Source organism: Macaca fascicularis, chromosome 3 (genome assembly GCF_037993035.2).
Source record: "Macaca fascicularis isolate 582-1 chromosome 3, T2T-MFA8v1.1".
Classification (NCBI taxonomy): Eukaryota; Metazoa; Chordata; class Mammalia; order Primates; family Cercopithecidae; genus Macaca; species Macaca fascicularis.
The window spans coordinates 185,767,375-185,828,322 of record NC_088377.1 but is presented as its reverse complement, the minus strand read 5'-3'; the positions used below and the strand labels follow the sequence as shown (position 1 = coordinate 185,828,322).

The window sequence follows — 60,948 nt, the reverse complement described above, 5'->3', positions numbered from 1 at the left end:
CAGAAAATCAAATTACAAAATCTTTATGTGTCACACCTAAACCCCTTAAACATAAATTCTCTTTTTTTCTGTCTAACGCACACAAACACACAGATGCACACGCACAAACACATGCGCACATGCACACAAACGCATGTGCACACCTACGCACGCCCCCACACAGAAATTAAAAATAAAATAATGAAAAACATATTGCAGAAACTGGTAATAGCAATTTTGTTATCACTTTCCAGCATGCATAAGCATGTAGGTGATACTATACAATAATAATGAAAAGAAAAATCCACAAAGAATAAACAATTCAGAATTTACATCCTATGAAAAGCTGCAAGATTCAAAGAGAAAAAACCTTTCCTGAATCTGAAAAAGAATATCCATAAAACCGTCAGAAACATTATACTTAATGGTGAATGTTTAAAAGCTTTCCCCCTGCATTAGAATATAAGAGGCTCCTCTAATACCACTTCTATTTAATGTTGATTATAAAGTAGCCAGTGATAACACCAAAAGAAAGAGTAAGAGGCATAAGAATTAAAATGAAGAATATCAAATGTCATTATTTACAACACCAAGATTTTCTTTGTAGAAAAATTTTAAACTCAATAAATAAACTATTGAAATTAATGTATCTTTACAAAAACTTCTGGATTCAAGGTCAATGTACAAAATAAATAAGATATGTATATATACATGTATACATTCATATAATTGTGCGTTTACAGATTGGAAGTTTTGTAAAGGTTCTAAATCTATTCAATTTGATCTATACTTTCAGTGAAATTCACATCAGAATACCAGCAAGTTTTTTATCAATGAAAATTAATAATTGTACTCTAAATATTATATGAAATGCAGAAGGTCCAGAATAGCCAAGAAAATCTTGAGCAAGAAAAATAAGTGGAAGAACTTACTCCATTGACTCTCCAGACTTATAAAGCTACAGCAATTAAGTGAATGTGGCAGTGGGAGAATGATAAACAAATAGACCAGTGACATAGAGTGGTTAACCCAAAAATCCAGAAGAATGGCCAGGTGCGGAGGCTCATGCCTGTAATTCCAGCACTTTGGGAGGCCGAGGTGGGTGGATCACCTGAGGTCAGGAGTTCGAGACCAGCCTGGCCAACATGGTAAAGCCCTGTCTCTACTAAAAGCACAAAAATTAGCAGGGTGTGGTGTTGGGCATCTGTAGTCCCAGCTATTTGGGAGGCTGAGGCAGGAGAATCGCTTGAACCCAGGAGGCAGAGGTTGCAGTGAGCCGAAATAGTGCCACTGCACTCCAGCCTGGGAGACAGAGTGAGATGCTGTTAAAAAAAAAAAAAAAAAAATTCCAGAAGAATACGCACACTCTTGGTCTAAGACAAAGTTGGCACTGGTGTTTTTGAAAAATAATATTATGCTGTGTCAGTTGGCTATCCATGCTGAAGAACACCAAAGCACGGCCCCTCCCACACATATGCACAAAAATAAACTTCAGGTCAGTTTTAGATCTAAATAGGAAGGATCAAAACAAACTCTCCAGAATACAAGCTAGGGGTATATTTTTGAGAGTAGCAAACGTTTGTAAAACAGAATCCACACTGAAAATGTTGTGTCATTACAGTTTTACAAAGAGAGACAGGATTCTGTTATCCTTTTCCATTTTTAAAATGTAAGAAAACACATTATTTTAAAATACTTCTCAAAAGTGAGAAACATCTCTCCCTTTAAATGGATGTAAAGGGAATAAGAATGCTTTCAATTGTGTTTATTTTTTAAAAGCAAAATTTTCACTGAATGCGTTGCCAGATACATTACTTTTGTAATAGGAATATTTTACCGTACTTACACTGGCCAGGACTTTCCCCAAAAATTTAACATGTGACACCATAGTCAAGTTATCTCACTCTAGGATCTGATAAAGGGTTTCCATAAGATGAAGACAACCATTGCTGGCACACAAATCAGGAAAAGCTGATCCGGCTTGTCTGGCACCTCTATGGGCTTCTCTGCTGTTAGAAGAAATAGGAGAGAAATCCTTGTCAAATAACTCTAGGACTTTCTCCCGGCACCTGACGTCTCCCTCCAAGGCAACAAAGAAAAGGAACCCTAATGTGACTTTGCTGGCTGGAGGATATTCCTAGGATGTAGCAGAAGCAGATGGTTCTCAGTAGAAGAAGAAGTGAAGGGGAAGTCACAGGAAAAATTACATAACACCTGGAGCTTCACCTCCTTCATTTGTAAAGCAAGCAGCAGGAATATATATGTGGTTCTTATGCCCCTTCCAGCTTGACACCATGAACCAGAGTTATCTACTGCTGCCAGCTCCTTCCCACGAGTGACAGGGAAAGGGTGGGACAAAGGCAAGTCTGAAACGGATGTAATATTTTGACACTGTAAGTATCAGATGTTTCTCTGAGACCTGGCATAGTGCCAGGAAGGGGTCTCTGTGAAGGTGTTCTCTCTTTTTTTTCCTTCCATCCTAAACCTGAACATTTCTGCCAGTCTTCTGCCTTGCTCTTCTCCTGGAAACCACTAATTAGTGTGTAAATCATGATTAATACAAAGGAAGATAGTATTTCTGGTATTTGCCTCAAATTGCCCTTGAAGGCACAGGAAAACACAGAGATAGGGAAAGGTTGGAGCTGAAGTGCCTGCCCCTGAAGCAGGTTGGGTGGACAATGAGTCCCAGATCTCTTTCTACCCTAAGGACTGGGACAGGACCCAGGGATGTTCAGGAGGCTCCTCAATATGTAGATTTTATACTCTGATTACTTAAAAGAGGCCCATGATCCAGAGACATACCTGTGGAGTCCAGAGAACAACATATGAAGCGTCTTCCCACCATCCTATGTCTTCCTTACCGAGTAGTGTAACACCTTCCTCTCTCCTTTCTACCCTCCAGCTTTGTTATTCATATGCGTGTGGGCGTGTGTGGGTGTGGGGCCAGTGTGTGTGCCTCTGCTTGTGTGTGCGTGTGCACGCGTGCACACTTGTGTTCCTGCTTATGCAGAGAAGTGAGAACTCAGGAAGAATGGCAAGGGTATTTCTACCCAGGAGAATCTTGGCGTGAACATTTCACAGATAAGTCACCCTATATGGCTTATGTCACATGGCACAGTCTCCGAGGATCTAGACTCATTGTGATCTCAAAATTTTGCCTGCCTACCTCCCCGCTTTCAAAAAGGTTGAGATTTGATGATGTGATAAATGTGGCCCCCACGGAGCTTGTTAAGGCAGCACTTCAGAGGACTGTATCTCCTCCAAGGAGAGGAGTGTTGATCTGCTGAAAGTCTTATTGTGCAATGAATTGCAAAAATTTCCATTGCAGTATATTTTTAAGTTTGGAAGCTCATAGAGATTAGATTCTATTTCCCCAGTGCTTTTTTTCCTTTCCGTCAATTTCAAGCCACTCACTATTTGTTCCATTTAAAAACATACCTTTTCTTCCAAATATGTATTCTACCTTTAGATTCAATTTTTAAAAATCTCTCGGCTGGGCACAGTGGCTCATGCCCAAATCCTGAACAATATATAATACTAGCAAACAAGTTTAAATTGCATATCAAAAGTTTTATATATGACCAAACTGGATGCATCCCTAGAATCTGAGGTTGCTTTCCTATCCAAATATCAAATCAATAAAATATACCACATTAATTACATAAATAAGAAAAACAACATGATCATTTTAATAGCCAAATTAAAGCATTTGACAAATCTAATAATAATAAAAGTACTCAGCAAAATAAAAATGAAGAGTACTTTCTCAGCTTGTCAAAGTGCATAGATGAAAAAGCTCACAGCTAACATCATCCTTAATGGTGAAAGATAGAATGCTTTTTCTTGAGATCAGGAACAATACGTGGATGTCCACTCTCACCACTTTGATTCAACATTGTACTGGAGTTGTATAGTGAGGACAATCAGACTTGTCTTGTTCCAATAGCTTGGAACCTTAGCCATGAGATAGCAATACCAGCTTGCCGGTTTGACTTTGCCCCAACAGATAATCCAATGAAGACCGTGAACCAAAATTTTGGGTAGAGCATTCTCCATGGCAGTTTGATTTTTAAAGGCCAAACCTCCCCAGACTCCATAGATCACTGGGGCCAAACAGTACCAAAGGAGGGTGTCACACATTAACCAGGCCCCCTGTTTAGAACTGCAGCACAAAAGCCTGGATACATGCAATGCTATTCTACTTTCCCAGTAGACAGTGAACCCCAGATTCCAAACAATGTTGGGGTCAAGCAGCATTGCAATTGTGAGAGAAAAACTCTAAGGAGGGCTTAGTACTAGACCTCAGAACCTCTGATCAACACATAAAAGCAAAATAGCAGAAAAATGGAGCAGATTATGTAGGCTGATGTTAAAAGTCTATCAAAGGCCGGGGCAGTGGCTCACGCCTGTAATCCCAGCATTTTGGGAGGCCGAGGCGGGAGGATCACGAGGTCAGGAGATCAAGACCATCCTGGCTAACACGGTGAAACCCCATCTCTACTAAAAATACAAAAACTTAGCTGGGCGTGGTGGCGGGTGCCTGTAGTCCCAGCTAATCGGGAGGCTGAGGCAGGAGAATGGCGTGAACCTGGGAGGCAGAGCTTGCAGTGAGCCAAGATCGTGCCACTGCACTCCAGCCTGGGCGACAGAGCAAGACTCCACCTCAGGAAAAAACGTGATCATATTCCCAAGAGGAAGAGAAAATAAAGTGGGCTCAAATCACATTTTGTCTGAGCATTTCTAATATGTGAAGTCAACCCTTCCATGAATTTAGAAAGTTTAGCAATTCACGGCAGGATAAATGCAAAGGAAATATAACATAGGCATATCATGGTCATATCACAGCCTCACTTAAGAAAACCAAGGACAAAAAAAAATCGTTGTGTTCAGGAGCATAAAACACAATCACTCATTACCATCGGGAGCATTTCTTCAGCCAGAAAAAGATCTCCTTCCGTGTCTCCCGAAGTGCGTGAACACTCTTAGATGTTTCATTTTTCTTTCTTAGCTTATCTAATAACATCTTTCTTTCATCTTAAATTTGAATTATATCTTCTGGATGTAGAATTCTAGGTTGGCAGTTAATTCTTTCAACAAATTTAAGTAATATTTTATTTTCCTCTGAATTCCTTAGCTTCAATCAAAATTGTCAGTCACAATTCTTATTATTGATTCTTGGTAGCAATGGGTAGAGGTTCCAGTTTTATGAAGGCATTCTTACTCTAATATAACACATTACATAGGTGAAGGTTTATAGAATATGACCTCTGGAGTCATTTTAATCTGTGATTTGGGGGATTGACAAATACCCTAAAAGCAAGTATAGCCTTCCATTTTCCTAACTTGTTTTTCTGCTGGTTGCTAGCTTGTGTTCTCATAAATTGTCCATTTGTTTTCTGTCTAATCTTCGTCCTTTTGAGAATTTTATTTACTCTCCTGCAAACACAGCTCTGCATTTAAAGTGATGTTGGTTTGCTTAACATTCCACCAAGCATTTTTAGGTGTCTTGTAATAAGATGATTTTCTATTCCTGGAAACAGAAATGAGAAATGCAAAAACTTAATAATCACAGAAGGGAGCCGTGTGATTCTCTTTTGAAAATAAGTTACATGCTACAAACAGAGCCACACTATAATTATTCAAACTTGGAGTTTTCCAAAGGGCTTAAGATAATTAGAGCAAATATGCAAGCACAAAGAGGCAATCTATACCCAGATTTTCACAGCCAGAATTTTTTTCTTTTCTTTTCAATCCAAAGCAACACAGTGCCCATAAAAGTCAGCTATTGTCTAAGAGAAAGATTTGTAAGCCAGGTGCATGCAATGACTCACACCTGTGATCTCAGCACTTTGGGAGGCTGGGGCAGGCGGAGAACTTGAGGTCAGGAGTTCGAGACCAACCTGGCCAACATGGTGAAACCCCATCTCTACTAAAAATACAAAAAAATCAGCCAGGCATGGTGGCACACACCTGTAGTCCTAGCTACTTGGGAGACTGAAGCAGGAGAATCGCTTGAATCCTGGAGGTGGAAGTTGCAGTGAGCTGAGATTGCACCACTGCACTCCAGCCTGGGCGACAGAGGGAGACTATGTCTCAAAAAAAAGAAAAAAAAAAAAATTCTAAATTCATACTTAGCTAACAGATGAAATTCTAGTTCTATGGACTTATTCCTTGTAACAGACACATCTTGCTCACAAACTCAGATCTTTCAACCTCAGATTTCTGGAACCCTTGTCCACTTGTCCCATCTCAGCCACTACTATGAGCTACACTGGGCTCTAATCAAATCGACTTTACACAGGAATAACCCAAGAGTGCTTCTTCTCCTGCCACTTTACATTCCTCTTGCTTTCTGATCTGAGGTTTTTCTTTTACCCCTGAGCACAAGTCAGTGTAGAATAATTGGTGGCCATGATGTATGTGCAATTTTTAATGTGGGATAATTAACACCCCATGGAGTGAGACGCATATTTGACCAACAGGAGGCAGTGGCAAGCAATTAAATTACTCACTCTGATTACTCCCGAATGGACCCATTCTAAGACCAGTATTTCACAAGGACTCTCAGAAAACAATCCCATGAAATAGAGGAATCAGTTATTTTTGACACCAAGCAGTGGCAGCTTTAGCAAGGCACCTTTGAGCTTTCTCCCCCCTCCTCTCTTGCCTCACATCCCTTTTCCCTCTTTTTTTTTTTTTTTGAGATGGAGTTTTGCTCTTGTTGCCCAGGCTGGAATGCAATGGCGCGATCTCAGCTCATTGCAACCTCCACCTCCCAGGTTCAAGCAATTCTCCTGCCTCTGCCTGTGGAGTAGCTGGGATTACAGGCACATGCCACCATGCCCGGTTACCTTTGTATTTTTAGTAGAGACAGGGTTTCACCATATTGGTCAGGCTGGACTCGAACTCCTGACGTCAGGTGATCCACCTGCCTCGGCCTCCTAAAGTGCTGGAATTACAAGCATGAGCCACCGCGCCCAACCCCATCACTTTTAATTAAATGATGTTGTATAAGCTTTTACATCAGGTTTTATTTTGGGGGAACACAGGTTAGCAGAACCACTAAAGTTTCTAAAAGCAAGTGGTAGGATGAACTCAGTCTAAGATGCGAAGGCCACTTTGGAGTGCTGGAGAGTCAGCTTCTCTGGTCCCAGTGAAGTTTAAGGGAAAGGAAGATAGGTAAAATAAGTGGTCACATGCATGTATATGTTGGCTTTCCCACTGTTGTCTTAAATCACAGAGAGTTATTGCATAGAATAAGAAAATAAATCTGAAAGTGGAGGAAATATTACCCTGCAATCCCCACTTACATGTTTGGCAGGGGTTATTAGGCAGGACAGTTTCATAAAGCATCACAGAAGGTTGAGCCAGAAGTGAGTGATGAAGAAGTATTCGGGTTAAATGGAAGAGCCTGGGGCAGCTCTCCTGGCTCCTGGCTGTCTGCCTATTTTCTGGAAGGGATTCAGATGATTCCACATGCCTCTAGGTGTGGTAGATGCAAGTATCAGAAAAGTAGGGCTAGTGTTTTCACAGGAAAACATCATGGTGCAAGAGAAAGAACTTCGTACAAGAGGGCTTTGGGGTCATCCAACCAAGTCAGAGGTTCATAGCACCAGCAAGGAGAAAGATAGGAGGGATGAAACACCAAAGGGCAGAAACTGTATTTATATATATAGAGAGAGAGAGAGCTCATCATTGTATTTACAATATAGACCTCAGTGTGAGGCACACTGCAGGTCATGAGTAAATAATAATAACAATTCCATAGGCTGACTTTCAAGAGTTCAATCTAAAGCAGATGAAAGTCTAGAGTTGTTTTTGTTTTGTTTTGTTTTGTTTTGAGACGGAGTCTCTCTCTGTCGCCCAGGCTGCAGTGCAGCGGTAAGATCTCGGCTCACTGCAAGTTCCGCCTCCCGGGTTTATGCCATTCTCCTGCCTCAGCCTCCCTAGTAGCTGGGACTACAGGCGCCCGCCACCATGCCTGGCTGATTTTTTGTGTTTTTAGTAGAGACGGGGTTTCACCGTGTTAGCCAGGATGGTCTCGATCTCCTGACCTCGTGATCCGCCCACCTTGGCCTCCCAAAGTGCTGGGATTACAGGCGTGAGCCACCGCGCCTGGCCAGAAGTTTAGAGTTTTTATAACCTAGTATTTCCATGGATATGTAGCCAAGAGAAGTGATTATATATGTCTCCTGAAAGGTGCATATAATACCATTCATGGAATAATTATTTGTTATAGCCAAAATTGTAGACAATTCACATCCATCAGGAATGTGGTAAATAAATTATGAAATATTTGTGCAATGTAATGCTATAAAACAAATAAAAATAATAAATTATGCTACATACAGCAACCTGGATGAATCTCACAAAGTTAATAATGAGTGAAAGTAGGCAGATAGAAAAGAATGTACACTATGTATATGTCCCATTTATATAAAGTCCAAGAAAATACAATGCTAATATGCGTTGTTAGAAGTTGGGGTAATAGGTATCCTGTGGGAGGAGGGAAGGTGCGGTAATTGGGAGAGAGCATGACAGTAGCTCCTGGAAGGCCAGAATGTTTTATTTCTCCTCCCAGAAAGTGGTTACATAATGTGTTTACTTCATGATCTTTCACTGAATTTAACTTATGATTTATGCATTTCTCTGTGTGTCTTTAATTTAAAAAGTTTTTTAAAAAAATTCTTCGGCCAGGTGTGGTGGCTCACGCCTGTAATCCCAGCACTTTGGGAGGCTGAGGTGGGCAGATCACAAGGTCAGGAGTTTGAGACCAGCCTGGCCAACATGGTGAAACACCATTTCTACTAAAGGTACAAAATGTTAGCTAGGCATGGTGGCGCACCCCTGTAATCCCAACTACTTGGGAGGCTGAGGCAGGAGAATCGCTTGAACCTGGGAGGTGGAAGTTGCAGTGAGCAGAGATGGTGCCATTGCACTTCAGCCTGCTTGATAGTAGGAGACTCCGTCTCGGGAAAAAAAAAAAAAATTCTTCCCTCCATTTATTCTTTATACTTACCAACCACCAAATTATGCTCATTTTACCTTCTCATCTCCCAGTGAAATCACCCCCACTTTATTCTCATGTGTACTCTGTTCAGCCTCTGCCAGCATTTCTTACTTCAACTGATACGATAGCCTTTATATTACAGTATGGTATCAGTTTGGTCAATTCAAATACTCAGTTCTCATAGCTCCAGAAGATCTTTCTAAATTCAGGTCTGATTACTTGGCATATTCATACTTATAATCTGGCTTCACATTTCATATAGGCTGTACTTCAGGGTCATTAGCCTGGAATATGTGTTCCTCCATGCTCGTTCTCTCCAGGCTCACTTCTCATCAGTCCCTGCCTTGTATTTTACACCTGGAAAACCCTGAGCTATGTTTGTTTCCCCCGCAGCTTACAAGCCGCTTACTCGCTTTGGGTCTTTGCTTCTTTCACTCATTGGATGGAACACCCCTTCCTGCCACACCACACCTTTCTCCCAGTCCCTGATGGCTAACTTCTGCTTTCAGATGGCCTTCCGCTCCAGGAAGTCTTACTGAACCACTCCCATTCTGGGGGAGTTATCCTTCTTCTGGGCTACAATAGCATCCTGTGCAGAGCTCAGCTATTAACTTATTATATAAGTTGTTCATTTCCATCATGTATCCATTTAATTCTTCCACTACCCATGAATAAAGTAATAGGAAATGTGCCCTATTCATCCTTTTGTTTCCAGGACCTAGCACTGATGTGTGTGTGTAATATATACACACACATATACGAATTTTAGCAATTTTGAATTGTATTTATCCATGTATTTAAAAATATTCATTACTTTTTTAGAGAACTGAGATTGCAAAGGAAAAGCTCTGTGAATCATTTACTTCATAAATTATTTAGCATCATGGCATTTTGTATCAGATAAAAAGCTAAATTTTGCAACATTCCTGCTTCTTTCTGGTAAAGTGGGAAATCTGATATTTAGTTATTGCATTTATAAGTTGTTGTTCTAGTTCTTTAAGGACATAATAAGTATATGTAGTGGATAACATTAATGAATACTGCTTACTGTGTTATTATGAGTTATAGATCTTGCTAAACATTTTCATATATTTCCTCTAATCTTCCCAACAAATCTGTGAGCTTGGCATTACTGACCTCATTGTATACATAATACCTTCTGAAGAGTTTAAGTAAATTACAAACGTTTCCACATCTAGCAACTGGCAGAACTTTGTAAAATCCCAGGTCTAGCTGAACACAAAGTACATGTGTTTTTACCCTCCCTTTTTTTGGTTATGAGATCATGTCTGCAATAACAGATGTCCTAACAAAAGGGATGCTTTGTGAGAGAAAAATCCATGTATTTTCCTCGTCAACATACTTTTTCACAGAAAACATCTTTTTAACAAAGTTGAACATTTCCCTTTTACACAGTTTGCATATTTAGGCTTAATTAAGTTATATTTAATTTGAGAGAAGAGCTGAGAAACAGAAGTATCTTTATACATCCTTTCCTAATACCTCTTCACTATTATTTTCTATCACTTTATAACTAAGTGGAAGAGTTTCATGTTTGAGTAAAAAGTTTATTAAAATTACTTCAAATATCTTAATTTAAAATTAAATTATTCCTGATAATTTCCAGCTCTAGTAATATTGGTCAATTAGTCACAACACTTGCGGTCTGTTCTTACTTTTCAGGATTATCTCCTCTGGGTTTTAATCATTTTCAATAGGAGACAATTGACCAAACCCATGAGAGAAAACATATAGTTCTTTCATGAGCTCTGTTATTCCCATTGTGCTCTCTTCCACTCAGTTCTACATCCCATGGCCTTCCCCTGCACTCCACAAGCAGAGAAAAAGGAATAGAGAAGGCTCCAATATGTCTGTATATTTACTAGCATGACATCTGCCCAGGTTTTCTTCGTAGTTGCATTACAGTTATATTCTCTATTCTCTTTCCTGTGAAGACATGGCTCATGCTCTTTCTAATCTACGTGGATTATACGTTAGAAAATGTCACTAGAAAAACATCTGCAAATATTTTCTATGTAGATCTATTTTTTAAACATGGCACTTTTTTTTTTTTGAAATGGAGGAGATGAAGGAGATGGAGTCTCGCTCTGTCACCCAGGTTGGAGTGCAGTTGTGTGATCTCGGCTCACTGCAACCTCCACTTCCTGGGTTCAAGCGATTATCCTGACTCAGCCTCCCGAGTAGCTGGGATTACAGGTCTGCTCCACCATGCCTGGCTAATTTTTGTATTTTTAGTAGAGACAGGGTTTCAACATGTTGGCCAGGATGGTCTCAATCTCCTGACCTCGTGATCTGCTTGCCTTGACCTCCTAAAGTGCTGGGATTACAGGCAAGAGACACCACGCCAGGCCTCAATATGGCACTTTCTAAATTAAAAATAATTAAATAATGACTTTGTTATCAGTCTCTCTTAACGCCTGTATCTTTATTCTACAAAAATTGGCCTTTGAGTCCTATTTACATAACAAAAAGATGCACATTTATTTCCAACTTTCAGAACATTTCACATAATTATATTAAAAGTATGTACACTATACAGCTAGTGTAAATATACTTTTTTTAATTGTACAGCTCCGACCTTCAATGCTAGAGAGAGGAAAGCAGAATGGGCTTTCTCCGGAGGTACTCATAGGAACATTTCAAGAAGATAGAAGGGGTTCCTTAGAGTGTGATTATGTATCCTGAGTAGGTATGGGTTCAGATGTAATCTCAAAGCCCTTTAGTAAACCCAGCTATTTTATTATTCTTTCAGGCTTTCATGAAGTTCTCTCCTTTACAAGCATCCTCTTTAGAACACCTTGGACTTCTTTGTTCCTAAGACTATAAATTAGGGGATTGAGCATGGGATTGAAGAGGCTGTGAAACAGCAGGAGATATTTCTTCTGCTCCTTGGGGCTCTCATATTGGGGCTCAACATACATGATGATGGCTGTGCCATAAAAGAATCCAGCCACACAGAGGTGGGAGGAGCAGATGGAGAAGGCTTTCTGGCGCCCCTCCCCTGACTGGATCTTTAGAATGGCACACAGAATATGAACATAAGATATTACAATAGAAAAGAAGGGTCCCACCAGCACAGACAGTGCCCCTGCCAAAACCATTACCTCATTAATGTGGGTATCCACACAGGCAAGTTTGAGAACAGCCGTAATTTCACAGAAAAAGTGGTTAACTTTCTGGGGTCCACAGAAGGACAGTGATAGCAGTAACATTAGATGGACAAGGGCCAGTAAGACTCCTAAAGTCCAGGAAGTCAATGCCAGAGTGATGCAGACTCTCCAGGTCATGATGGTAGAATATCGGAGAGGGTGGCAGATGGCTACATACCGATCGTAGGACATCAGCACCAGCAGGAGACATTCGGTATGTGCAAAACTCAAAAACAGAAACATCTGGGTCATGCAGCCAGCAAAGGAGATGGGCTTGGCTGGATGCAGGAGGTTCACCAGCATCTGGGGCACTGTGTTGCAAGCGTAGGCGATGTCGACGACCGCCAGGTGTGAGAGGAAGAAATACATGGGAGTGTGGAGTCTGGAGTCCAGTGAGATGAGCCCCAGGATGGTCCCGTTCCCCAGCAGGGTGAAGACATAGAACAGGGAGAAGAGCCCAAAGAGGAGCATCTGAATCCTTGGACCAACAGGAAATCCCAGTAAAAGGAACTCTGTGATGGAAGTCTGATTTCCTCCCATTTCCCTGTAGAAGAAACAAGGAGCTCACCAAGTCTGAATGTCTGAGGCAAATGTTTAAGCATGCTGCAACTGTACGTATTATTGTTTGAGTGTTTCCTAAGAAAACACCTCCAATTATATTTTGATCTTAGTCACTAAGAGAAAATTATGCATTACAAAGGAAACACAAGGAAATTTTTTCACCTATGATAAATTCAATGTCAGTATGATGTTATAGTATTTGTTACATCTTATTTTCAAATATACTTTCATCACAGTTCAAAATACGTTAATACTTAAGTTGCCTTCATAGCATGGACTCTTTCCTCAGTTTGTAATGATTACACCAGATGCTTGCCCTCTGTATTCCTTCATTGCAGGGTACTTATATCCATGCATGTGGAAGTGTGCTAGTGTCTATGTCTATATATAAGGATAGAAAGAGGGATGACAAACATGTCAATGATCCTGCTATCAGGTCTTCTCACCAATTTGTGCCTTTTTTATATGAATTATTTGTTAAACTTGTGATTTTTACTGATCGCATAATCTTGAATTAAGTTGAAAGAATGGCAGTTTGCCCCAACTTTGGCTGGATTTAAACAGAGATCTTTGTGTTTTGACTTTTGTACCCTTAGATGGTCTACTCTGTGTTGTCAGAATGTAGTTACCTGTCACCTTTCTTAGACTACACCCTTCTTCTACTATAAATGTGTATTTATATTATTTATTTGTATATATATTTTTTCTATTTTTTGCAAATTTAGTTTTAACAATTTTTAATAGATACATAATAGATGTACATAGTTTTAGGGTACATGTGATAATTTAATATACTCATTTAATTTATAGAGATCAAATCAGTGTACTTGGGCTATCTGTCACCTTAAATATTTGTCTTTTCTTTATGTTAGAAACACTCAAATTATTCTCTTCTAGCTATTTTCAAATATACAATAGATTACTGTAAACTATAGTCACTCTTGTAATCTATTGAACACTAGGTCTTATTTCTTCTATGAAACCATATGTTTGTACCCATTAATCACCTTCTCTTTATGTTTCCCTTTTGCTACCCCTCCTGGCATCTGGTAACCGCCAATCTACTCTCTGTCTTCATGAGATGCACATTTTTAGCTCCCGCATATAAGTGAAAACATACAATATTTGTTGTTCTGTGCTTAGCTTATTTTATTTAATATAATGACCTCTAGTTCCAACCATGTTGCTGCAAATGGCAGGATTTTATTCTTTTACATGGCTGAATAATATACCATTTTGTGTGTGTGTGTGTGTGTGTGTATATGTGTGTGTATATATATATTTTCTTTCTTCATTCATTGATGAGCACTTAAGTTTATTCCATATTTTGGTTACTGTGAATAGTGCTGCAATAAACATGGCTGTGAAGATATCTTTTTGATATTTTCACTTCCTTTCTTTTGGATATATACCTAGTAGTGAAATTGTTACATATGATTTATTTATTTACATTTGGAAATTTCCAAAACTCTGCTATATTCCTACAATAATAAATGTCTACCCAGTACATACACACGAGTACATATATATATATATATAAAATTGAATCTTTACTCTGCGTAATGCACTTGTTTTCTATTTTATTCTAGTCTAATCTAAATGCTGGCTGAATTATTTCATGATGGGTCAAAAAAACACTGATCTCTATCCAAAACTAGAGCTAAAACTCTAACCATATACTTATATTCATAGAATGTTTAACATATTTTATAGCTTCTTAACCATCATATAAAAATAAATAACTACTTATTATTATGGTGACTCTGTAGTTTTTTTTGTGGCCTATCAAATGTTTTAAAATTCTTCCAAAGCAAAGAGGGTATACTGAGGTTTGAATCATTGTAACTTCTAAATTGTTGCTTGGTTTTTTTTTCGCCTGACTCTACAGCCTTCTTTAGTCCATAATCCATCTGAATTTCACTAAAATAAAAACCTAAGAAAAATTCATAATTGAGTTGCTATCAATGAACTCCCCATTCTAATTTTCTGATAATATTTGAAAGATTTCATCAGCAAAAGTAAATAAATTTTTGTCTTGCTTTGAAGAAAGAATCGTAATTCAAAATAGAAATTATTTGGAAGATGATATTATCTTAGTCAAGAAATAATTTGATAATAATTGAAATTGCCTTCTTGAAAATTAGTAATTTTATTAGGAATGAAGTTGATTTCGGTGAGTGTTTTAATTCATAGATTAATTAACCATCTATTCAAGATGGGATTCCTTTGTCATGTGAGAAGTTGAACTAGAAGAATGCCAACATCCCTTCCAACAATAGGATTCAGTGGTCCTAAATGCATAGAAAAGTGTTACTCACTTTCACTTCAACTTTCTTGCAATATCTGAGGCCAACGAAGATAACAATGCTATTTCTAAAATTTTATAAGATAAAGGTACACAATAAAATAGAAGGACCAATGGTGTCATCTCATCTTCCCCCATCTCCGAGTAGCTACATCGCAAAATATAAATCCACAGGTATTAACTGAACATGTACTATGCTCTGCTATATGTCTTGACTGAGGGCATATAAGACTGTACTTGTTTGCTGCCACATGTAACCTGGTTGGATTGATAAGACTATTAAAAAGACTCACAAGTATGCCAGCAACCCCACTGCTAGGTATAAACCCCAAAGAAAGGAAATCAGTATGTCAAAGAGATGTCTGCACCCCTATGTTTGTTGTAGCACTGTTTACAATAGCTAATAATTGGAAGCAACCTAAGTGTCCATCAACAGATGAATGGATAAAGAAAATGTGGTACATATACACAATGGAGCACTATTCAGCCATAAAAAAGAATGAGATCTAGTCATTTGCAACGACGTGGATGGAAATGGAGATCATTATGTTCAATGAAATAAGCCAGGCACAGAAAGACAAACATCACATGTTTTCACTTATTTGTGGGACCTAAAAATCAAAATAATTGAACTCATGGACATAGAGAGTAGAAGGATGTTTACTAGAGGCTGGGAAGGGTAGCAGGGGTATTGGGAGGAGGTGGGGATCATTAATGGGTACAAAAAAATTAGAATGAATAAGACCTATTATTTGTTAGCAAAATAGGGTGGCCATAGTCAATAACTTCATTGTCATTTTAAAATAACTTAGAGTGTAATTGGATTTTTTGTGACTTAGAGGGTAAATGCTTGAGGGGCTGGGTGCCTCATTCCCCATGATGTGCTTATTTCACATTGCTTGCCTGTATCAAAACATCTCATATACCCCGTAAGTATATACACCTACTATGTACCCACAAAAATTTAGAATAAAAGGGACTCACGAATATGATAATTCTCATGTTTAAATAGCTCAGAAAAAAGAATTTCACATTTAAAAATAAATCCTTTGGGTCACTCTTCTTCTTATTGAACAGAAATCTAGTTTGCAGTCAATTAGGTCCATTGTTCTATAAAACCACTACTGAATTTCATGAGCAATAGCAAATTACAAGGAAACCCCCACAAACAACTATTTTTATGTTACAATTTAAACAAGAAATTCAACACCAAATGTATCAAAATAAATTATCTACATTAGGTATATCTAAAAGAGAAAACTTTTAAATTAGTAGCTAAGTCTATAAATAGCAGAAATTTGGCATTAACAGGTAAGAATTACATTTTGCATTGTGATTTTTTTATTAACAGTCCATCTGAAATTGTGTAATAAATAAAGATTGGATAATATAAAAACTTACATCAGGCTTAACAACTAAAAATGAGAAAACAAGCTGGATATGAGTTAGATAAAGCTTCACAAATTAGTAAAAAGCATCTGTAAGCTAGTGTTGAAACTCTTTCATTCCAAGAAGATTACTGGGGGAAAAAGTGCCCCAATGGAGGTTGGATAGCTCTCAGAAAAGACATTATTCTCTGCTTAGATCAACCATGTCTCAGTATGCTATGAAAGTGTGTTGCAGTGCAGAGATAAAGACCCACGTGCATACTGCCATTTGCTCCTGTCCTAGGGAAAGGGGCTCTCACTGTACTTATCTCTCTGGTTTTCTCTGGAAGGATGTTGATGTCAAGATGTTGCTGCTGTTAATTTCTTCAGTCAGTGTAGGATTCATGATCGGAAATATAAGAAGGAATACAATTACTTCCAGGACCTCTTCCTACATTACAGATTCCCCAAGCTTATTGTAGTTTCAGGAACTCCAAAATATCCCCACCTACTAACCTTCCAAATAGAGTCACTTGTTTTTAGGGCAGGTGGAACTCATATAGATTCAGCCTCCCAAATAGAATCACTTGTTTCAGGGGCAGGTGGAACCCATATAGTATTCCCATCCCATGTTGGCTGAGTTTTATCTTCTGTGTAACCTGAACATATATTCCGTATTTTTTTCCATCAAGTCTCCACAAGGAATACAATTCCCAAAGTAGGACCAGGTAGCAAGAGCTATAGAAGCTGTGAGCAACATGTTAAGGGACCGGAAAGAAGGATAAGGCATCCCAATGGGATTTGTTAAACCCTTTTTGTAAGATTTAACTGGAACACAAACAAGGAAGGACACTTCTTACCAAGAAGCAATCCCTGTTCTTTAATTTCTGGTGCAAGGGGAGTGTGAGGTGGAGTGAGGAAGGCCATAATCCCTGAGGTCTGTGACTATTACTATTTTCTCTGTCTTCTGAGAATGAAGAAATAAAAATGAATTGACCCTATTTTATAATTTCAGGGAATGCAGCTGAGACAATATGATGGTGCCTTTGTGCTTTAAATTTTTCTTTTAGCCTTTTACCTAAATCCATTCTTATACTTAAATATAAAGGAGGCAGGGTATAATTTGCTAAGTTAAAGTTATTTTAATGTTCATGACCGCCAACTAAGTAAAAAACCTATTATTTTTACCTTGAGGGAGGTCACTTGTAGTAGGTTTTAATGTGCTTTTCCCCCATCAGACCTGTTCAGTAAGAGGCTTGTTGGTGACTGGTGTCCAGATTGTGTCCTTATATACTGGTAAGATGTTTCTTCCTCACATTGATGCCCAAGGGCATCTGATGGCTAGAGAGAAACAATTACTGTTACCCATATGTTGTTCATGGTCCAATTTATTAAATATATAAACTCATACATCTCCTCTTTTTCTATTTCTAATTTTATAAATATAAAATCCTTCTATATGCTTATAATATTTTTTGCCTTAAATTATATTTTATCTGAAAAAGATGTATTTTGTTTGGTAATAGCAATGCTGAACTTGGTTTACTAATACTTAGGCTAATTTGCATTTATGTTCATTTTTGAGATTTGTTCAATAAATCACTTTTCTTCTACTGTACTTTTCTAGTCTTGTTATCATTGTTATACTAGCCCTATAAAGCAAGCTGGATTGCTGTCCTTCTTTTGTCTATTCTCAAGAAGTTTTACATATTATGAAAATTAGCTGTTCCTTGAGGATCAGTAAAATTTGCCTTTAAAACTATATGGCATGGTGTTCTTTGATTAGTAGAAAATTCTGGTAACCAATTCAATTTTTTGAACATTAAGGTTTTGGATTTTCTTCTTCTACATAAGGAAGTTTAAGTAATATTTTCCAAATATTTTTTATTTTTCCATAAGTCATTGGGGTACAGGTGGCATTTGGTTACATGAGTAAGTTATTTAGTGGTGATCTGTAAGATTTTGGTGCACCCATCACCTGAGCAGCATACACTGCACCCTATTTGTAGTCCTTCATCTCTCGTTCCCATCCCTCTTTTTCCCCCAAGACCCCAAAGTCCATTGTATCATTCTTATGCCTTTGCATCCTCATATCTTAGCTCCCATATATCAGTGAGAACGTACAATGTTTGGTTTTCCATTCCTGAGTTACCTCACTTAAAATAATAGTCTCCAATCTCATCCAAGTCACTGCAAATGCCATTAATTCATTTCTTTTTATGGCTGAGTAGTATTCTATTTTACACACACACACACACACACACACACACACACACACACACACACACACATCTCACAGTTTCTTTATCCATTCGTTGATTGATGGGTATTTGGGTTGGTTCCACAGTTTTGCAATTGCAAACTATGTTGCTATAAATATGCATACCCAAGTATCTTTTACATATAATGACCTCTTTTCCACTGGGCAGATACACAGTAGTGGGATTGCTGGATCAAATGGTAGTTCTACTTTTAGTTCTTCAAGGAATCTCCACACTATTTTCCACAGTGGCTGTGCTAATTTACATTCCCAGCAGTGTGGAAGTGTTCCCTGGTCACTGCATTCATGCCAACATCTACTGTTTTTTGAATTTTTGATTGTAGCCATTCTTGCAGGAGTAAGGTGTTATCACATTGTGGTTTTGATTTGCATTTCCCTGATCATTAGTGACGTTGAGCATTTTTTCATGTTTGTTGGCGGTTTGTATGTCTTCTTTTGAGACTTAGTTTAATTAAGTCCCAACTATTTATCTTTGCTTTTGTTGCATTTACTTTTGGGTTCTTGGTCACGAAATCTTTGCCTAAGATAATGTCTAGAAGGGTTTTTCCAATGTTATCTTCTAGAATTTTTATAGTTTCAGGTCTTAGATTTAAGTCCTTAATCTATCTTGAGTTGATTTTTTGTATAAGAGATGAGTATCCAGTTTCATTATACTACGTGTGGCTGGCCAATTATCCCAGCACCACTTGTTGGAAAGGGTGTCCTTTCCCCACTTTATGTTTTTGTTTGCTTTGTTGAAGATCAGTTGGCTGTAAGCATCTGGGTTTATTTCTGGGTACTCTATTCTGTCCCACTGGTCTATGTGCCTATTTTTATACCAGTACCATGCTGTTTTGGTGACTATGGCCTTATAGTATAATTTGAAATCAGGTAGTGTGATGGCTTCAGATTTATTCTTTTTGGTTAGTCTTGCTTTGGCTATGTGGGCTCTTTTTTGGTTCCATATGAATTTTATAATTGATTTTTTCTAATTCTGTGAAAAATGATGGTGGTATTTTCATGGAGGTTGCATTGAATTTGTAGGTTGCTTTTGGCAGGATGGTCATTTTCACAATATTAATTCTACCCATCCATGAGCATGGGATGTGTTTCATTTGTTTGTGTCATCTATGATTCCTTTCAGCAGTATTTTGTAGTTTTCCTTGAAGAGGTCTTTTGCCTCCCTGGTTAGGTATATTCCTAAGTATTTTATTTTATTTTTTTGCAGCTATTGTAAAAGGGGTTGAGTTTTTCATCTGATTCTCCGTTTGGTCACTGTTGGTGTATAGAGGAGCTACTGATTTGTGTACATTAATCTTGTATCCAAAAAGAATTTGTTGAATTCTTTTATCAGTTTAAGGAGCTTTCTGGAGGAGTCTTTAGGGTTTTCAAGGTAAACGATCGTATTGTCAGCAAACAGTGACAGTTTGACTTCCTATTTATCGATTTGGATGCCCTTTATTTCTTTCTCTTGTCTGATTTCTTTCTCTTGTCTGATTTCCAGTACTATGTTGAAGAGGGGTGGTGAGAGTGACAGACCAATAATAAGCAGCAAGATTGAAATGGTAATTTAAAAATTACCAATAAGAAAAAGTCCAGGACCAGATGGATTCACAGCAGAATCCTACTAGACATTCAAGGAAGAATTAGTACCCATCCTTTTCACACTATCCCACGAGATAAAGAAGGAAGGAACCCTCCCTAATTCATTCTATGAAGCCAGCATCATCCTAATACCCAAAGTAGGAAAGGACATAACCAAATAAGAAAACTACAGACCGAGATCCTTGATTAACACAGATGCTAAAATCCTTAACAAAATACTAGCTAACCGAATACAACAACATATCAAAAAGATAATCCACCATGATCAAGTGGGTTTCATACCAGGGATGCAGGGATGGTTTAACATATGCAAGTCAATAAATGTGATACAACACATAAACAGAATTAAAAACAAAAACCACATGATCATCTCAATAGATGCAGAAAAAGCATATGACAAAATCCAGCGTCGCTTTATGATTAAAACTCTCAGAAAAATTGGCATACAAGGTACATAACTCAATGTTTAAAAAAAGCCATCTATGACAAACCCACAGCCAACATAATACTGAATGGGAAAAAGTTGAAAGCATTCCCTCTGAGAACTGGAATATCTTCAAATCTTTTAAAGTTTTTGAAATATGTTTCGCTTATAACTTTATCATTTAAAAACATCTACCTCTTGTTTCTATAACTTTTTGTTCCTAATAGTCTACATACACACTTTTTCCCCCTTTTTTTTGATCAATTTTATTAGTATTTTTTGAAAAAGGAACTAGGATTCTATTTTAATAATGTTCATAATTCTTTATTTTTTCAATAAAATTTGCTCTTATATAAATTATGTACTATTTTTATTTTAATTTTTGGTCATTGTATGTTTCTGAGTTGAATATAACTTATAAATCTTAGTTTTAAAATAAATGTAATTTTAGCTATAAATTTATTTTCCCCCACCATTTTAGCCACATATTGACTTCATCTTCAGAGGACAAATTATAAAGAAGTACATTTTTAGGTTTCTAAATATTTTTGTTACCTTTCTATTGTTAATTTTACATTTATTGTCTATCACCTGTGGTAAGAGAATGAATCCTTGTGGTATCGATTCTTTGAAAATATGAGGGGTTTTATGTTTTGTATATATTTGCTTTTTGCAATTGTTATATTGACTTTAATGTATATGCTTTATTTTGGGGGATGCAGGAATCTTTATGTATCTATTCGACCAAGCATGTAAATATTTGTAGTTTTGATTTCCAATTTTTGTCAGGATTATCAATTTCTGAGAGCATTTTTCTAATTCCCCCACTAAGAAGTTGGGTTTGCTAATCTTTTCATTGCAATTCTATCTTTTTCCTATTTCTACATTAAGGTTATATTGTTGTATATACACATTTATGATTGTTACATATTCTTGATAGAGTTTTACCTTTAATATTATGGAGTACTTCTCTTCATACCAATTAGTGTGTTTGCCTGATATAAACATAAGTGCAAACATCCAGCTTGTATTTATATTGCCGCATCAACTTATTAAATGTTTGCATAGGCTATGTTCTTCATTATCATATTCCCAGCCTTTCTTTGTGGTTGTGTTTTAGATAGTCTTACAAATAATATATAACTGTATTTTATGGGCTTAAAAAAGACAAAATACAATACAATATGAAAATGGGAAAATATAATCAATTTTCACTCAATGTAAATATTGAGATATTTGGGCTTTCTATTATTTGCGTTTTGTGTTTAGCATCCTATTACTTAGCTTTTATATTTGTTCTCTCCTTCTGCTAGTTTTATAAAGAGGTGCTATAAGATTGTCAATCCTGGCTCCCACTTATTTTGCCTCCTCATCATTTTGCCTTCGCTTGGCAGTCAATTCCTAAATTTCTTTGGCATGTTCATTTAGCATACAAGTAACGCATACACCAAATTATAATAACTGACTTGCCTTGCAACACACCAGATAAAAAATATTTTATGTTAATGCTGTTTTTAAACTCCCATACACGGCGAAATTTTTTAAAAATTACTTGGATAATTGTTCCAAATTTCTAAATGTTTTTCTAACTTGTTTTTGAACGAGCAGGAATCCACTAGGAAAACAAAGCACTCTGGTACTTCAACGGAGAATTTAGATAAATACGTGGTTAAATGGACATTGAAGAAGGAAAGCAGCAACAAAGAAGCTCTCAGATGAACAGACAGCACAGAGTCAGGAAAGAGCAGAGGTTAGGGTGATTACAATTTACAGGTTCAGAGGAGAGACCATGTGGGAACTTCAACCTCTGAGGAGAAAGTGCCCCCCACAAACCCCACTAAAACTACCGCCCCAGGTTGGGAGTGATGAGGCAGTTTTCTGGGAACTGCCCAAGTGAAGAGTTGAGGTAACACGGAAAAGAGCAGCAAGCACACAGGTAGGAGCAAGTTCCTTTTCCTCCTCAACGCTCCCAGTTTCCTCTAGTGCCCCCTATTGGTAGAACCTAAATGGAAGTCATCCGAGCAAAAGGCAAAGGTTATTTGTGGACTTTCAGCTACCACTAAGATAGAGTGAAAGGATGAGTTTGGAGCAGAAAGACTAATTCTTAACTTAGGAATTAGTACAGTATCCCCCTTTGGCAACTCAGCATTTATAGACATACTTTTATATACATTTAAACATCTAACCAATAACAACTTTATGATTTAGTTAGGTATGATGCAACTAGCCATACTAAGATGTCTCTACCTTTTAATTGACACAAAATCCCAATATTCATTGTATCCACCTCTAGAGGACTCACAGTATGCACTTCTGGCTGATGTTAGTTATTATAGACCTTCTCTATAGGAAGTGTTTTTCACCATCTACTGATTTCTGGATCATATCACTTTCTGCGGCAGTACTTTGATTTACTCACTAAGATCATGCCTTTTTAAATCAAATTGCTCTTTGGTTACTCATTACCCTTTCAGTACCACCAATGACAAAAACATCTCTTTTAAAAAACTAAAACTTTAAGAACCGATAGCATGGGCACTGCTTTTTTTCCTCTTTTGTATTTACCGAATCCTTCTTCTAAGATATAAACCTTTCTCGTAAGGAAGTTTCTCCCTTTGTCTAGCTTACTAATTTTCTTTTATATCATTTTATTCTTCCAGTGCTCCTATACTGGTACTCTAAAGCCACTTTGAATTTTCAAACCACTTTAATTGCACTTTGAATATCTGAGCAAACCTGATCTCCAGATACAGACACATCTTTCCAGGTACGTGTTTTTAAAATTGCTTTCTCATTCTCTGGGTTTACAGTAGTTTCTATTGATCATTTCCTTCATTAAACAATATAAGTGATATATCTTCTCGGGAGTTACTTTGACTCATTTTACATGTATATTAATAAAATATTCCATATTTTCCTGTGTAATCTATAATTTGGATATCTTACATTGAAGGGACAACTATGTCATTAAAAAATTCTGAGCCCTCAGTGATGGAGTAGGGGTGGAGCATTGTGAGCCTGTGAGCAAACTGCATAAATTCAAGGTCAGTATCTCCATAGCTCACTTCAAGAATGCAGAATGGAATTTAGGCCAGCCAGTCTGGTGTTACCCACTATGGTGTGGCACCAGAAGTTTAAAGGTGCAATGTTACTAGTGCATAAAGATACTCTAATGCCTTGAAGTTTAAACTTCCCACCTTTAAGATTTCTTAAAGAACTAAAAATAAAACTACTATTGAATCCATCAATCCCAATACTGGGTATCTACCTGAAGGAAAATAAATTAATATATCAAAAATATAACTGCATTCATGTTTATCACAGCACTATTCACAATAGCAAAGATATGGTACCAACATATAAATTGGTACAGCAGAGAGTGGGACACTGCTATAAGGATACCCAAAAATGTGGAAGTGACTTTGAAATTGGGTGACAGGCAGAGGTTGCAACAGTTTGAAGAGCTCAGAAGAAGACAGGAAAATGTGGGTGTATTCATCGGTTCTTACACTGCTCAGAATTTTTTAATGACGTGACTGGGGAGACCTCACAATCATGGCAGAAGGCGAAAGAAGAACAAAGGCACATCTTACATAGTGGCAGGCAAGAAAGCAAGAGAGACTGGGCAGGGGAAACTCCCATTTACAAAACCATCAGATTTTGTGAGACTTATTCACTACCATGAAAACAGTATGGGGGGAACTGCCCCCATGATTCAATTATCTCCACGTGGCCTCACCCTTGACCTGTGGGGATTATTATAATTCAAGGTGAAATTTGGGTGGGGACACAGCAAATTCATATCAGTGGGAAAATTTGGAACTTCCTACAGACTTGTTGAATGGCTTTGATCAAAATGTTGATAGTGATATGAACAATGAAGTCCAAGCTGAGGTACTCTCAGGTGGAGATGAGGAACTTGTTGAGAGCTGGAATAAAGGTGACTCTTGCTATGCTTTAGCAAAGAGACTGGTGGCATTTTGCCCCTGCCCTAGACATCTGTGAAACTTTGAACTTGAGACAGATGATTTAGGGTATCTGGTGGAAGAAATTTCTAAGCAGCAAAATATTTAAAATGTGACTTGAGTGCTGTTAAAAGCATTCAGTTTTATGTATTCACAGAGATATGGTTTGAAATTGGAACTTATGTTTAAAAGAGAAGCAGAGCATAGAAGTTTGGAAATTTTGCAGTACGACAATCCAATAGAAAAGAAAAACCCATTTTCTGGGGAGAAATTCAAGCCTACTTCAGAAATTTACATAAGTAACAAGGTTCCCAATGTTAATCACTGAAACAATGGAGAAAATGTCTCTAGGGCATGTCAGACACCTTCATGGATGCCCATCCCATCACAGGCCCAGAAGCCTAGAAGGGAAAAATGGTTTTGTGGGCTGGACCCAGGGACCCCCTGCTCTGTGCAGCCTTGGGACATGGTGCCCTGCATCTCAGCTGCTTCAGCTCCAGCCATAGCTAAAAGGGGCCAAGGTACAGCTTGAGCCATTGCTTCAGAGGGTGCAAGCCCCAAGCCTTGGCAGCTTACACATGGTGTTGCACCTGTGGGTGCACAAAAGTCAAGAAATGAGGTTTGAGAACCTCCACCTAGAATTCAGAGGATGTATGGAAATGCCTGGATGTCCAGGCAAAAATCTGCCACAGGGATGGGGCGTCATGGAGAACTTCTGCTAGGGGAGCAGTGTGGAATGGAAATGTGAGGTTGGAACCCCCACACAGAGTCCCCACTGGGGCATTGTCTAGTGGAGCTGTGAGAAGATGGCCACCATCCTCCAGACCCCAGAATGGTAGATCCACCGACAGCTTGCACCATGTGTATGGGAAAGTCACAGACACTCAAAGCCTCCATGAAAGCAGCTGAGTTGGGGGGCTGTACTCTGCAAAGCCACAGAGGCAGAGCTTCCTAAGGCCATGGGAGCCCATCTCTTGCATCAGTGTGACGTGGATGTGAGACGTGGAGTCAAAGGAAATAATTTTGGAACTTTAAGTTTTAATGACTGCCATATTGGATTTTGGACTTGCATGGGACCTGTAGCCCCTTTGTTTTGGCCGATTTCTCCCATTTGGAATGAGTGTACTTACCCAAGCCATGTACCTTCGTTGCATCTAGGAAGTATTAATAACTAACTTGCTTTTGATTTTTACAGGCTCATAGGCAGAAGAGACTTGCCTTGTCTTAGATGAAACTTTGGACTTGGACTTTTGGGTTAGTGCTAGAATGAGCTAAGACTTTGGGGGACCATTGGAAAGGCACAGTTGGTTCGGAAATGTGAGGACATGAGATTTGGAAGGGGCCAGGGGTGAAATGATATGGTTTGACTGTGTCCCCACCCAAGTCCCATCTTGTAGTTCCCATAATCCCCTGTCATGGGAGGGACCTGGTGAGAGATAATTGAATCATGGGGGTGGTTACCCCCATGCTGCTGTTCTCTTAATACTGAGTGAATTCTTACAAGATCTGATTTTTATTTTATTTTTGAGACAGTCTCTCTCTCCGTCACCCAGGCTGGAGTGCAATGGCATGATCTCGGCTCACTGCAACCTCTGCCTCCTGGGTTCAAGTGATTCTTCTGCCTCAGCCTCCCGAGTAGCTAGGACTACAGGCACGTGCCACCATGCCTGGCTAATTTTTGGATTTTAGTAGAGATGGGGTTTCACCATATTGGCCAGGCTGGTCTTGAACTCCTGAATCGTGATCCACCCACCTCGGCCTCCCAGAGTGCTGGGATTACAGGCGTGAGCCACTATGCCCGGCCGATCTGATGTTTTTTTAAAAAGCTTTCCCTGCTTTGCTTGGCACTTCTCCCTGCCGCCCTGTGAAGAAAGATGTGTTTGCTTCCCCTTCTGCCATGACTGTAAGTTTCCTGAGGCCTCCTCAGCCATGCTGAACTGAGAGTCAACTAAACCCTGTTTTAAAAATAAATTGCACAGTCTCAGGTATGTCTTTATTAGCAGCACGAGAATAGACTAATACAACACGTGTCCATCAAGAAATGAAAGTATAAGAAAAATGTATTACACATATATAACGGAATACCATTCAGCCATTAAAAAAGTATGAAATCATGTCTTTTACAAGAAGATGGAAGAAACTAGGGGTCATTATCTTAAGTGAAACAAGCCAGGCACAGAAAGACAAATACTGCATGTTCTCACTCATAAATGGGTGCTAAAACTTGTATTCACATGGAAGTAGAGAGTAGGATAGAAGAGGGCGACTCATAGGGTGAAGGTGTGTAATGGAGGAGGATGATGAGCAATTAGTTAATGGGTATAATGTATATTATTTGTGTGATAAATTTCCTAAATGCCCTGGCTTGATTACTATGTAATCTATGCGTGTAACAAAATTGCACAAGTACCCCATAAATGAGTACAAAGAAAAAGAAAAAGATATAAAGTTCCCACCTGTAGTCCTGTTTGAGAAATGCAATCCAAACTGACAATATTGTTCTACAAGCTAATACCTAAAAGATCAAATCCTGCTTCAACTTGTTTCAACTACAACTCCAGACCAAGCTTCATCTATCAGAGTTCAGGTTATAGTATCCTACATGTTACGGTCCCCACAGCCAGTATCCCCTGAGACACCTGCATGGCAGGCATTTGTTTAAGACCCTAAACAGTCTGTCCTCTGCTTGTGTAAGGCCATAAAGCAGCTTGCCTGCTTGCTAAGGTCTGTGTTGCTTTGACTAGATAGAAATAGTCACTATTATGTATAAAAAGGCAGGTGCCTTAGGACAAATCTGCCCCAAACTGCAGTGACTCACCAATGTTGTCCATTATATGTGGTCAATATGTACTTAACTCTAAGTCTTAATGCTGCTAGCCAATGTCACACTAATTAAAAGCCAGTCACACAATTACAAAAATAGCCATTCACACAGCATCGACAATTGTAGGTAACCTAGATTGGTAATCGAAATGCCAACAACTTCCTTAACCTGAGTTGAAAGCCTGGATACCAGCCGCTTGGGTTTTCAAGGATAGCCATATATAACATTCCTTTGTATCACTCACATTGAGCACTGATTGAGATATGGATACAAGAATTAGGCAGATAACAAAATATAGCTTTTATTATTGAAAAAAGTCAGCCAGGCACGGTGGCTCACACCTGTAATCCCAGCACTTTGGGAGGCCAAGGCGGGTGGATCACGAAGTCAAGAGATCGAGACCATCCTGGCCAACATGGTGAAACCCCATCTCTACTAAAAATACAAAAATTAGCTGGGTGTGGTGGTGGGCATCTGTAGTCCCAGCTACTCAGGAGGCTGAGGTAGGAGAATCACTTGAACCCAAGAGGCAGAGGTTGCAGTGAGCCGAAATCACACCACTGCACTCCAGCCTGGTGACAGAGCAAGACTCCGTCTCTAAAAACAAAACAAAACAGAAAAACACAAACAAAACAAACAAAGAAAAAAGACTTGATAACGGATGTGGCTTACATGTGATACTCAAAAAGGTTTGCTAATTCCTTACCCTGAATTGAACTTACTGCCTTGCCATAGGCAGTACTGTAAAACCAAAGGCCTCTTCTACAAGCCCCAATCTGTGTTAAATTCACAGCATAGAAGGACAGAGGAAAATGTGACCTTCCTGCAGATGATTGACACTCAAAGGGAAGGAGACAGGAAGATGGAGATCTAGTTTGTGTTGATTTCCTTCTCACAAACTGACAAATTAGAAAGAGTACTCTACTCTAGGTACAATCCCCTTCACTTGGATACGAGAAGCCAGGCCAGAGGAAGTTACTCCCGACCCATCTCCACCATACACCAACACCCCCAACATGCACGTTACCCCCCGTAATACTTTGTAGAGGATCCTAAATATTTTACTACCATTTCTAGAATAAGCTTCAGTACACTTTGAGGGCACTCTGGATTTTATTTTGTAAATATAGGAGTTTCCCTGTTCAATAATAATGCTTGTTTTCATATGGATTCTCCTACAGGTCAAATCAGGACCTGTGAGACTTGTAATCTTATGTCTTGTTCTTGTACTGTTACCTGACTGATATATAAAGAACATGGTAATCCTATTCTACAATATTAACCTTTTAAATCTATTTCTCTCAATAATTTTTAACAAGTTTAAATTTTACTGTCAAGATAGTGATTTTAAAAAGATAACCATAATATGACTAGCTTTCTTTTAATTGTCACATAATTTGTTTTCAGATCTGCAAACAAGCCAATTTTATGAACCTTAAATTTGAAGCTACAGAAACTTCCCAAACTTTTACTTGATTGTAGTCAAAGTAAAAATAGGTTTTGCAGTAGATAAAATTATTACAAAAGATTACCTCTCTCTGACAAAGTGAACATGGTTAATGCAAACTGATTTAAAATTATTTCAGTTGGTTCTTCTGGAAAATATTTAACTAAACAAATTTTGGGCCCATAAATGCTTCTGATAAATTTAACAGCTATAGTCTTAAAGATACTGAACTAAAAGAATCCAAAAGAAGAAATTCGTATAAAAATGGACAAACATTACAAAATTTACTACAACTGTATATTTGACACAATGGCACATTATCAAAACCTCAAAGTAGAATGAACTTTTTAAAAGTCATCTTTTCAACAACAACAACAAAATTTTACTTAACTCTCCCTGGAAGTTTCAAAGAGTGGGTTACATGCTGTTGGGTATCACTTTATTCTCCTTTTTTTCTTTTCTCTCTTCTTCATTTAAAAAAATCTTGTTTTCTTCCTTCAGCCTCTGAATCTTGGGCTTATCACAGTCATCCTTACTGTTTTTAATGGCTTCTCTCGTTAATTATATTATCAATCCCAGAGCTACACTAAAAAAATAGTATCCTAATTCATAGTCTTTTTAACTTCAACAGCAGCGGACAGGTCGCCACTCTCGAGAACTTCAGAGAGACAAAATTATTTGAAATGAGAATCACTAGAACTCTTTCTACTCATCGAATGGTTCCGCATACTTGGCATTTCTGCTCTTCCTCCATAGTTTTAGAGTGACTTTCTTGTCATTCAATCTTTCTGAAACACTATGTGGCCTATAATTTGGGGCCTACCAGAGGAAAAAAAAAACGTAAGAATCATCTGTGTTTGACCTCATTTTATGTGCCATGGGTAACACTTCATTTGTTAAACACATACTGAGTTCATGGAGAAGTCCTGCTGGAAGGCATTTAGGCTTGCCAGTATCTGAATTTGTTTTACTAGAGGATCTTTTAGGACTTCAGGATAGGACTATGATGTTTATGAGGCAGGATTCCAAGTAGCTTACCATTCTTAAAAACTGTCAACAGAACATAAGGTATTTCTTTAAAGCAGTGGTTCTCAACATTGCACCTGGGGAGCCTTAAAATATATTGACACCTGCACCCCACCTCCAGAGACTGTGATTCAATTTATCTGTGTGTGTCCACATAGCGGGAGCCTGAATAACTCCAGGTGATTCCAATGGTCAGCCACGGGTAAGAGCCACTCCTATGGTTCGTTTTTATTTCCACCTTTTCTCTTCCTTAGGTTTTGCCTTTTCTTTCATTCTTTCCAAAATTCCCACTACTCCTGGTTTCCATTACCTTCATCTTCTCCATTTTCATAAGCTACACTGATGTATTTTACTACTTACCTAACAGGTCTAGAGAGATCATTATATTTTCTTTTAGGATCATGAATTTCCTCTGATTTGGGCTCATTCAACTTGAAGGCTTTTGATGGCATTAACTGTGTATAATCCACTATAGACAAGGGCTGAATACTGTCATAATCATTTCTTTCATGGTTAATAAAATAAACACCCTCAAATTAAAGGCAAACTCCTCAATCACAAATTGAATGCCCTCAAAGGAAAAATGGAGGTCCTTAAAGATATACTTATTCTGCCTCCTCATAACCCCCTTCTCTACCTCCTCCGATACTCTGACTCTCTCTCATCATTTCTAGCCCTTTCCTAACAAGATTCCCCCTCCTCCTTATTCTTCTTCTCGATGGGCCTATGCTGTCTCTTCAGGTTCTTCAGGCTCATAAGCTTGTTTGGTGTATTAGTCTGTTTTCACACTGCTATAAAGAACTCCTTGAGACTGTGTGATTTATAAAGGAAAGAGGTTTAATTGAGTCATAATTCAGCATGGCTGGGGAGGCCACAGGAAACTTACAGTCATGCTGGAGGTGAAGGGGAAGCAGACACCTTCTTCACGAGGTGGCAGGAAGGAGAAGTGCCCAGTGGAGGGGTAAGAGGCCCTTATAAAACCATCAGATCAAATGAGAACTCACTCACTATCATTAGAACAGCCTGGGGGAAACTGCTCACATGATTCAATTACCTCCACCTGGTTTCTTCCTTGACAGGTGGGGATTGTAGGGATTACAATTCAAGATGAGATTTGGGTGGGGACACAAAGCCCAATCATATCACTTGGCTACTTGCCTCCACCAACACTTTCCCCTCCTCTCTCCAATGTCTTCTAATGCTTGTGTTGGCCAAGCCATCAGTGGCCTTCACAGTGCCTGGGTGAAGATTATGGGAGTCAGGCAGCAGGTTGGGATAGCTGCTGAGCTGACCAGTGACTCATGTGGCTGTAATCACTAGGACAACAGTCTTGTATCTGTCTGAAAGGCTAGTGAAGCCACTGAGGAGTGGATGCCAGACCTTTTGGCTGCTACAACTGTAGCAGAGGTGGAGGGCTCAAAGATGGCAAATGTGATCTACTTTTGAATTTTTCACACACACTAAATTATAAATTTTTCTAATGCTATCTACAATTACTCAGCATTTTCACCTTTCTAATCAAGTCAAGGGCTTTACCATGATTTAATTACTCATTGGTATTATTTCCATCAACCTGTTATGGCAGCTAAGAGCTTTTTTTTTTTTTTTCATATAAAAAGCTATTTTGTTTACATTCAACAATTCTATTTACTAATATTATTTATCAACTTGTATGCTTCACATGTACCCTATATACTTTTATTCTGTTTTTACCTTTTTTTAATTCAACAATATTTATTAATAATTCTGTCAAACATCTAAGGGAGGTAATTTTCCTTAGACTTTGTTTGAAAACATTTTCACTTTTCTCTTTTTCTTGAATGATAGTTTAACTGAGTGTGAAATTGTAGAGTAACAGTTTTCCTAATCCTTTTGAGTATTCCCTTTTGGCATCTGTTTTGCTGAGGGGAAGCCCACTATTATTTGATATTCTTTTGTAACTATTCTTTTATTCTCTGAAGGTTTTATTATTTTCTTTTCCTCCTTAATGTTCTGTGCTTTCATTATGATATGCCTAGATATGAATTTATTTTTATTCATGTGGCTTGATACTCAGAGTATATTTTGTTCTGAGAATGTATGTGTTTAGCCATCAGGAAAAAAATTCAGCGATAATGTCTTATCCCATTTACATCATTATTTTTATATCCTTATAAGACAAATAGATATTATATCTGAGTCTAGAGTCTATGTGCTTTTTATTCCATTTTCTTAAAAAGTAGTCTCTGTTGCATTTTGGGAAAATTGTGCATTCCATATTCTATTTCACATTTTCCCCCTAATGTGCTCCATCTAGAATTTATCCTGTTAGTTGAATTTTTTTCATATTTAAGAAGAGTTGGCCGGGTGTGGTGGCTTACGCCTGTAATCCCAGCACTTTGGGAGGCCAAGGTGGGCAGATCACGAGATCAGGAGATAGAGACCATCATGGCTAACAGGGTGAAACCCCATCTTTACTAAAAATACAAAAAATTAGCCGGGCGTGGTGGCGGGTGCCTGCAGTCCCAGCTACTCGGGAGGCTGAGGCAGGAGAATGGCGTGAACCCGAGAGGTGGAGCTTGCAGTGAGCCGAGATCACGCCACTGCACTCCAGCCTGGGCAACAGAGCAGGACTCCATCTCAAAAAAAAAAAAAAAAAGAAAAGAAAAGAAAAAAAGAAGAGTTAGTCCTTATTTCAGGGAATGCATGTTTTATTTCTAAGCTCTGTAATTGTTATCTTTTGGGATCCATCTGTTATTTTCTAATTATTTTCCTTCTTAATCCCTGGCCATCTAAAATAGTTGGCATATCTTTAAGAAATATTTTATGCATTTAAACATACACATAAATATTTATCAATTGTTCATTCCTGAACATGCACAATGGACATCATCAGAAGTGAATTTATTTTCCAGTTGTTGATATTTTGGACTGCTTCTCTTGGCAGCTTCTGAAAATAGATTTAAAGACCCAGTTCTCTCTCCATTTCTCTCTCTCTGTCTCTCTTCCTCCCTCTTCTCTCATCTAGACACTCAGGGGTTGTCTTGGCCCAGCTCTTTGGGCTTCCTATCCATACCCGGATCTTACATTAATAGTTTAGAACTATGTGCCTATAGTTAGACTGAGTATATTGGGAATCCCAGCACTGAGAGTGAATGGCTAGATTCCACATTTGGTTGCAGTGCAGGGCCTGGGTTCTCGCAAGTCTTCAATCAGCTATATGGGGAAGCAGTATAGCACAGTACATATTTTGGCTCTTCATTAGCAAGCAAAGGAAGTCAGTCCCTCCCACCCTCCTCCATATCTTATTTTCAAGGAAGGTGCTAAGCCTCAGTTCCCCATTATTGGATGAAGCACTTTAATATCTTTAGTTTCCAAGAGCAAAACTATTTCCACTCAGGCCAACTTACAAACAGTCAGCTAACCCATGGCTTCTGCATCACTCACACGTCTGATTTTATGTTTTGTTTCTGATCTGCAGAGATGTTTATCTTGCCTTGGGAGCTGGTTTTGTCTTTTTCATTTCCTCTCTTTGTGGTTTAATCTGTCACTGCTTTGTGGGTTTTTTCGTTTGTTTGTTTTTTCAGAGACGGGGTCTCACTCTGTTGCCCAGGCTGGAATGCAGTAGCATGATCATAGCTCACTGCAGCCTCAAACTACTGGGCTCAAGCGATCCACCCACCTCAGTCTCTTCAGTTATTGGGATTACATATGCAAGCCCCTGTGCATGTGTTTAAGGCAAAAGTCATCGAGCTCCTATCACTGAATATCAGGCTAATATTTTAAAATGTGAAACGCTGTATATCTAGAAATAAAGTTGTGATGGCACTGTGGGAATAAAAGTGTGAGAACTACAAGTATGAAGCTTATACAACAATTTTTTCCTACTTGAATATTTTCTTTTGATGACTCTGCTGAATCCTTGGAAGAACGAGACAGGATTTTGACACAGAAAAATTGTTTTCTTAGAGTTACCATTTAAAAATATTTAAATAATTACAAGTTTGTTTAAAATCAGGTTAAACTCCTCCCCTCATTAAAAAAATGAAAAAGTTTATTATGAAATCTTAAATTTTCAAGATTGAAGAGACATTGGAAAGACTCTATTGCAAATGCCTGTTCAGCATATTTATATTTTACTCAACCTTTATGTTTCTATTTATAGTAAGGCTGCGCACCAATTCACAAGACCTCATTGTTGCATAACTTATAATGTTCAAAAACATTTTCTCATATTGATGTTAATTCCACTTTTATGTAAACCTACTTTTTGATTTTTTAGGGTATTTTCCTCCACTTTGAGGAAGGCAATAAACAACTATGTTTGCCTCCTACAAGATTCTCTGTGGCACATATGAAGACAATTATCCTGTTTGCTTTTTGCCTCCTTTTTTCCAGGCTATGGAAACACAGTCATTTCCAAAATTATTTATGGCTATGTACTCATTTATTTGCTCAACTATATATTTCTTTCCTAATATGATTAGTATCCAGGGAGATAGTAAGGCCAGGGAGACCAATATAAGGAGTTGGCTACCATGAGTGCCGAAATTTCAGCCAACTAACAAGGTGTCACCAGGGTGAGTTTCTATCTCTACGTACAGAGACTGAGATTTCCTAGAGGAGCTATTCTAGATACACAGCTGATGAGAATTCTTAGTGTGTGGGTAGGAGAATGAATGTAACAAAGCTATGGACTAATTATTTTTGTATTTATTTCCTGTCTAGATGCTATCTCAAGAATCCTTTTGGAATTGAAGCTATACAGAGAATGTAACATTTTATGTAGGATTCTTCTTACAGTTTTGTCTATTAGCAGGAACAATAAAAACCATTTCATACCCAATCTCTTGTGCACCAACCTTCACCCTCCTTTGGTGGAGACCTTCCCCAAAATCACTAACCAAATAAAAGCAAAGACAGGCACAGAAACTTGCAAACACGAATAGCTGAGATTTTTTGAGAAACTTCCATTGTTCAGTAAATATAATAATAATTTATGAATCATTAAAATAAAATTGGATTTTGTAGTTTTATAGTTGTTTAGTCATGAATTTTACCAGCTCTTGGTCTTACTATGTAATCATTTTTCATTTTCATTGTCCTTATATCCTTCTCACAAAAATACATTGCTTCGAATCAGAGTCATATAAATTCCTTCATTTAGCATTCATAAAAGTTATCTAAGGCACCTAACTGAAACCTTGTTAGCCACATCTGACCTAAAATAAAACTCAGGATTGAGGAGGCTATATTATTCCTAGAAGCAGACCTATTTAGCAGGTTGTAGCACAATTGAGATGTGAATCTAACATAGCAAGCGTCTCAGCTTGCACCTGTGCTGGGTTCCCCCTTTCTCAGTCCTAGCAGCCTAGAGCACTGGTAAGGTAGGTCCATCACGGATCTCTACCCAGGAGAGATGGGGACACTTCCTGGAAAAGCATTCATCACACCATAAAGGGAAAGAACACAGGTGGGTACACTTGATGATAGAACGAAGACCAGAATCACAGGTAACACGAGACACTGAGAACAGCAGGGTGTCTGTCATTCAGATTGTCCCTTTGGGGCAATGCCTTATGAAGCCATGTGATTTTGCAGACAGGCATCAGGAGGGAGTTACTATTGGAAAATGATGATGCCACTAATGTGAGAGTTTCTACTCTTCCCAAAGGTGATCATGAATCCTCCAGAGATGGGTTGGCTACAGGATGTATTCTTTCTGGTGTTGATACTGAAAACTCTGTTTTGTTCCAGATCCTGCCCCTTCATGTGGATGTTGAGTCTAACCCCTGTTGAGCTAACATTTGTAATGTTTTGGGCAGAAAGCTGATAAGAAGCAGTTTGGGTTTGCAATCAGTGCAATCCATAACACTCAGTTCTATTACTGGCTGTGTAGTATAGGATAAGTTATTAAATCATTCTGAACTTTGTTCACTTATCTATTCGATGGGGAAAATAATAGCGACTCCATTGTGACGTTTGTGCAAGATAAATGGGGTAACATTTGTGACGCAGTCAGTAGAACTTGCAGCCTAAAGCAATGCCTGTTTCTTTTGGTTCCCCCCAGCCCTTTAAAAACTGATTCATGTTGAAAATATATATATGTAAAGCGGTCATAACACCAACATGTAATTAGTTTATTAAAATCCTAGAACTCAAATATGGAAACAATTAATAGAAATTTTTCATATGCTCAGGTATTTTCTATAATGTATTAAATATATATAATATGTATATATTATTAGAGCCACTATTCGGACCTGCTAGAGAACATCTCTTTATAATTTATCTACATTTGTCACTTTCTGTAGAAATGTGGTCTTTTTGGTCTATTCTTTCCCAATCATTTAGAACTGACATAGGATGAATTCTATCCCGATTTTTCTGCTGTACCCTAGGTAAAAAATTCTGAATCCAAATCTATTGCTTATGTTTTATATGAGATGAACTATATGTTTCCTCTTTCCCTTTTCTTTTAAAAGTTTTAAGCAGAATATGAAGTATATATATTTTAGGGAATGTAATACTTTTTTCAGATATAGTGAGAAAGTCCTTTTTATATGAAAATATTGCCTGTTTTCTCTTTCTAGCTTTAGAATAGTGCACACAATAATGCCATAGTGGTTGACAGTTAAATTTAGATCCAGTATTTATTTTTTTAATTCAAATTGCTCTCTTTGGGAGGGGCAGAGCAAGGTTTGTGAATTTCTGCAGGCCAAAACATGTCCTCACAGTATGGAGATGTGAAAACAAAGACCATCACCAGAGGCAGAATGTTTAACTGAGATGAATGGATGAGCAGAATAGTAAGCAACTAGGCTTTTTGAGAACTTAAAAGAACACAGTGCATTTGGAGGGTGGGAGGAAAGAGTTCTCCCTTTGCTTCTTTCTTTCATGGAAGAAGAAATATTTGAAGTGATAAGAATACATTTTTAAAATTGTAAAAATAGAAAATCTACAGGCAGCAGATAATGTAATAACATCATGGATCATACAGTTGAATGCAAACAATACTACAAGGGTTGAAAGAAAAAAAGAGAGAATTCCCAAAGGTACCATACTCAATGTGTTAAAGAAATCATATTATCATATTATGCTGATCATTTAGGACTCAGACTTGTGTTAAAATAAAACAAATTACTTGTCCACGTCATTCTGACCACTTGGGTCCAGGAACAGTGATTTATATCACGTGGAGTAGCTTCTCTTTGGAATTTTGTTGAGCTTCCTAAAAGTCCCTATCAAGACTTGTCATGTTCTTGGTTCTAAGCGGTGGTCTGTGATGTTACATCAAGCTGTCAATTTCTCTTGATGCCTTCTTCCTTTGCAGTATTTTCTTACTCCTACAATATTTTATGTAATCACCGTAATGATACAAGTGTCACCTACAACCAGCTTTGCGATCTCAATTCTGAAAAAGGTTAACTATCTCTAATAACTTTGTCTCATTTATTTTAAATGCAAAATCTTTCCAAACTCTTTCTAATTAGATGGTGCAGAATTAACTGAAATGAAACAAAGATCCTGCTATTTCTCTGCCTTTTATATAAAAAATCTATACAATGAAACTTTGCTTTTTACAGAATTAGATTTGTGAGGGTGATTTAGATGAACTTCCAGTAATAATGTCGTCATCCTTAGGCTTTAGGTTCCAGACCAGGCACTGGCTCTACTCTTAGTTGCTGTTACATTCTCAGTAGAGGGCTGCTTAACCAAGGTCAGTATTTATTCTGTGTGGTTACAAGTACACTCTTATAGCAGCATATGGTATGGGATTATCAGCATATACTTATGGCAAAAATAGATGGAAATAGTAGAGGAATTTAAGAGGAAATTTGAGAGAACTAATCCTCAAAAGAACAGAAAGCAGATCCTGCAGGGTTGGGAGCTGGCAGTAGGAGTTCATGGCACTTTGCTCCTCTGCCGCACCACACAGCTCAGCGCCTTTCTGGGTGTGCTTTGTGATCTGCACGGTACACCACGTTTAGGGATAGAATCTGATCAATATACATTCTTGATATCAGAAACCTAAGAGATGAAACTGTAAGGCATTTGTATCACCTGTTCCTACAAATTTCACTGGGAGCAAATCTTCAACCCTCTAGACTTTCCCTGGCATCCCTCACCTTGATCTCTGTTTCCACAACACTCTTTTCAGGGCACCCTTGACCTCTGCGTTCCTCAGGCTGTAGATCAGAGGGTTCGGCATCGGGTTGAAAAGACTGTAAAGCAGGGAAAGGACCTTCTGCTGCTCCTCAGGATGGCGGGACTTGGGGGCCATGTACATGACAATGGCACTGCCAAAGAAGAGCCCCACATGCAGAGGTGAGAGGAGCAGGTGGAGAAGGCCTTTCTGCGGCCCTCCCCAGACTGGATCCTCAGCATGGCTGCCAGGATGCTCAGGTAAGAGACCAGCACCAGGCAGAGCGGCCCCCCCAGGATGAACGTGGAAGCAGAAAATATGACCACCTGGTTGAGCCAGGTGTCAGCACAGGCCAGCCTGGGGACAGACAGGATTTCACAGAAGAAGTGGTTGATTTCATGAGGCCCACAGAAGGGCAGCCTCAGGATGAGAACCACATGGACCAGGGCCAGAAGGGAGCCACATGCCCGGGAAGTGACAGCCAGGACTGTGCACACTCTCCATTTCATGACAGAATATTTCAGAGGGTGGCAGATAGCCACGTACCAATCACAGGACATCATTACCAAGATGAGACACTCGGTGTGAGCAAAAGCCATGTATAAAAAGGTCTGCATTATGCATGGGACAAAGGAGACTGTTTTTCTCTTGTTCAGAAGATTTGTCATCATCTTGGGGACATTGCTGGAAGCATACGAAATATCAACGATGGCCAGGTGTGAAAGGAAGAAGTGCATGGAGGTGTGCAGTCTGGAGTCCAGCCAGATGAGCCCCAGGACGGCCCCGTTTCCCAACAGGGTGAAGATGTAGAACAGGGAGAAGAGCTCAGAGAGGAGCATCTGAATGCTTAGGCTGAGCGGAAATCCCAGGAGAATGAATTCTGTGACCCATGTCTGATTTTCTGTCATGCCCTTGTGACAGTACCTGCGTTGGACTCTGCTGTGGCAATGAGCTGTGTGCTGAGGAGCAAATGCAGATCCGGATTAGTCACTTAACGGAAGGAGGGGGTTTATGGTGCACACAGGGTGCTGACTCAGTCAGCCAGCTTTTTCAGAGCCATTATGTCCAATCCTTTAATCCAGAGTAAAGCAGAAAAAACATTCAGTTCAGGGAACTAGTGTAAATGCAGACAGGGTGACGTATACTATGTCCACTCCCACAGAATTTTACTTAACGTGGATTGCAAGACCCATATTTTTCCTATTAGAGGGGCAGCCACACAGTAAGTTGTTTTCCAGAATGGCTAGCCGTTTTATTTTAGAGTAAGGATCATAGCCATGTTCTTATGTGTTTCACTTTCTAATGTATTTAGTTTGCATATTTTCCCCCACTTTCTCTTCCATATTTGGTTTTCTCCTATTTTGTAACTTGTGCAGAGTGCATTGCACGTGCAGGTGCTCAGTAAATGATTAGAGAAAATACATAAAAGCATGAATTAGGAAATGAGGCTTACAAATGCAATTTCAAAGAGGTTTGCTTCCCTGTGTTTACTAGTTTTAGGGAAAATAAAGCTTGCATTAAGTGTTTTACTTCCTGAAGCTACTCAGGAAAATCTGGCTGTTTCCCTTTGCATGCAAGCCAAGAAAGAGTGTGCCATCACTAATCCGGCAAGCATTCATTGAAATCATTTCTGATATATGGCCAGGGCAAGTGGTTATCTATGTGAACAGTTAACAGGATAATATTCTGACTCCCACCTCCATCCCACCCCCTTTCAGGACTGCTTCCCTGGTTCTTAGCAGGTGCTGTTGCTGGCACAATGCCCTCTACAATTGTTGGATGGATGGATGGATGGATGGATGGATGGATGGATGGATGGATGAAAGGCATTACATTAGGATTAACATTCAAAGAGCATATCCTCGATTTCAATCAAGTCTTCAGACTCTTAAATTTTCTCTGCTTGTCATTCCCCCTACTGCATAGCCACAGGGGCTACAGAAAGAGAAAACCAGGATGTTTCACAGAGGTATACATATGTTAAATGATCAATGCGTCATTCTCAGTGTGCAGCTTATGACTCCACCTCTGCAAATGCTAACTCTACTTTAAGCCCAGGAGACTGTCTGCCAATAAATTATCTCTGTATCTCCCATTCAATGTACTGATTTCTGGAGCCCTGCCTTCCTCCAGACCCTAGCTTCTCTAAACTACCAGACTTTGCAGAAGATCCTTTACTCACTGTGATATCAGGCGTGGTCTTGTCTCGGAAATATAATTATAGTTAGAGAAATTGTGCAGAGATCACAGGAGCTTTTGAAGGGCAGAGCTGGGGATCTTGCTCCCACCAGCAGTCTCTGAGAGAAAGAATTTCCAGATTCAGGGGTTGTCTCTCAGCGCAGGCTGATGCAGACTGCAGCCTGCTCTCTGAGAACACCAGCTGTGTAGGTTTTACGGTGGGGTCATCTTCACTCAAGCCTTCACAGGTTGTCCCTGAGGACAAGGTAGAGTCCCTAAGGGAACCAGGATACACAGCAGTCAGACTCTGTCCACCGGAACAAACAAAAGTTTTTATCCTCCTGTCTCCATTTCTCTGGGCCCTGGGGATGGGCATTCAGAAAAAAGGAAGCTGACAGGTGATGACTTAATAACCAGCTGGATCTCTACACATAAAACTCTTGTAGTCATAAGAGCATGCATTCTCCAGTCTCTGGGGGCCACATTGCAAATTACAGCCCCAGGTATTTGGACTGTGATAAGTTCATGGATCTCAGTGTTGCCCTGGATGGATTAAATGGAGCTTGGAGGAGGCAGAGCATCATGCTTCTGTCATAAATGCTTGAAAATCTTCTCCTTCTTAGTTAATTCTAACTTGGTATTGATAGATTAGAAAACAAAAATATTTCTATCAACCCTCCCACATTGTGGTGAGAAAGATTGTGAGGCCTTCCCCACATAGTACCTGAGATTTGATATAGGGTATAGGAAATAAGAGAAGACAGAAGCCAGAGTAAGGCTGACCTGGAAGAGGTGTCATGGTAGAAGCCCTGGTGTTTCGAGGGCAGCAAATGTGTAACTCACACCTTCACCTTTACTATGATACACTCCTGAAGTTCAACAAAACTTTTGATATAATGATGCCTCAGGTGTAGGGGCTATGTTTATATTCACATAATAAAGCATAGTCAGAGGATGCCTTGAAAATGTTTCTGATTATCCCCTTTATGTGTATGTTCCTTATGTGTATATGTATTATGTATATATCTACGTGTGTGTGTGTATGTGTGTGTGTGTGTGCGCGCGTGCGTGCTGGTTGGGCAACCTTTTAGAGAGAAACATCCAAATCTCATTTGTCAGAACACACTGGGTGCTTTACTCCAGAGAGATGCAGGTTGTTCATGTGTGAGCTAACAGGGGATACTTGGAAATGTGCCTATAATTTTGGCTCACAGACTATAAGGGCTTCAAAGCGGGTGTATTTCTATGGACAGAATAAAGAAACTCAAGGAATATTTATCCTGAAATCTCTGGAAGAATGACAAGAAAAGTTTAGTAGCTATGTATAGTGTTTAGAAAAAAACAGCTGAAGCACTTAACAAAACTAAAATAAGTTTACTAACTACCTAAAACTGGAGGACTAAATAAAATATTGCCAAGATACTTTTCAATTATTCATATATTATCTACATATGGATATTTTATATCCACAATTATCCACATGTAGATATCGAACATTTAATCATCTCATTCATTTATTAATTTGCTAATTCCATTTACATTTATTGAGCATCTGCTCTGTGTGGGATCATCCTAGACACTGGAAAAGCAAACACTAGTAAGATACTGTCTCTGTCTTCCAAGAGTTTACAGTCTGCCTACAAGTGAGCCATGCAAATAAGCAGTGTAGGACCTGGGATACACGTGTGCACAGTATACTGCAGGCACCAATGAAGGGTGGGGTAGATTCTTCTGAAAGTGGGTAGAGAAAGGCTTTGCTGTGGATTTAAAGTTTAGACACTGTCCAGGAAGACATGCCAGGCTGGACCTTACCTATTCAATTATGCCTGTAGTGACATCTGAGTCTGGAGATTTCAACGATTATAAGTTATTTTCTCATTGGTACTGAAGGAATTGGGTCCAATTTGGGAAGGCTTTGACTTTGCATGGAGGAGTTAAGAGAAATTTTCAGTGAAAATTGTAAAACTGTGTAAAAATAATGAAGAAGTAAACACAAGAAAAAAAGACACACCAGGCTGCACCTTAAGGTATAAGGAGGGCACGACAATAATAACAATAATAATGATACTGGGAAAGAGGTTCATTGATGAGCTTCTGTTGGACTTCATCGGAAATAAAGAGTAGAACGATTTGACTAAGATATGTTATTACAAAGATGAATGTTTGGTTAATGTGAAGGATTGTTTCAAAGAATGAGATTGGAGACTGTGAGCCCAAGCTATCTGTAGAGTCTGCATTTTCCAGTGACAGTGAGTACCTGAATTGAGATGGTAGCCATGGGGACAGGCTGGAGGGAATGGGTGTGGAACATGTAAAGGAAATATAATGATCAGCATTCTGTGACTTGGTGTGTAGTGAGGAAGTCAAGCAGAGCTGGGGTGCACCCCAAGTTTCTGGTTTGTGTGGCTGTATATAAAGTGTTTTCATTCAATTATATGAGGAATAACTGAGGAAGATATTATTTAAAAGCAAAGGTTTTAAAAAAAGAATATAATTTTGAACATGTTGGATATTTAGGTGGCTTGGGCCAATAAAGAATTAACTAAATAGTTTTGGTGTTTATTAGAGATAACCGGGTCAAAGTACAGATTTAACAGATAGTTAAGTCATGATAATGGATAAGAGAGAACAAAGCAGTTTTAGTGAGAAAAAAAAAGAGAAAGTCAAGAACAGTATCTTAAGAATTACCAGCATTTTAGGGATGGACAGAGAAAGATAAATCTCCAAAAGAGATAAATCTCCAAAAGAGAACAAGAAGAAAGATCAGGGAGATAGGTGGGAAACTAAAAATAAAAATAAAGAAAATCAACAACCTGTGCCCTATGTTATCCCAGGAGGCAAACTAAGGTACTCACTTTAATCATATCGATAATGCCAACTCTATTTTTTAGAAACAAGAATATTTTTCTGTAAAAAGCTACACTTAAGTTAATACTTACGGCAAACATAAAATAAAATCAAAATTACTAACAAAGTCATTGCTATCCTTCAATAAAAATATAGCAGCTTTTTAGCATAATTTCCCAATTTCGTTGACTCACCAGATTTTAATGGAAGGGCTTTCAGTTTTTCCCCATTTGTTGTGATTCTAGCTGTGGGTCTGTCATAAATGGCTTTCATTATATTGAGGTATGTTGCTTCTATCACTAGTTTTTTTAGGGTTTTTATCACAAAGGGATGTTAAATTTTATCAAATGTATTTTCAGCATCAACTGAAATGATCATATGTTTTTTGTCCTTCATTCTGTTGATATGATGTATTCCACTGATTGATTTTTGTGTGTTGAACCATCCTTGCATCACAAGGATAAATCTCACTGGTTATGATCAATGATCTTTCTAATGTATTGTTAATTTATAAAATGACTAGGAAGAGAATGTACCTGAGTGTGAAAGACTGAGAGGCAGGGAGAATCACGGGGCATCCTCTCCTCCCTGGGTCTTCACACTGGTTATTGATTTCTCTGAGTTCAGTCCCAAGCCTCACTGTCTTCTGCTCTGTCTGAGATTTGGCAATCTAAGCCTTATTTTCAATTTTTCCATAGAATAACCTCTAGGATCCTGCCCAGGGCATGTTTTTGCCTAACTGAGTGGGGGTGGTAAAGAGGTCAGAGGATTCAGGTGCTGTAATAATAGACTTTCACCTTACACCCCTGTTTTTACCCTTTTTGTATTCTCATTCTCAACTGTTGCTAGTCTAAAGTTTCCTGGGGACCCTTGAAAGGAATGCATTGTGCTTCTCAGTGGTTTCTTTTTTGCCTGCTTGTTAGCTGGTAGCTTCTTCTCTGATAAGTTGGTTACTGCTCCCCCTTGTACCTTTTTGTATTAAAAAAGAAATCTGCAATTTCTCTGGTCTGCTTCTGTCTTCCCTCTAATTCTATATTTTTCTGTGGATTATACCTTTGCTTTTTTTTGCCATTTTAGTGGTAGCTGGGTAGGAAAAAGAGATACATATGTATGATAAATGTTCTCTGCTTTAAGAGACAACTTATAATCACCTAAAATTGTGTATTTCTGTTAATTAATTCTTCACTCTAAGAACTTTCTCTAAAATATCTGACCGTCTGATCACCCTATGTAAATTAAATTGAATTTATCTAAACAAAATTGCCTAACATAGCCAGGAAACTTTACTGAGTATTAGTAGCTTACTGGCTTATTTTTTTCCAGGAAGTATTTTATAATAAGAGGGAGTATTGTTCACCTTTAAATCATGATCTGAAGGCTCTTTATAAAATTCCATCAGATATATCTTGGCAATATCTCTACTGCCTGGACTGTCTATATTAAATGAAATCCACCCTGGGTTCTTTTTTCAATTACCTTAATCTCAGTGCTGCTGAGATGTCAGATAGATGGTAAGTGTAAAACACCAATGTGAATGAAAGCTCGAAAGAACTGGTTACTTCAGCAATAAATGTTAGTTTGTTTCATAACTTGGCCTTATAGACCTAAACTTTTTTCTCCAGAGTGGTTTAAATTAAATGTTTTTCATCACAAATTGAGTAATTGGTTCAATTGAATGTCCCAACTGGCCTGTATGTGGATAAGCACATTTCCTGGGATTGAGGGATCATTTGGCACATCCATCAGGTTAATTAAAGACCAGAGGTAGCCCGAGTCTGGGGTTGGGGTTGGTAAGAGTATGGATATGTTTTTCATATCTGTATTGTGGATCTGGTCTATAGTACACCTCCTCTAGTTGCTAGTCAACAGGACAGAGCTGAGAGGCCCAAAGTCTAGACTCAAATATAAAACTAATGAGAAAGGCCTGATCTATAAGAGAGATATTAAGGCGTTCTGGAGTACTCTTCATCACTTCCTCCCTCCCTCAGTGGCTGTGAATGAATCCAGAGAGATTCTAAGTTGAAAGGAATGTGCACTTCTGAGCCTTCCCAGGGAAATCATCTTCTGGGTCTCAGAAGTTTCCATGCCTTGCTCCCCGGGAGCTCCAGCCATCTCAGTGCACGAAGAACCAGTGGCCCAGGAGCCATGTGGAGAACTCATTAAAAAGACACAGCTGGAAAGTTGCCTCAGGCATCTTGGCAAAGATGAAAAAAAAAACTTTATAATTGATCTCATAGGAATAGAAACTATTTTAGGTTTTACAAAGTAAGTGTCAGAAAAAAATATCCTTATGGGGTTCATTAAAACTTTGCCACAATTAATTACAGCAGGAGCACTCTTCAGGCAACTGCTCCAGACACCACAGGCATTTGGCCTTTGGGAACAAGTCCTTGTTACATAGCTGTAGGGCACCAGTGTTGGTGTTTAAGTGGAGTGAGGAGACACCCTCCTTGGAGACTGGAGATCCAAACATCTTATCAATAGATTGAGTTTTTTCTAATTCACACATGTAGACAAAAATAATAGACCAAATATCCTACACTATTCTAGGCACAGTGCTAAGGCCTTTGTAGGCAGTTTTACCAGTCATCAAGAAAATATTTAAAAGTGAACATTTATTACCTCCCTGTTCATAAAATAAGAGACAAGTTCAACCAAGTAAAAGAACTCATCCAAGGTCATAGAAGCGACAGCCCCAGAAATTAAAACTCATTCCAAAGCCTTTTCCACTTTTCTGCTGATGGAGAGTTTAGCATGAAGGCACACATGCCATCTCTAGACCTACACATAGTCCCTAGTTCAACCATCCAAACAAATGCCTTGAATATTCTTTCCCTGGAAACAGCAAGGAAGACAAAAACAGGACAACATTAACTGAAGACCTAACAGTAAAGGATATGAGTTAGAACTTCTTCAAGTTAGCACTGTTCTGATTTTAACATATGCTGCTATTTTATATCTTTCCCAGTTGTTTTTGACCCCAGGTCTAACCACCCCCTTGACACACACTCAATTCAGGCACCTTTATTGAAATGCTAGTACAAGAGAATCTTTCTTGATAGATACTAAATTGATGGCAACGTACTCAAGTCTTTCAGTTCTTCTGAAAGCTTTAACTAAAGTCCACAGCATGGGCATGCTTGAAGTTAATAGACAAACTGCAATGTTTGTCTAGGTTCTCCGAGAAGCAAATGCCAAGATAGATTAGATGTCCAAAAGATTTGTTGTAAAAACATCATGATGAAAAATGAGGAGGAATCCAGAGAAGTTTGGAAGAGCCATTGAATGCAGCTCTGATTCTTGTGAAAGAGAAATAAAAGGAAGTGAGCAAAGCAAATAAAACATCAAGGGTCATAACAGGAAAACAATGGCACAAGTTATGGCCATTTGAGAAAAGTGTAATAAAAGGACTATTTACAAAGGCATGTGAGGAATATGGGAAAACCACAAGCAAGGGTGCAAGATACCAGGATAAGGCAGGATTCTGAGCTTGCAATAAAACTCCTATACAACCTCTAGGCCTAAATGAGAAGAGGAGATGGCTGTAATTAGAACCTGGAGACAAGGACGACTTTGTGGAAGGGCTGGCTAAATAGGAACTTGAATCAGAGTCAGTTGGTTCAGTCCATATTGACCCTGCAGGAAGTGAATAAATTCTTGACCTCACACTTCTCCCTCTCTCCTGTTTCTCTTGCCTTTGCTTCCAATAAGCCAGACTCAGGAAGCCAGAGGGCTGCAGAGCCCTAGTTTTTACAGATCAGTCTTACAGGGCAGAGAGCAGGGTAGAGAAAGATGGAGGGTGGATATGGAGAAAAGAATGCCAACTAATAAATGTAAAAATAATTGAAAGAATGATAAAATTGCTGTCATGGAGTCAACTTAATAATTTATTCAAGCAATCAGTGGATGCTAAAATAATTGCCTGAAAATATTTTAGGAGATGGGATTTTTACCAGAAACAGACCCCAATGCAGACCGCAAGAGAGGATTCTTGGCTCTCATGCAAGAAAGAATTCAGGAAAAGTCCATAAAGTGAGATCAAGTTTATTAGGACAGTAAAGGAATAAAGAATGGCTACTCCTTAGACAAAGCTGCCCCAAGGGCTGCTGGTTGCCCATTTTTGTGGTTCTTTCTTAATTATATTCTAAACAAGGGGTGGATCATTCATGCCTCCCCTTTTTAGACCAAATAGGGTAACTTCTGACTTTGCTATGGCGTTTGTAAACTGTCATGGTGCTGGTGGGAGTATAGTAGTGAGGACGACCGGAGGTGGTCGCCATCTTGGTTTTGGTGGGTTTTAGCTGGTTAATTTACTGCAACCTGTTTTACCAGCAAGGTCTTTATGACCTGTATCTTATGCTGACCTTCTGTCTTATCCTGTGACTAAGAATGCCTTCACCTCCTGGGAATGCAGCCTTATTTTACACAGCCCCTATTGAAGATGGAGTTGCTCTGGTTTAATCACCTCTGACAGGATCTTCAGGTAGTCTCCCAGATTCATGCTGCAGAGTACTTATGAATTCCCAAGGGAGAAGATACCCTTACAATGAAGAAATATGGTGGAAAACACTTAAACAAATCACCAAATAGCATTGTCAATAATGGGGCACACTGACATCATATGTCTCCTGATGCGATGCACTGAGAAGGATGCAACATGTCTATGTAGAATTATTTCCAAAAAAGCTTTATCTGAATCTGGATATGAGGATTCCAAATTCCAGGACATTCTACAAAACAAGTAGACTGGATTCTTCAAAGAATCCCAATGACATGAAAGACAAAGAGTAAGAGAATGGTTTGAGATAAAATTAGACTAAACAGGTAAGAAACTAAAGCACTGAAACAATCTTTGATTAGATCCTGAATTGAATAACAAAATAGAAATCCAAAGAGCCATTTTTAGATAATGTTATCATATTGATGTTAAACTCATGAGTGTGAAAATGATATTGTATTTAATATTTGTTCTTAGAAAATACTTGCTAAATTATTCCATGCTATATAGGGGTGTGTGTGTGTGTGTGTGCATGTATGTGTACATATATTCTATTAAGATTTACTCACAATGTCTACAACGTACTTTTAAGTGATTCAGCATATATATAATATATATATATCCACTGATGTATGTATATCTTATATCCACATCTATATCTGTATGAAGAGGAAGCAATATAGATGGATGATAAATCCATAGAAAATGTCAAAATATTAACAATTAAGGATTAGTTAATATAGAAGGAGATATGGGTGTTCATTAGATTATTCTGTTCAAAACTTTATATATTTAAAAATTTCACAATAGAAATTGGGAAGAAACAAAAAATTGAATTAATCTACTCATAATAAAACTTCCATCAAACTAGGAATAAGCAGCAACCCCTTCACATGGTGAAAGTGAAAGACTTAATAATTTCCCATCAAGAACGACCTTTGAGGCTTGCTAGCAATCTTTGTTAGGCTCACAACAGCCTTTAGTCTGGGGTTATTCTTATTACCACCACTGATTCCAACTATTGATGCCATTATTGATTGCCACTTTCTAAGGACTCTATTCAATGACCATATGTTAAGAGGTGTTTCTGATGGGAACATGAACTCTTCCTGGCCTGGTGTGAGCTCTGAGAATAACTGTTCCCTGTTTGTTCCTGATGGTTTTTCCCCAGCCACATTCGTTTTCCTACAGAGATGTGCTGATCAGTATTCAGCCACAGGTTTGAGGAGAACTCTCTGAAGATGTCTGGAGTTCTCTCTCTCTCTGTCTCTATCTCTAACTCGATCTTCCTGTGATGTCTTTCTCCTCTGGTACCTTGCTCTGTTAATACTAATCAGCTTAGCATTTCGGAAGTTTGAATTTTTTCTCCTGAACTTCATGAGATCACAGGGTGAGTTCTGTCTACCTCTCTCTATGCAGTAAGCTAAAGCAATTATGGAATTTGGCTTGGAATGTTTCTTGGAAGATCATCCGGGGACCTGGCTTGGATCAGAAAGTAGAAGAGATGGACTAAATATGGAGCCATGCAGACAAGTGTCATTTGCATGCAAAGGATTATCTCTGTAGAAAAGGCTAAAAAGATATATTCTGTATTGTTAAAAAAACAACAACAACAAAACCCAAATTTTCACACTCTCCCTGGCTGTGAGAAAGTAAAGCTTAAACACACTGAAAACTTGGGTCATAAGGACATTTTCTGTTGGTTTTGGCTCTTCCATCATACAAATACCTTGAAACATGCTTGTCTGGGAAATAAAGTCATCTGCTTTAAAAATAAAGAAAACCAGAATAATGTAATTCTTGTTATTTACAGGGATTATGTTCCATACGATCACCGTGAACACTGAATTAACAAAACCTCAGCTGTTGCTCCTAGGGGAAATAAATACAGGGTTACAGTCCTGCAAACCTTTGGTAGCAGCATTTCATCAACTTAAAAACAATTTGCATTCACATTACAGGGGTTCCTTTGCCAATATCTTTGTAAAACAAGCTAGTTTCATCAGTGTTGAAAACCTCCTCATCCATGTAGTCTTTTTTCTGTATAACACTTAACCTTTATTTTAAAAATTCTTCTCCAGCTTTCTTTTCTTTTCTTTTTTCTTTTTTTCTTTTTTTTTTTTTTTTTTTGAGATGGAGTCTTGCACTGTCGCCCAGGCTGGAGTGCAGTGGCGCAGTCTGTGCTCACTGCAAGCTCGTCCTCCTGGGTTCACGCCGCTCTCCTGCCTCAGCCTCCCAAGTAGCTGGGACTACAGGCACCCGCCACCACGCTCAGCTAATTTTTTTGTATTTTTAGTAGAGACGGGGTTTCACCATGTTAGCCAGGATGGTCTTGATCTCCTGACCTCGTGATCTGCCTGCTTCTGCCTCCCAAAGTGCTGGGATTACAGGCGTGAGCCACAGTGCCCGACCTCTTCTCCTGCAGAACTTTCTTACCTGCAGAACTTACCTTTCCTGCAAGTTTAACATTTTTCCTGCTGCATTTCCTTTGGTAACATGTGACCCATCCAGCACTCCTGAGAAGGGCTTAACATTTTCTTGATCTTAGATAATATGATCATAAATTTCTCTGACTTTCAGCCTCACAATAGTGCTGCCCACTGTGGTTTTACTGTCGTGATTGTTATTGGTTTTCTTTTCATTAGTTGCTATTTTATGCATGCACACATTTAGTCACCATCTCTGCCATGGCTTCATAGCACACTTTAGTTGCTACTTTAGAGCTTTCTTGAGCAGTCTCACATACAGATTGGTAAATTTTCTCTTTATTTTTTCTGGAAGTACTGTGTTGTTGATTTGTTAACATTAAACTCGGTACCAAAGGTTATCTGACACATGTATTTTCTCTGTAAACCACATTACAGCTTTCTTGTGCTGTACAACGCTTTAATATTACACTTGAGGACCATTTTAAACAGTAAAATTACCAACAGAAAGCACAAGAACATAGAAAATATGGCACTGGGGTAGCCCGCAGAAAGAACACTAGTTTACAGTCCGAGAGCTGACCCAAGAAGGCAGAGCGTTGTCCTGTTTGATCTCAGTTGTAAACATGCACATCTGGGGACTCAAATGTTTGCCACACCGGACACATCCTTGAATAACCACAAAAGTACCCTAAGTACTGATTTGGGGCTACAAACACATTTTAGCAAGTAGGCATATTTACAAATACGGAATCTGTAAATAATAAGAATAGTCTGTATCTAAAAAATATTCTCCAAGGAAAAAACTGGAAAATTCAATGGCTGATTTTAAAAATTCACAAGAGAATTTTGTTTTACAATACAGATGATTGTGGTAGGCGAACAGTTCTCAAAGGAAGCTCTTTTCTTTACAAAATAAGAAGAGCTTTCAGAGACTCAAGACTTTGCAGAGACTCAAAAATACCCAAATATCTTGATGTAGTAGAAATAAATAAAGTATGATCACACAAAGTTTAAAGTAGAAATGAAATTTTATACAAAAATACTTCAGAAATGAAGTTGAAATTGGGACAGGTATAAGGAGAATAGAGACATTGCTGGAAACACACAAAGGAATATTGAGCATATAAATAATAAAAGCAAGCATACCTAAATTGAAATAGAGAATTAAAATGAATTAGCAATGCTTTTGGAGAAAGATCTTGATCAGAATGGGAAAATGTGAAAGCTGCCGATACCAGGATGAAGTAACTAGTTAAACACACAAAAATTGGGGCCAGGAGAGCGTGAAGGAAAGGAACTCATGCTTACTTGTCTGAGATACACACACACACACACACACATACACACACACACCCCTACAGTCTAAAGGACTTTAAAAAATAACCCCACAAGAAATTCTTGCATGTTTCTCACATACGTATTTTTGTGATAAGGTTTATCACTAAACATTCTTTAGGATTGCAGCAATTCCAATAAGATGTTCCCATAACGCTTGCCCAGTAATAGCATCTCCACCAATGAACCAGTATCTCTGGCTTCGAGCCAATGGATCCAATGAACTCTGTTTTTGAGCAGTTTATATAAACTTCTACCATTGGCAATAAAAGTTTTCCTTTACTGTTTCCTCACTGTATTTGCCATAGTACATCCCAGATTATAATCCTCTTTACTTACTCCCAAATATACTTGTTTTGTTGGGAGATAATCTTCTCTGGTGTCTTTTTTTTCTTAGATTGACAGCAGGAACATGAAAAATGTGGAAGGTAGGTGTAAGAGAGCTGATATGTTCATTTTCTAGAAAATTTAAGTCATAAAAGTATTTTAAGTTATAATTCAAGAATATTATTCTGAAGTAAAAATTGGACATGGATCTAGAAATTGAAAAGGCAAACTATGTCCTTGGGAAATTGACACAGAATGGTAGTATAATGATACATCCTAGTAATGTTACTAAATTAAAAATATAAAGAGAGAATCATGTTGTTAGCTAGGCAAACTAAAGCTATTTATAGAGTCAGTCTAGACTTGTACATTTTCATAGCAATATCCAATTGCATAGCTAAAGTTTGTGAAGCAACATTTGCAAAAATCCCCCAGGAAAGAAAGTATCACCCAAGTTTTATATCCAGCCAAATATTTGTACAAATGAAAAGGCACAAATAGTATAGAACATAAAGGAAACCAAAGACTATCAGTCCCAGAAAATCAGTGACAGAAGAAGTGGTAGTGAGCATTGAATCTTTTTATTTTAGGAATGTGATGAAAGTAAATATGAGGACTTAGCTGGCAGGGCAAAATGCAAATGCCAAAAACATGACCTGAAAATATAGAAATAAATACGAATGACAAAAAATGGAAGAAAAGAAGATAGGAGATTGTGTAATGCTGACTTCCTCATCTTTAATATCTGAGATCAAAAGCATTTCACTTAAATCTGGCAAATCAGGTAAAACAGATATAAGTACATTTAATTGATAAGCATAAATACTAAGAATGGTAATATGCCCAACCAAAATCAAGTGAGAGAGGAGAGACAGGAAGGCAGAATAAAGAGTACATAGACAAATTCCATTATTGTCCATAATAGGTGATTGCCTTCCTGTGGGAAATAATTAATTCAATGTAAAGAAACAGAAGATTAAGGATACTGCACAAAATTACAGATCTCAAACATAACCTCCAGAATGAAACTTAAACCTTAAATTAGAATGATATTAAATCTTCAATGTTAGAATGACACAAAAAATAAAACATACAACATAATTTTTTTAAAATTACAAATCCACCAAGCTTAACATAAAATCCAATGATCTATCCTAAAATAAACATGTCAATTATAACATAAATGTAAATAGACAAAGTCACTTATTAAAATAACTTAGAGTTTGGATAAAAATAACAAAGTTCAATTTTACTCTGTTCACAAGAAACAGAGTTAAAACAAAGAGACTTATAATATTTAAAAAGAAAAGTATGAGTAGTGGCATACTTTTTCTTTTTTTCTGTTTCTGTTTTTGGGAGTACTATGTTGTTGATTTGTTAACATTGAACTCATGGTGTACCAAAGGTTATTTAACACATATATTTTCTCTGTAAAAGACATTACAGCTTTCTTGTACTTAGAGACACTATACAATACTTCAGTATTATACTTTTAAAGAGTAAAATTATGAATTGTAATCAATATCAGAGTAAAGCATGAATTGTAATCTTAATATCAGATAAAAAGTTAATAAGCTATATAAGAGCATTTAATAAGACCAAATAATATAATTAACACAGCAGATATTATAGTTATAACTACATAAACTTCAACTGAAATAAAATCAACCTTTATAAAGCAAAATCTAGAAGTGACTCAAGAAGAAATAGGAACACAGAACTAGCAGGAGTGAGGAATTCAACTTTTTTCACTCTGTATCAGATTATGGGAAAAAAAATAAAACAGAGGTCTAAATAGCATAATTAACAAAATAGATATAATTAATATTTCACAGTCTCTGAAACCTGAAAACAGACAGTGAACTTTCTTCTTTTTTTTTTTTTCTTTTGAGATGAAGTTTCGGTCTTGTTGCCCAGTCTGAAGCACAATGGCATGATCTCAGCTCACTGCAACCTCTGCCTCCCTGGTTCAAGCAATTCTCTTGCTTCAGCCTCCCAAGTAGCTGGGATTACAGGCGTCTGCCACCACGCCAGGCCAATTTTTGTATATTTAGTAGAGATGGGGTTTCACTATGTTGACCAGCCTGGTCTTGAACTTCTGACCTCAGGTGATCCACCCGCCTCGGCCTCTCAAAGTGCTGGGATTATAGGCATGAGCCACCATGCCCAGTCGAACCTTCTTTTTAAATGCCAGTAGAAAACTCATAAAGAAAGAGAAGGAAAAGGAAAGAAAAGAAAAGAAAGAAAAGAAAAAAAAGAAAAGAAAAGAAAAGAGAAAAGAAAAGAAAAGGAAAAGAAAAAGGAAGAAAGGAAGGAAGGGCCACATATCAAGCCTAAAAGAAACCTAATTTCCAAAAGTAAAATGAATACCTGCATTATTTTCTAAACACAATTCAAAAAAATCAAATTACTAATAAAATAAGAAAATTAAATTACCAAAATTTAACAAAACATGTAAATACTATCTGAAACAAGCTTTGTAACAGTACTTACTGATGCAACAAACTTGACCATGTTCTTGAATAAGACTGAACATTATAAATATGCCAATTTCCTGTAAGCGATTTAATAATTATAAGGCAAAACCAGTGGAAGTCACAACAGGATTTGTTTTAACTGTAGACAGGATGATGCTGAAATCATATGGAAAAGAAAAAAGAATGAACAGCGGGACACTTCTGTAAGAGAAGAGTTATGAGGAAGGCTGGTCTTTGTATTTTCAAACATAAAATCAGAGTGATTTGAAGTCTGTTACTGGTGGATGGTTAGAGAGACACATCAATGGATCAGAATAAAAAGATTTTAAGTAAAGCACATATTTTCAATATGTATATTGAATTATAAAGCACGTAATTTTCAATGTATATTGAAATTTTGTTTATGATGACTATGACATCACAAATCAGTAAGGCAAAGTTTGATTACCCAATAAATATACCAAAACCACTAAATGTGCTAGAAAAATAATAAAATCGGATTTATGGCTTTCACTTTACACTGCGTCTCCCAGGAGTCAAGATCCATTCCCAAGACATGGGCAAGCAAGAACAACTTCTTCCCTGTATACTCCTGAGAATGTTAAACCTTGTCGATGCATAACTTTTAAAGAAAAATTAAATACAAAATGCTTCTTTGTTTATTCAGTTTTGAAAAACGTATTTGTCTGATTATACAAAAAACGTATGTTATAAAAATGTGAGGAATACAGAACATATCAAAAGTAACCAAGACAAAGTAAAGCACAATCCCAGTAATGCCATAAAGCAATAAGCGGCAGTTATTACCACCCTTCTTTTTATGTTTCTATTTCATTTATTCATTTAATTCCACACTTAAGTCACATGTAATACTTAATAAAGTTGAATGATTTAGTCAGAATCCTTTTTCAACTGGACTTCATGCCACAATTTCATTCTAACTTTTCACCTACGTCTTTGACCTTCGTGTCTTTGTCATCAGAGCTACTTTATGAGTCATCCAACATAATTTTTCAAAGCACATCATTTTCACTTTCTTTTAAGTTATTTGAAATATAACACCTTTTGAATCAATGTGCGATCCTTCAGTGGAAATGTTATTTCAAGCCAGAAATGCTCTTTCATATGCCATTAAGATATTTGCCTTTAAAAATTATTGATATATAGTCATAATTTGAAACTCTAACCACTGCAGCTTAAATAACTTGAATTACCAATTCCAAGTTTTTTGCCTTTGAATTGCAGAAGTCCTTCATAACACTGACCCAATTTAGTGATTAGAGTTTGTGATTTATTCTTTATCTTCTCATACCAAATTGATTTACTCATACCCATTTCACTTAAATTAGTTAATGCCCTCTTACTTTCTCATCTCACTCTTATGCTCTTTGTTCCTTGATATCTTTTTTCTCTCCTTTCCATTGCATTAAATATTACTTCCCTGCTTCTCTAGCTATCCACCTACGCAGCTTTCAAGATTTAACACAAATTACACTTCTTCTAAAACTGCATTTTTATTCACTGCACTTTGAGCATGTTTTTCTTATTCTTCTAAGCTCTTATAGAAATTTGTGTTCATTTTATTAGCAGTTTTTTACTCATATGGCATAATTCAAACATTTTATCACATTTTACTTATTAATATCTTATGTCTCCATGTTGGTGGTAAATACAATTCTTTGCATTCCACCTAACAGTTTATTTCACATAATGGGTGCTCAGCCTTACACAAATCTTGAGAAAGTTCTGGAAGTTTCTAAGTCTCAGTTTATTCCTTTGAATAATAGAGAATATTGGACAAGGTGATGTTCAAGGCCTGTCTCAATACTAACTCTCCAATGCTGATTTAATTCTTGAACACTGTTCATATTTCCCACTAGATGGTACTAACATCAAACAAACACTACTTGAGAAAATTGATAATATTTTTCCCCAGAAGGTCACTGCATTGTTTTATTTGTCCTGGACTAATTATTTATCATGTACATAAGACAAAATACACATTATTTTCTGACACTATACAACAGTCTACTGTTGGTATGGCTGAACATAAACTAATAGCTACAGCATGAGATGTATTATTATGTTTCAAGAAAATTGATAATATTTTTAAGTGAGTGGCAGAGATGAATAATCAGGACAGGTAACCTGTTATGTACAACAGCTGTAATTGGAAAAATACATTAGAGACATATACATTCAACCGTGGTACCATCAAACCAATCAAAGGATCAAACATAACTCATTACCTCTAAAAATGTCCTTGTATTCTTTTGAGTGTGTGTTTTTTTGTAAGATCACTTAACGTGAGATCTGTTCTTTTAACATATTTTAAAGTGCACAATATTGTCTTGTGTACAGCAGATCTCTATGTCATATTCATCTTGCTTAACTGAAACTTTATGCCCATGTGTTCGGGTTCTCCAAAGAGACAGAATCAATCGGATATGTGTGAGGATAGATAGATAGATAGATAGATAGATAGATAGATAGATAGATGAGAAGGGATTTGTTAGGAGAATTGGCTCACACAATTATGGAGGCTGAGGAGTATGGTAACAAGCCATCAAGTTGGAGACTTGCTGGGATGCCAACACTGTGGCTCAGCCTAAGTCCAAAAACCTCAGAACCAGGGAAGCAGAAGGTTTAATCTTTAGTTCAAGTCTGAAGGCCTGAGAACCCGGGGTCTGGGGGCGCTGGTGTAAGTGCTGCAGTCTCAGGGCCTCAGGCCAGTGCACGGAGTTTTGATGTTGAAGGGCAGGGTGCGGAGAGAGTCCCAGCTCTAGGAAACAGAGAGAGGACAATCCTTTTCTCCCTCTTTATTCTATTCAATTGGCCCTTAGTGGATTGCGTGGTGCCTACACACATTAAAGGCAGATCTTCCCCAGTCAGTCCACTGACTCGCACGCTAGTGTCCTCTGGAAACATCCTCACAGACACTCCCAGAAACAGTACTTTACCAGTTCTCTAGGTATTCCATAATCCTGCCAGGTCAATACCTAAAATTAACCATTTAAGCAATAAGTCCCCGTTTCCCTCTTCACCCTGCCCCTAGAAACCACCACTCTCTTCTCTGCTTCTATGACTTTTACTACTTTAGATACCTCATAAAGGATGGTATAACTGGTGTATGCATATGTCAAAGCTCAGCAAAATGTGTACATTACATTTCACATTTTATCTTTAGTTGTACATTGTATACATTGTCTAAATTGTACATTGCAGAAAAACTCCAATTATCTAAAATTTTTACCTTTGTTGAGATATAACATGTAAATTTCACATATCAATTATATCACAATAAAGCTAAATAATTATAAAGAATCATAGAGTTTTTCAATTGGACAGTTATTTGCCTATAAATAATTTAATGTGTATCCTCAAAAAATATTATTTGGAGTAATGTTTATGAAATTAGCCCCAAATACCTTATTTAACAAATGTTTACTTATGGCCTACTGTGTACACAAAAAAAATAGGATAGTTGTTTGAGGATACACAATTATAAATCATGTATGGATGTTGTTAAAGAAAAAGGAAACAGAAATTCTTAAAACCATAATAAAACTTAAAAATGAGAACATTCAGAGGGTGCAGATATGACCTTCAGTTGCAAAAATAATCACTGACGTTCATGGAAATTGGGGTATTTTAGGTGAGTTTTGGATTATGGGCTCAATTTGCTTAGTCGCATAAAAAAGCAAATAGTGCAGGATAGTAGAGGACATTGAATGTCAAACTCAGGTCTTTAGATTTCATTCAGTAGATAATGGGGAAAACACTGCAGACTTCTTCACACATAGACTCATTATCAGACCTGTGTTCTAGAAAGATGTGTCTGCTAGTTGTGAGGCTATTTGATGAGAATATAGGAAAGAAACAGAGCTGCAGGTTGAAAGACAACCCGTTCACGCGAGATGATGGTGGCCTGAAGGTGGATGATGGATACGGTGATGGAGGACACACAGCATCAAAAAAATGTAGGGAGGATGAATTGAAGTGGAGGGCAAGGAAAATGGGAACGAGCAACAAACTGGATACCTTGGAGTAAACTGGAGTCTGTTTTGTTCTTGTGAGTGATGAAGGAATTTAGACAATGATGAGTTTTTAACATCTGGAGTTTGAGAAGCTGACACTCTGGCTTCTCTCCCTCAGTAAACCCACGTGCTGCGTTCATGGCATGCTACATGTTTGCCCATGCCTTAAAAAGCCTCCAGATGTGTCCAGCCCATGGTATGATTGCAGTTTGTCTAAATCAAACAACTCGTAGCCGAGTCTTTGTGGAGTCCGTCAGAAACAGCTTGTGTGGCCTTCTGGATGCTTCTCTTAAGGAAAATTTCAAGACATTTCGCATCATATCTGAAAAATACCTGTACATGGCCCAGGAAAACTTTTTTGTCTTTTTCTCTCTTGCAGGAAGCACAAATCCCCCTTGATTCAGTTCAGCTCAGCTTAACAATCTTACTTGAGCATCAACTATATGCCAGGTGCTATGCTAGGCTCTAGGACACAGTGATGAATGCCACAAGATTCCTGCTTCTTTGAGTTCAGAGAAGAAATGATAGGACAGCTGGGTGGTTCAGGTGGGAAGAGGGGTTGCTAGTCAGTAAGGTTCTTGGAGGAGGTGATGCGTAAATAAACTAGAAGAATAAAAAATACGAATAGCTGAAGAGGAAATGATATTTTAGGCCCTGCGAATAGCCTGAACAAAGACAAGGAGGCCTGAAACAGCAAGTTGTGTTTTGGAAACTACAGGAAGATTGAGAACATCAAGTGCTAGTTGGGAGTATCAGGCAACAGTGCTGAGAGGTACAGGCGATGCTGAGAGGTACAGGTGATGCTGAGAGGTACAGGCGATGATGAGTGGTACAGGAGGTGCTGAGAGGTACAGGAGATGCTGAGAGGTACAGGCCATGCTGAGAGGTACAGAAGATGCTGAGAGGTACAGGCCATGCTGAGAGGTACAGGAGATGCTGAGAGGTACAGGCCATGCTGAGAGGTACAGGAGATGCTGAGAGGTACAGGCCATGCTGAGAGGTACAGAAGATGCTGACAGGTACAGGCCATGATGAGAGGTACAGGAGATGCTGAGAGGTACAGGCCATGATGAGAGGTACAGGCCATGATGAGAGGTACAGAAGATGCTGAGAGGTACAGGCCATGCTGAGAAGTACAGGAGATGCTGAGAGGTACAGAAGATGCTGAGAGGTACAGGCCATGCTGAGAAGTACAGGAGATGCTGAGAGGTACAGGAAATGCTGAAAGGTACAGGCTGTGATGAGAGGTACAGGAGATGCTGAGAGGTACAGGAGATGCTGAGAGGTACAGAAGATGCTGAGAGGTACAGGCCACGCTGAGAAGTACAGGAGATGCTGAGAGGTACAGTTGATGCTGAGAGGTACAGGAGATGCTGAGAGGTACAGGCCATGCTGAGAAGTACAGGAGATGCTGAGAGGTACAGGCCATGATGAGAGGTACAGGAGATGCTGAGAGGTACAGGCCATGCTGAGAAGTACAGGAGATGCTGAGCGGTACAGGCCATGCTGAGAGGTACAGGAAATGCTGACAGGTACAGGCTGTGATGAGAGGTACAGGAGATGCTGAGAGGTACAGGAGATGCTGAGAGGTACAGAAGATGCTGAGAGGTACAGGCCACGCTGAGAAGTACAGGAGATGCTGAGAGGTACAGGCCATGATGAGAGGTACAGGAGATGCTGAGAGGTACAGGCCATGCTGAGAAGTACAGGAGATGCTGAGAGGTACAGGCCATGATGAGAGGTACAGGAGATGCTGAGAGGTACAGGCCATGCTGAGAGGTACAGGCCATGCTGAGAGGTACAGGCCATGATGAGAGGTACAGGCCATGATGAGAGGTACAGGAGATGCTGAGAGGTACAGGAGATGCTGAGAGGTACAGGCTGTGATGAGAGGTACAGGAGATGCTGAGAGGTACAGGAGATGCTGAGAGGTACAGGAGATGCTGAGAGGTACAGGCCATGCTGAGAGGTACAGGCGATGCTGAGAGGTACAGGAGATGCTGAGAGGTACAGGCCATGCTGAGAGGTACAGGAGATGCTGAGAGGTACAGGCCATGCTGAGAGGTACAGGCCATGCTGAGAGGTACAGGAGATGCTGAGAGGTACAGGAGATGCTGAGAGGTACAGGCTGTGATGAGAGGTACAGGAGATGCTGAGAGGTACAGGAGATGCTGAGAGGTACAGTTGATGCTGAGAGGTACAGGAGATGCTGAGAGGTACAGGAGATGCTGAGAGGTACAGTTGATGCTGAGAGGTACAGGAGATGCTGAGAGGTACAGTTGATGCTGAGAGGTACAGGAGATGCTGAGAGGTACAGTTGATGCTGAGAGGTACAGGAGATGCTGAGAGGTACAGGAGATGCTGAGAGGTACAGTTGATGCTGAGAGGTACAGGAGATGCTGAGAGGTACAGGAGATGCTGAGAGGTACAGTTGATGCTGAGAGGTACAGGAGATGCTGAGAGGTACAGGAGATGCTGAGAGGTACAGGCCATGATGAGAGGTACAGGCCATGATGAGAGGTACAGGCCATGATGAGAGGTACAGGAGATGATGAGAGGTACAGGAGATGCTGAGAGGTACAGTTGATGCTGAGAGGTACAGGAGATGCTGAGAGGTACAGGCCACGCTGAGAGGTACAGGAGATGCTGAGAGGTACAGTTGATGCTGAGAGGTACAGTTGATGCTGAGAGGTACAGTTGATGCTGAGAGGTACAGTTGATGCTGAGAGGTACAGTTGATGCTGAGAGGTAC

At 38.5% G+C, this 60,948-nt stretch overlaps 2 protein-coding genes and 1 long non-coding RNA gene across 3 annotated transcripts; 1 reads left to right on the top strand and 2 right to left on the bottom strand.

Annotated features, from left to right (window-relative positions):
- Nucleotides 1–11,766: 11,766 nt before the first annotated feature.
- OR2A25 (olfactory receptor family 2 subfamily A member 25) lies at nt 11,767–12,699 on the bottom strand. Its single transcript, XM_005551057.4, has one exon. The coding sequence runs from the start codon at nt 12,697–12,699 to the stop codon at nt 11,767–11,769; it is 933 nt and encodes a 310-aa protein (XP_005551114.1).
- Nucleotides 12,700–19,213: 6,514 nt separating this feature from the next.
- On the top strand, nt 19,214–34,955 carry LOC141409947 (uncharacterized). Its single transcript, XR_012432983.1, has 3 exons — nt 19,214–22,617; nt 23,342–23,448; nt 34,651–34,955. It is a non-coding gene; the product is annotated as an uncharacterized lncRNA (long non-coding RNA).
- A 3,092-nt stretch (nt 34,956–38,047) lies between these two features.
- OR2A5 (olfactory receptor family 2 subfamily A member 5) lies at nt 38,048–49,175 on the bottom strand. Its single transcript, XM_015448214.4, is given in 2 exon segments — nt 38,048–38,244; nt 38,247–49,175. Coding segments are annotated over 2 exon segments (927 nt in total). The 5' UTR covers nt 38,977–49,175.
- Between the last annotated feature and the right edge of the window lie 11,773 nt (nt 49,176–60,948).

Bases quoted from the DNA above. Each gene is read 5' to 3' on its own strand.
- OR2A25 (XM_005551057.4), bottom strand. From the start codon at position 12,699: ATGGGAGGAAATCAGACTTCCATCACAGAGTTCCTTTTACTGGGATTT.